This window comes from Sphaerodactylus townsendi, linkage group LG06 (assembly GCF_021028975.2).
Source record: "Sphaerodactylus townsendi isolate TG3544 linkage group LG06, MPM_Stown_v2.3, whole genome shotgun sequence".
Classification (NCBI taxonomy): Eukaryota; Metazoa; Chordata; class Lepidosauria; order Squamata; family Sphaerodactylidae; genus Sphaerodactylus; species Sphaerodactylus townsendi.
In genome coordinates this window covers 130,263,854-130,324,801 of record NC_059430.1, presented here as the reverse complement: position 1 = coordinate 130,324,801, position 60,948 = coordinate 130,263,854, and the positions used below count along the sequence as shown (strand labels likewise).

At 48.7% G+C, this 60,948-nt stretch overlaps 3 protein-coding genes across 4 annotated transcripts in view; 1 reads left to right on the top strand and 2 right to left on the bottom strand.

The window, feature by feature from the left end:
* The first annotated feature begins 2,196 nt into the window (after nucleotides 1-2,196).
* MEIOSIN (meiosis initiator) lies at nucleotides 2,197-35,686 on the top strand. 2 transcript variants are annotated; one of them, XM_048502083.1, is made up of 14 exons: nucleotides 2,197-2,323; nucleotides 5,512-5,591; nucleotides 6,102-6,192; nucleotides 6,400-6,499; nucleotides 7,713-7,841; nucleotides 8,836-9,084; nucleotides 12,245-12,368; nucleotides 14,668-14,771; nucleotides 15,550-15,693; nucleotides 17,523-17,581; nucleotides 19,950-20,066; nucleotides 22,029-22,291; nucleotides 25,750-25,839; nucleotides 35,130-35,686. In XM_048502083.1, exons 2-14 carry the CDS (start codon nucleotides 5,512-5,514, stop codon nucleotides 35,299-35,301), a joined length of 1,722 nt encoding a protein of 573 aa, XP_048358040.1. In that variant the 5' UTR covers nucleotides 2,197-2,323; the 3' UTR covers nucleotides 35,302-35,686. The 2 variants fall into 2 exon arrangements, with proteins under 2 accessions (XP_048358040.1, XP_048358039.1); XM_048502082.1 differs by having other exon boundaries at nucleotides 7,710-7,841.
* Nucleotides 35,687-40,688: 5,002 nt separating this feature from the next.
* LOC125435732 (homeobox protein six1a-like) lies at nucleotides 40,689-49,252 on the bottom strand. The gene is made up of 3 exons (XM_048502084.1): nucleotides 48,560-49,252; nucleotides 44,994-45,157; nucleotides 40,689-41,146 (listed from the first exon to the last, which is right to left on the bottom strand). Exons 1-3 carry the CDS (start codon nucleotides 48,941-48,943, stop codon nucleotides 40,897-40,899), a joined length of 798 nt encoding a protein of 265 aa, XP_048358041.1. The 5' UTR covers nucleotides 48,944-49,252; the 3' UTR covers nucleotides 40,689-40,896.
* A 6,220-nt stretch (nucleotides 49,253-55,472) lies between these two features.
* SIX5 (SIX homeobox 5) overlaps nucleotides 55,473-60,948 on the bottom strand; it is a 13,672-nt gene continuing 8,196 nt past the window's right edge. The window contains exon 3 of the mRNA XM_048501448.1: nucleotides 55,473-58,375. Within this exon, the coding sequence (XP_048357405.1) occupies nucleotides 57,756-58,375 (620 nt within the window). The 3' untranslated portion in view covers nucleotides 55,473-57,755. The remainder of the gene's footprint in view (nucleotides 58,376-60,948) is intronic.

Genomic DNA, 60,948 nt, shown 5'->3' with positions numbered 1-60,948 from the left:
CCCAGTGGAAAAGGTCAGCAAATAGATTTTTCCCCTCAATTATTTACCTTTTAATCAAACCTATAAAAACTCTTATCTGGATGCCTGGCTGGAGAAAAATCTACCCCATTGTGGAAAGCTTTCATGACAGGGATGCCTCATTAAATCTGTTATGCTGTCAGGTTGGCAGAGGGAGCCGGGCGCAGCTGGAGAGGCAGGGCCGATAAACGCACATTCTTGGGGGGACAAGGAACCGAGACAGTGGGGCATGAGCTGTGGGACACACACTAATTTCATAGACCCCAAAAGACACAACCAGCCCCCAAGACCCTTTAACTCTGACGTGAGGATGTTCAGAACTGTCACTTTTGTCAGCCAGGCTGGCTGCTTTAGATTAAAAAAAAACCAGGTTATTCATTCAGTTGCCATAGGCAGCTAGGTAAATATTGATTAAATGAACACATTATAGGGCACAGAGCCTGCAGAAAATGAATAACAGATTATTTTTAAAAAACAAACACACACATAGCTTTTTGCTTCAGTTTTTTTTTTTTTTTGCTTCTGGGAATTAAAATGTTTCCTATATCCTGCATCCTAAATGTTTCCTACACGTTGCCAAGCCTACTTACGCTTTAATTTCTTTTATTTTGCTTTGTTACTGGTGGGTGAGTAAACTGATCCGTCCAAGGAAAGGCAGAAAATCTGTCATCCAGTTCAAACACAAGTCTTGTTTCAAACGTTTCTGCTCCTGGTGTTTTACCAGATTTTCACAATAAGAAATGTTGTATACAATTAACACATATCCATAACACCGCAGTGACTTTTGAGTTGCAACGTATCACCATCTGCAATTAAATTTGCCAACATTCAGGTCGTGGCATTGGGTTCCCCTGGAATTAAGGCTGATCTCAAGGGTATAAGTTACGCATTGGCCTCTTCTCACTTTTTGAGTCCAGCTTTTCTTTTCCTTATTGCTAGCAGCTGCAGCTATTTGGAAGGTAGTTCATTTATGAAGCTACAGTAAACATGTTGTTTTAATTCCTGCAATTAAGACTTTTTCAGGAAATATAACACGGACTGCAGTGATCTGTTCCCTTGGAGACAAAGGAAACTTTGGAGGGTGGGTTCTATGGTATCAGATCACTGCTGGACTTCCTCCCTTCCCCAGACCACCACCCCCGGTTCTGGCCCCAAACCTAGAGATTTCCCAATCTGGAATTTGTCAACACTACCCCAGTGCAAACCCCCACCTTTCCCCCTGAAACAAGCTCTTTTCTGCTTAAGGTCAATTTTTTTTACTGTCCCTGTACCTTAAACAACAATATTTGTAAGGCTCTTAAACTTCCAAGTAGGATCCGGACATCTGGAGGAATTACAACTACTCTCTCAACCTCAAATATCAGGCTCCTTCCGCACATGCAAAATAATGCGTTTTCAAACCACTTTCACAACTGTACTGTCGAAGGCTTTCACGGCCGGAATCACTGGGGTGCTGTGTGGTTTCCGGGCTGTGTGGCCGTGTTCTAGCAGCATCCTCTCCTGAAGTTTCGCCTGCATCTGTGGCTGGCATCTTCTTCAGATCCTCTGAAGATGCCAGCCACAGATGCAGGCGTTCAAATGCTGCTATGGCCATTTAGTCCTGAAAACCATGGCTCTAGCGCCTGCATTAATTTCGGCCAACTGCTTTGCAGCGGTGATTTTGCCATTCCGCACAGCCTCAAAGAGCACTGAAAGCAGTTTGAAAGTGCATTATTCTGCATGTGCGGAAGGAGCCTGAGTCAGTTCCCCTGGGAAAAATGCAGGATAGATTCTGCGGCCTCGCTGGCGTTCCTTCCCTTCCCAAATTCCGCCTCTCCAATTTTCCACCCCCAAATCTCCAGGAATTCCCAGTGCAGCAACGCGGTGGCATGGAGAACTCAGGTCATGGGGAAAGACTTTCGCGCGCTTAGCGTCGCGTTGCCTTTTTGGTTTTTTTTCCCAAGCGCAAGAAGCAGGCACAAGTTTTTCAAAAGTTTTTCAAAAGTTATAAAAACTTCTCCCTCCTAGCCACGCCTACAGGAGAGACGCTTCCAGGGAGCGTCCGTGGGGACCTTCTGAGCATGCGCCAAACGAACAGTGGCGGTCATTTGCGGACTCGCTCCTGGCGCTATCGTAAGCGTCCGCCCCGCCCATCGCAGCGAAAGCCACGCCTCCTCTGATGGGCGGGGCTTAACCGGCAGGCCCTTCGCGCCGCGCGCCTCTGAGTTTCGCTGGCCCGGGCTGAGGAGGCGGGCGCGCGCGCGCGTGCGCTCTCCCCTCCCCTCTCGCCAGCCAGCCTTGACGTTGCTCGGCTGCGGCCGCAGAGGTAGCCCTGAGGGGATGGAGGGAGGAAGTGGGGAGGGGGCTTCCCATGGAGGAGGGGGGGGGATGCTGCTGACCACTGGCCCCCGTTATTCAGGCGCCTCCCCTTTCATTGTAACCCCCCCCCCCTCCACAAATTAGTCCAGCTCAGGATCTCCCTCTTGGTTAAATTTCAATACGACTTTAATCAGTTTTTTCCATTCAATGTTAATTCATTGCCCCACCCCCCCACCCCCACCCCCAAAAATAGTATTTAATTACTGCTAAAAAAAAGATCCCTCAAAAATTGTATATGGTTTTAGTCCACCCTATACTGAGAAGAGCTCAGGGTGGGTTACAACATAAGGTAAAAATTACAAAGTATTGGTAGGCTAAAACCATAAGAACATAAGAACAAGACAGCTGGATCAGACCAGAGTCCATCTAGTCCAGCACTCTGCTACTCGCAGTGGCCCACCAGGTGCCTTTGGGAGCTCACATGTAGGATGTGAACGCAATGGCCTTCTGCGGCTGTTGCTCCCGATCACCTGGTCTGTTAAGGCATTTGCAATCTCAGATCAAGGAGGATCAAGATTGGTAGCCATAGATCGACTTCTCCTCCATCAATCTGTCCAAGCCCCTTTTGAAGCTATCCAGGTGAGTGGCCATCACCACCTCCTGTGGCAGCATATTCCAAACACCAATCACGCCTTGTGTGAAGAAGTGTTTCCTTTTATTAGTCCTAATTCTTCCCCCCAGCATTTTCAATGGATGCCCCCTGGCTCTAGTATTGTGAGAAAGAGAGAAAAATCTCTCTCTGTCGACATTTTCTACCCCATGCATAATTTTATAGACTTCAATCATATCCCCCCTCAGACGTCTCCTCTCCAAACCAAATGTGATGTGTTGCAACATACCTATAAGGCTCATTTGAAATCCATAAAACTTATTAAAACCCATGAGAATTTATGAAGCTGCTTAAAATTCATAAAAAGCTATTTTAAAAGTCCTGTTACCACAGGAGGAGAACTGTTCAGCCAAAGGCCCTCTGAAAATGGTGACCTTAAGCCAGTGTTTCCCAACCTTTTTGAGGTCAGGGTACCCTTGACCTCACTCTTCACATCTCACGGTACCCCTGCCGCCACCCTCCACCTTCCCCTCCCATTGCCCCTGCTTGCCACACACCCCACCTTCCCCTCCCAGGGTGAAGGGTAGCACTGGGGGGGTGGGGGTGGCTGCTGACCTTGTGGCAGGCCCTGCCCCATTGGCCAGCTCATGTCCTTGCTGGCACCGGTGGGAGACACCACAAAAATGAGGGGGGGTAGTGTTGCCATGGTACCCCTGGGACATGCTCACGGCACCCCAGGGTACCAGGGAACCCTGGTTGAGAATGGCTGCCTTAAGCTGCTCTTCTACAAATAACTTTCAAATGAGTAAACTAGCCAAATAAAATGACCTGGTCACACACCCACACACACCCCCTTTCCGAGAAAGGCAGTAAAAGTTTTGCAGGGATCTTTATCTGTTCCCTGTTAATTCCATCCTCAAGAAACTGGTGTAGAGACACACAACTCCTGTCCATGGAATTGCTTACCTGGCAATTCAGTACATGGATTTTAATTGATTCTCCCAGTATTCATAGAGTCCAATTTTCAAGTTCTGCAAATATTTCTTCGACATAAACCCCTGTCCCCCATAAACACAATTAGTTTCCACACCAAAAAAATGCCCATTAAAACATTCAGCCTTTTTCATACGGGTGTCCCTCAACCCCAGCGATCCCTACTGAACCCAAAGTATTGTCTTCTCCCACTAGATAACTAGGAACTTCCTAGTGCAGAGTTGGTCCCATTGAATTTAAAGGTAGATTCCACTTTAGGAAGATCTCCCTGTTACCTACAAAGACTCTATCACTGAATCCCTTCTTGTTAAACACTTCCTCCTCCAGGTGAGGAGAAGCCCATCTCACTAAAATCTTCCATCTGTCCTCCATTTTCTTTTTCAGTTGAGATCTCTATATTTCTTACTCTGCAGGGACCACCCTTTTTTTAAAAAAGTGAAAAGACCCCCTCCCCTTTCTCCTAAGATTTATTGTACTATCTTCCCCCATAAGATTGAACTTTTAGGAGAAATTCCACCCCTTCCCCATACTTTGCTGCCCTTCTGGGATTATGCTTCTGGGATGATCTCTTCCCATTTCCTCTGTGTCCAAACCATGGAGAAAACATCAGCCCTCAGTAGCAAAACCTATCCTTTGGGATTATCTTGAGAACAATCCCCAAACATAGACCCAACTCCTGGGATTGGTTGACCATAAAGAAACAATGATGTACCCTGAAGAAATAAGAACATAAGAACTAGCCTGCTGGATCAGACCAGAATCCATCTAGTCCAGTGTCATTTTTAAAGGGCAAAATGATGTACCATAAAGAAACAATGATGTACTTATTTGGCAAGTGTACCCTGGAAAAGACCCTCATTCACCAAGGGCCAGCCTTCCAACTGGGTCTTCCCCATAAGGGTTAGTAGATTTCTGGACCCAAAAGGAAGAAAGTTCCAGTTGCTATTATTTCTTCCTTTTGGGTCCAGAAATCTACTGACCCTTCCCCATTGTACCATTCTCTAAAGCAACCACCCCATTTATTCTTACGAAAGATCCTTCCTCCTTTTATCACCCAGAAGTCCCTTCCTGTGCAACACTGCCACCACAGGATTCTTAGTTACCTCCCCCCACCCCCCTTTCACACTTCTCACCTATATATCATCATGCATGGTTTACTTACTTTCTTGTTCTGGGAGTTGAAGTACAGCTATTCTCACACCTCCTATATAAGAGCATATTTTAGGTCAGTCTATCAAACTAAATCCAGCTACCCTGCTCTATAGTGCAGCCCTAAAGTAAACAGCAAAAGCAGGTGCTTTTGGTGCTGGAGTAGAACACCTACAGTATTCAGTAGGTGTTCTACTCCAGATTTTTAATGGGCCTTATATAAGTCTTTTGGAGGTACAGAAATTTTTCTGTAAGCACCCTGGAAGAAAGGCAATGTTTTGGTTTAGTGCAAAATGTTATTTGTTTCCAGCTTCCCCATCTAGGGCCTCCCAAGTCCCTTTCTTTACTGTTTAGCTCCCCTGTAGGTTATTTGCCACCCACACTCTCTTCTGTTTCTTTCTGAGATAGGAATGAACAAAATTTATCTTCTGCTACCCTTCTAGATGTGGGACCAGACTGGATGTGTTTGCCCTGAGGAGCTGCAACCAAGCAGCAAGAATTGCAAGCAGGATTCCAGTGACAGGTGAAAGAGGATGGGGACAAGCAAAGCCGTGTCATAAGAACATAAGAACTAGCCTGCTGGATCAGACCAGAGTCCATCTAGTCCAGTGTCATTTTTAAAGGGCAAAATTTACAATTGCAGTACAATTATGACTTGTACTGAATCAGACCAATGATCAATTTAGCCCACTGATTTCTATGGGACGGTTGTCCTAATTCACAGCCTTGTGTGTAGTGACTGCACAGGGAGCTGTGCAATGAATGAGATTCGGCACCCCCTATTTCTGGTAGTCTTAAGGATGACAAAAAGCTGTGCTTTACTTGTACTCATTTAATGCCATTTTTGTTTGCAGAAACATTTAAAATACCCACGTTCTTGAAATTTATAGGACTGTGAGTTTTGCGCTCAAGTAGCGCAGCTGCGGAATCCGTGCAGTTGTCATATTACCCTTAAACAAGAAAAAGTTAAAAAACCCTAACTGTATTTTTTAAAATTAGCAAATAACTTTGAGAGATCTGTACTTCTCAACAGGAAAGAAAGCAATAATTACACCAGCACGCTCAGAGAGTTGGCTCAGATGTTGCCCGTCCCTTTACGGACCAGCTCTAAAAGGTTGACAAAGGTATCATACTTTTTAAACAATGATTTGCCTTCTTCGAGTGCTCTGTAAAAGTGTGCTTTGTACCGCTGAGGATTTGCCCTGGTGACACAGCCAGTTTAAATATGTTCCGTTGACCCTGTGGTAATACTGTTGAAAAATTGTATGTGAATGATGTTTGAACTCCCCCCCCCCGCCCCCATTTTCTTTGCATTCTTTCGCATGAAACAGAAAGAAATTCTTCTCCGGGTTCTCCGGTATATTGAACACCTGCAGACCAGCATTCATAGTGCCAGATCACTGCTCCAACACCGCTGTGGGGAACAAAAAGGTAACAGAGGGAGTCAGGAATAGGTGGTGGACCTTAACAAGAAATGGGTCATGAAGTAAAAACCCATTCAGGCACTGAACAGTTAATTAATTTCACCTGCTGTTTTTGTACTTGTGGCAAAGAAAGGCCAGAATGGCCCCCTAGTTTCTTTGTTTTGATGGATTCATTTGCAAGTCGCTGTAGAGAGTATAGAAGGCAGATGTGCTACGAAAACACATTAAAAGTCTTATTTCAGGATGTTCAAATTATTTGCTTGTTAATGCACTTGCAAATTTTAATCCAGCAGCAGAAATTTTTTTCCCAACTGCACAAAATTGGAGTTTTGTTATATGATTACAAAAAAACATACACTTAACAATTTTCTGGAACACAAATGACTGTGAGGAAGGTCTGACTCTGGTCAGCATCTGAATGACATATCTCACCAGAATCCTGTTTGAGTGGCCCACTCCTGCCTTGTATTAGTTGTATTAGATAGCCATCAAGGACCTTTCCAACTATGACATCTCTGTTTAGTAGGACTATGTATAGAACAAAGTAAAAGACCCAGGTTGATCCCTTAATTATTGAGAGACGATACACAAGGAAAGAGAAATGAAAGAGATGCAAGGTCAGATTAAAAAATCAAGTTCACAAAGTGCCTTTTTAATTGAAATGGTTAAATATACCAGTGAATGGAGCTAGAGAGATGCCAGGGGTGTATATATAGGGATGGAACAGCAAAAGAGGAAGAGGATATATTTTTGGTTTCATGGCAGACACAGAAAGGTTGCCCTTGAAGAATCTTTTGATATTTGGTTGTTGTGGGCTTTCTGGCAGAGGCGTATCTGCGATGGGGAGATAGGGAATCAAATGTCCCTGGGCGCCCCCATTTGGTCACAGGGAGGAGGGCAAAAATTTTAGGTTTGTTTGGTTTTTCTTCTTCTTCTTCTTCTTCTTCTTCTTCTTCTTCTTCTTCTTCTTCTTCTTCTTCTTCTTCTTCTTCTCCTCCTCCTCCTCCTCCTCCTCCTCCTCCTCCTCCTCCTCCTCCTCCTCCTCCTCCTCTTCTTCTTCAAATATATGGATAAGTGGGAACAAGAGAATTAAGATACTTTTGAATGAGTGCAAAAGGTTTAAATGAAACCAGGAAATAATATCAGTCAGTACAGAAAATAGGGGGGGAAAGGATTTGAGAGACCTTATGAACAGGTTGACTGTTCTTTCCTAAAAGCAGGAGAATCTGAGCAGATGAGCCCATCTGCCCTGAAAAGAAGGAGAAGAGAAACCACCCCACGTGGAAAGAAAACCAAGGCTCCAGTTGTCTGCAAGAAACCCAGGAAGGCAAGACGCATCCCGAAATCAGGTTGGGGGAAGGATTCCACAAATGCTGCTTTGATGTATTTTTACGTGTGGACTTTTTTCCTTTTGCTGCTTTTCTTTGTAACTCCTGCAGTGTCTCTGATTTCCACAGCAAAACCACGAGAGGGTTCAGCCTGCCTCCCTGTTCCATATAGCTGATGTCAAGGACCGGAGGGAAGAGAAGGCTGGCCCTGGCGTGGTTCAGCTTACTGACTACTTTTGGTGTAGGGGGTAAGCTGGAGAAGAAATACTGGCAAGTCCAACCCAAACCAGGGAAACACAGGTTGCTAGGTGTGTTTGTGTCCTTTCAGAAGCTGGGCACAGATAAGGTAAGTGTGTGGGGCGTTTGAATCTAGAACAGTGATGGCGAACCTTTTTGAGACCGAGTGCCCAAACTGCAACCCAAACCCGACTTATTTATCGCAAAGTGCCAACACGGCAATTTAACCTGAATGCTGAGGTTTTCGTTTAGAAAAAACCAGTTGGCTCCCTCATCCCCCGTCCCACCCGCTTGAGCAGGGGCCAGCCTGCTCTAGCCTGCAGCAAGTTCCACATGTACCGCTCTGTGCCTCTCTAGCATCTCTGCCTCCTCTGCGCCCCCCCCCCCCCGCAACAGCCACCCAGAGCACAAGCACCAGGCCCACCAGCCAAGTCCTCCCTGCTCACTGCGGTGCGCCCAAGTTGTGCTCAGTGGCCCAGGCCAGCCTAGATGTGCGTGTGTGGGATTTTCTGCCCCCCACATGATGAACTCTGTGCGTACATGTGTCCACAGAGAGGGCTCCAAGTGCCACCTCTGGCACCCGTGTCATAGGTTCGCTATCACTGATCTAGAACGATCAGGTCACGATCATGACTGCCAAAGTTTCCTCATGTTTCTGTGTTGCGCAGGGACAACAGACTTATTTTTCCTCTGGGCACTGTGTTGCTGCTGGAGCCAAGCAGATGGCTGTGAAACCTGAGACTAATCTCAAGAATTTCTGTATCTCTTTGTTTTGCAGAGCGGAGAGGAGCAAGCAAGAAAGCGTGCAAATGCCTTCCTCTTGAACCGGAGGAGGACTTTTTCCCAACTGATCCACACAGAGAAGAGAGCCTGTCCAATGCAGAAGATGCATCCTCCGTTCCTTCACTCTCCCAAAAGCAATACCCTTTCCTTCCTAGCTTCCAAGATCCAGGGCCAGCAGCTCACTGGCCTCCAAGCACTAACTTTTGGGATATCACCAAAAACAGAGCCCCGTTCTGTGCTTCAGGTGTGTATGCTGGGGCAGCTTTGCGTATAAAGCTTTCCCTGGAAGAATTGGGGGCAAAATAATTAAACCAAAGAAGTGCCTGTACTACTACTGCTGCTGCTACTACTACTACTACTATTATTATTATTAATTATTGTAGATTTCACAGCTGCCAGATCTTTAGCTGGTTGTTGGCCTTCATTACAATTCGAGCCTCACCCAGAGACCTAGGAAGTTGTAATGTATTGGCGTAGTATTCGCGCTGCTGCTGCTGCTGCTGCTGCTGCTGCTGCTTCTTCTTCTTCTTCGTCTTCGTCTTCGTCTTCTTCTCCTTCTCCTTCTCCTCCTTCTCCTTCTCCTTCTCCTTCTCCTTCTCCTTCTCCTTCTCCTTCTCCTTCTCCTTCTTCTTCTTCTTCTTCTTCTTCTTCTTCTTCTTCTTCTTCTTCTTCTTCTGGTGGGATCCAAAATTTTTAGTAACAGGTTCCCATGGTGGTGGGATTCAAACTGTGGCATAGCACCAATGGGGCTGGGCGGGGCACAATGGGGGCGTGGCTGGGCATTCCAGGGGCGGGGCATTCCTGGGAGGGGCTGTGGCAAGGACGCAGCCGCTGCGCCGGTCCTTGGGCGGGAAACGAATGCACGCAGGCGCAGGCTGCCACGCACGCCGGTGCACCTCCTGCTAGACTGCTTCAAGTTCTGCGCGCTACCGCTGAGAGGAGGGGCGTAACTAAGGCAAAAATCACATGGCAAAATCACCAATTAGTAACCCCCTCTCGGCACACACAAATAATTAGTAACCTACTCTCGGGAACCTGTGAGAAACTGCTGGATCCCACCTCTGTGCCCAACCCCCGAAGGACTCAGGGCAGTTTACAAGCCAACCAAGCACAATACATTACAGCTAGAAAACAATCGAATAATCTCAATTAAAACAATAAATATAATAAAAACAGTAGCAGCAGTAACCTTTCCATAATTAATTAAACTCCACAATTCTATCTTGTTAGTTTGAGCTAGCTCTATGAAGCACAGGTGCAGTCTAAAGAGTATGAGACCTATTTGCAAGACTGGCTAAGTCAGAACAAAAATAAATGCAATATCATTTAGGCCCCTTCCGCACATGCAGAATAATGCACTTTCAATCCACTTTCAATGCACTTTGCAGCTGGATTTCACTGCGGAATAGCAAAATCCACTTTCAAACAGTTGTGAAAGTGGATTGAAAGTGCATTATTCTGCATGTGCGGAAGGGGCCTTAGTGTGAAATCTTTGGGTATAGGAGCATAAGAATATGAAACTTTAGGTCATTCAAATCCCACGTCCTGTTTCCAACATTTGTTATCCCACAAACAAGTGCCTTTGGCCCCTCTAGCTACCTTTCTCTACTCTCCCCAATTTGTTGATGCTTGTAAAGAAGGGTGTTCCTTTTGGCTGTTGTGGGTTTTTCAAGCTGTGTGGCCACACGCCATCCGGGAAACCCAGTTGATTCTGCCCGTGAAAACCCTCGACAATACACGGTGTTCCAGTTCATTATAATCTCTAATAGACACTTCTCCTTAAACGTGTTAGCTAAGTTATCTAAGCTGGTGGCCACCTACACAATTTTGCGTTGTGTGGAAAGAATAATTTGCTTTATCTGTCATGGAGCTACTGCCCATCCTGCCAATAAAGAAGTTTTTGAGAGTCACAGGACTCTTCACGATGCGAAATGAAATGATAGCCAGTTGATTAGGTCGGCTGAGCAGAATGGGTTAAAAGGTTTCCTTTTCACACACGTGCCGGCTTTAACAACAAGCAGGCTGGTCTTCTCTGAGCCAGTTGTCCTGATGAAAGATCTATTTCCCTGTCTTCTTCTCCGGAGTCCACATGGGAGCAGACGCAGCATTTGTTTAACACACACAAAATATCAGTTGAACTCGAACGTGCTTCATTTCAGGTGGGCCAGGCCTAGTGCAGTTAAAGAACAGGGTTTTAAATACATTAAATGTTAAACTATAAGAAGGGTCCAGTTGAGTCCATCTAGTCCAGCATCCTCTTACAGTAGGTATCCAGTTTCTCTGGAGGTCCAACAACAGGGCATAAAGGCTGAGGCCTCTCCGTGAGGTTACCTTCTACCCTGTTTCCCCGAATATAAGACATCCCCGGAAAATAAGACGTAGTAGAGGTTTTGCTGAAGTGCGAAATATAAGGCATCCCCCGAAAGTAAGACGTAGCAAAGTTTTTGTTTGGAAGCAGGCCCTGACAGACAGAACACAGAAATATAAGACCGTCCGAATAAAGGTAGTAGAGGTTTTGCTGAAGTCTGAGAAATATAAAGGCATCCCCAGTGAGCAAAGTTTTTTGTTTGGAAGCAGGCCCGACGAACAGAACACAGAAATATAAGACATCCCCTGAAAATGGAAGCTGATAGTAGAGGGTTTGCTGAAGTGCTGAAATATAAGGCATCCCCAGTAAGTAAGGCGTATAGAGTTTTTGTTTGGAAGCATGCCCGTGAACAGAACACAGAAATATAAGACGTCCCCTGAAAATAAGACGTAGTAGAGGTTTTGCTGAAGTGTGAAATATAAGGCATCCCCCGAAAGTAAGACGTAGCAAAGTTTTTGTTTGGAAGCATGCCCGATGAACAGAACACAGAAATATAAGACATCCCCTGAAAATAAGACGTAGTAGAGGTTTTGCTGAAGTGTGAAATATAAGGCATCCCCCGAAAGTAAGACGTAGCAAAGTTTTTGTTTGGAAGCATGCCTGACGAACAGAATACAGAAAAATAAGACATCCCCTGAAAATAAGACATGGCGCATCTTGGGGAGCAAAAATTAATATAAGACACTGTCTTATATTCGGGGAAACACGGTAGCACTGGTATTTAGTCCAACCCCTGCAAAATGCAAGAAATTCACAACCCTCACACCATCCTCAGTGACCCCTGCTCTAGGCCCAAAAGATGGCAAAAACTCTGCAGGATCCCTGGTCAATCTGGCCCGGAGGGAAAGTATCCTGGGCATGTAAGAAAAGGTCCACGAGAGCTAAGCGTTGATGCACCCCTTCTTGCCCTCGCTCTCTCATGACAGAATCAAAGAGTCATACCGGTAATACAAAAATTGTTCCCTCTCGCTTCCTCTATAAAATAAGTGGACAGGAAAGGGTTAACTTCTTTTTTTGCTGTACCCTTTGTTGACAGACTGGCACTTGGGCAGCGGCTCAGAGGAAATCAAGGACAGAGATGTGTTTTCTGCATGCGTGGCACAAATGGCTTACGATGAGCTGCGTCACCACGCTGAGGGACGTGGGCATTTGCTGATGGGGTATGAGCAGAAGGCAGATGGTTGGCATACTGGGAGTATGGAAAAGTGGGTGGGTGGGTGGGCGTGAGTTTAAATAAGGCCCCTGGATTCTAATGGATCGCAGTTTAAACTGAGCAAGAACTCAACTCACTGACATTCCTGAAGGATGTGAAACACAACTAAAGGTCTTGAAGTTCCTGTACAGGCTGGGACCAAAATACCTTAAGAACCTCCTGCTCTCAGAGGAGTCTAACGGTACACTCTGGTTGTCCCAGCCACCTGAAGCTAGACAGTTGGCAATCTTCTTGGAGCAGCAGTGGCGTAGGAGGTGAAGAGCTCGTGTATCTAATCTGGAGGAACCGGGTTTGATTCCCAGCTCTGCCGCCTGAGCTGTGGAGGCTTCTCTGGGGAATTCAGATTAGCCTGCGCACTCCCACACACGCCAGCTGGGTGACCTTGGGCTAGTCACAGCTTCTCGGAGCTCTCTCAGCCCCACCCACCTCACAGGGTGTTTGTTGTGAGGGGGGAAGGGCAAGGAGATTGTCAGCCCCTTTGAGTCTCCTGCAGGAGAGAAAGGGGGGGTATAAATCCAAACTCTTCTTGGTCATTGCACCAAAACTTTGGCACTCCCTCCCCATCACCCGTCTCCCTCTTATTAGTAGTGGCTTTTGCAGCAGGTGAAGCCTGCTTCATCTGGCACGTTCCCAATAGCTGGCTCTCCTTCGAGTGTTGTCGGTTTGGATGTTAATTGAACTCTTTTATAATTTCAATTCCTCAAATGTTTCAACTTTTGTTTAATGTTTGCTGCCTTGCAGACCCTCATCAGGTGGAAAGGAAGGCGGCGGAACTTAAAAAATAATAATAATCAACTAATAGCAGTTTTCAGCCCTCCTTCCTCCTACTGTGAACAGCAACAAAGGCTATTTATTGTTAAAACTGTTCCTTCCTATGAAGCTCAGCAGCCTGTTGCTCGGCTTGTCAAACTGGTGGGGTCCGGAAAGTAGTGGCAGGTGTCGAAAAGCCTTTGGGGTGTGCCTCCTCGTGTTATGCTGCATAATAAGGGGGCCTAGGATGGAGTGGGTAATGGCCATATAGAAATACAAGGGTGTTCTAAAAGTGTTAGTAATAAGACCACAACTACTGTTGCACTCTGGCTGTAACCAATTTTTCATATGCGTGTATATATATATATACATGAGTTTATATCATTGTTCATATTTTTTTTTATATTTCATTAGTTATAGATACAATCATTTCTTGTTAACAACATCCAAAGGGTAAGTTCAACTTATTTTTAACAATTATAACAAATAAATATGAACAATGATATAAACTCAGGTATATATATATACACGCATCTGCCAAATCAGTCCACAACATTTTCTTTAATAGTAATCAATCTTATTAATAACTATTCCCTGCTGCCCCCCACTTTTATGTGTTCTAAAAGTGTTCCATAAGCCCAAAAAAGAACCGCATGACTCCAACTGCCTCGCTGCTTTATCAGTGCCATTCTCTTTATTGCTGGTGTCTTAAATTTATCTGATACCACAGAATTAGGGGAGGGGCTATAGCTCCGTAGTAGAGCACCACCCCTCCCTTGCATGCCATTTCTCCCTCCCCTCCTTGCATGGTGTCGGGACTGAGTCTGTCAGTGCCCAAATGGCAGGTAGGGCAGGGGGAGGCGGTTCACCATCCTCTGATGTGGGATTGAAAACCCCTCGGTGCCCCAGGTTATCCCGGATACAGATCTTATCAAAGGAAGGTGTGAACTGTTCCCAGGCTTGCATTGCTTTGTAGTAAATGCTTTGTAGTTTGTAGAGGGAAGGGGGAGCCGTTTGGCTCGGTGGGAGGGGGCAGTGGGATATAGGTTGTGCGTTTGCACAGGAATCGCCAGATTCCTCTTTTGTACGATGTTACCTACGCTCTGAAATAAAGGCTTTAGAACAAATCTACAGTTTCCGTGATTTCCAGATCCGAGGTTTGACATGGCACCCCTCGCCCGCCCTCCCCTCCCTCCATTAGGGTGGGTGGGCCATGTCCAGATGCCGGCCCCCTCCCCTTCCCTCCCCTCCCTTGCATGCTTGGCATACAGAAGGTCCCAAGTTCAATCCCCAGCATCTCCATGTAAAAGAATCAGAGGGTAGGTAATGGGAAGTGACCTTACCTGACCTTAATGACCGAAAGCGTGACTCCATATAAGACTGCTTCATGTGTGTGCTCTTGTGAGTCTTGTGAACTTGCAAAAGGTGCAGACAATAAAATCCTAAAACAAACAAGTGAAGGTCTGGCTGGATGGCTGAATCAGTTGTGCTTTCAGGCAGGAGCTGGTGTGTTACTATTCCTCCTGTGAGGAAGAAGAGGACGAAGTGTCAAGGGCCAGCCCCTGGCTCTCCACCCAGTCTCCTGTGGGCATCTCCCATGGTAAGTCACAACTCAGGTTGAGGGGAGGCATTGCTGGTGGGCGAGAAGGAGGCCGAAGGGCTGGCCCAGGTTCCAACTGAGATGTCACAGACCTCAGAGATAAGCTGCTGATGCTAAGAAGTTGCTCCTTCCACATGCTTCCAAAGACAGAAAGCAAGATGACTTTGTATGGGGCCCTCATGCCTGCGGGACCGCATCACCCCTTATGTCCCGCATAGACCGCTACGTTCAGCAGTGGCGGAAATGCTGGAAACCCCTAGCCCTGTGACAATGCGGCTGGCCTCGACCTGGGCCAGGGCCTTTTGACTCCTGGCCTACCTGCCTGAGAATAGGGCAGCTCTCCCTCCAGCTGTCCGGGCCCTGCTTGGGTGTAATGGTGGAAGGTTCCACTTGGGGCCTGTAAGATCAGAGCTGTTCACACGGCGGAGCCTTTGGTGAGGGTGGCCCAGCATGGATCCTACGCCCACCGAGGCCGGCAGTTTTCCATCTTGGCAGGGCCTTGATTCCATCTTGGGCCCTGCCTCTCCCCTCCCAGCCTTTTTGATCGGGCGCCTGTCTTTAATTTTGCTTGATCTTTGTTATTTAAATCTTAAGAAATTGCTGCTGTGGAAATTTGTTTTAATGTGGTTAGTTTAGTTATGTATTTTATGTGCTGTTATTGGAACAGCTGTATTGTGAGCCGCCTCGAGCCCTTTGGGGGAGAGGCGGCCTATAAATCTAATAAATAATAATAATAAATAATAATAATGCCCACTTCTCTTTTTTTCTTTTTAATCAGGAAGTCTGCTGCTCTGTTCTCCCAGTGTTGGGGCCCAAAGTAACACTTGCTCGGATTTGGGACTGAGCCCCTCACTTTTCTCCTCACCAGGTCGGCTGCTCCCCAAGCATGTCTTGCAAGGGGGTCAGGAGGAGCTTTCTCCAGGTAACGGGTCGGACAGGAAGGGCTTCATTGTTTCCATGCGAGTTCAGTGGGCTGTGTTTGAACTTTCTAATCCTGCGAGGACAGGAAAGTAGGGGTGTCTGCTTTTCTGCAAAAGCTAGTTTTGTGCTCTGATATTTTTTTTCAACCGCAGGGTAATTCCCAGAAGTAGTTCTCATTTCTCATGAAACTCAGGCAAACATTTTAAGTGAATTGTTAATATCCACAGTACTGTTTACTGTGAATGTTACAAATGAAATCCAGGATCTGTGCTGCGGAAAACCTGATTTGGAAACAAATGTGCTCAAATATTGTTGGAAGTAAAGGACTTAGCTCTGTCTCCAGAGGCGCACCATGGGTAAATGCCCCCCCAGGCTCTGCCCCCTGATGCCCCCATGCTCCACCCCCCACTGACCTTGACCCCGCCCATGTCACCATGGACATGGGCAAGGTCTTGGGTGCCCACCTCCCCTCCCCCTGCCGGCTGGGCTCCCAGCCAGCAGCCTGCAGTCTCTTCTGACTGGGGAGGGGAGGAAGGGAGGGAGGGGGGAGTCCGGGGGGGTTGAGGGTGCTTGGAGGCAGCAGGAAGTCCTGCTGCCTCATTGTTTTTGTGCGCCTCGACTGACATGGATAGGTTGAGGCACGCGAAAACGACGAGGCAGCAGGACTTCCTGGTCACGTGGGGGGCCAATTTTGCGCCCCCCACGTGACCAGAAGACTGGCGCCCGGGGACAAGGGGTACCCCTTGTCCCTAGGTAGATACGCCACTGTCTGTCTGTCTGTCTGTCTGTCTCTTAACCCCAGACTTCAGATGGGGACTGGACTGCAGAGTCAGAGAGGTAGAGGGTCCAAAGCACAGGGCATCTTTTCGGTATTGTTCTGACACTGCCCCTTTGGCTGCTGCTGTCAGGAAAGTTTCCTTCCTCCTCTCCACACCTCTTTTCCATCCTGCAACCACGAGGGCAGGATGCAGCTCCTGTATCTCCTTCCATTCTAGTTAGTTAGACTAGTTCAGGAAACAACATTTACTCTCTCCTATCCAGAAATGGGGTTCCTACAATTAATGAAGTATATTAGTTTAAACCAGTGTTTCCCAACCTTTTCAAGGTCAGGGTACCCTTGACCTCACTCTTCATATCTCACGGTACCCCTGCCGCCACCCTCCACCTTCTCCCATTGCCCCTGCTTGCCACATCCCCCACCTTCCCCTCCCAGGGTGAAGGGAAGCACTGGGGGTGGTGGTGGCTGCTGACCTTGTGGCAGGCCTTGCCCCATGGGCCAGCTCCATGTCCTTGCTGGCACCGGTGGGAGAACCTGCCACAAAATGAAGCTAGTGAGTGTTTCAGCGCCTTGTTTACCCTGGGACATGCTCACGGCACCCCAGGGTACCAGGGAACCCTGGTTAAGAATGGCTGGTTTAAACAGATAAAAAGGCCATGAGTTATTTTGTTCCTGGCACACAGAGATTGAATGGGCTGTGTTATGCATACTAAAGTCTAAATTGCTGAATTATCAGTTCTGGGTCTGACAGACCGAGGGGCCCAGATTCTGGATGTGCCAACAAATATTTTGCCTTGTGTGTGACAGACCATCAAACAAATTCAGTTGCAGTTGACATGTGGGACTTGCAGCGAAGTAAACGTGACACTGAGAAAGGCAAGATGTGGGCAATCTGAGAACACATCTTACAGCTAGATAAGATGGGTAATAAATTGAGTATTTTTTGCTGAAATTCAACAGTTTTTTTGACTAAGACATAAAGCAATGGATAACCTGCTTGAAATCTCAGAAACATCACTTTTAGGGGGAAAAAACCTTTTGTTTCCCTGCAGTATTGTTTGAAGACGTATATCTGTCCCCACAGACCTTTTCAGGAACCCTGCTGAGAAAAGTGAGTACTACAAGAATGTCAGAAGACCCTGCTAAGTCAGACCAGTGAGGGGTTATCTAGTCCAGCATCCTGTCTTGTACAGTGGCCATTCAGTTCCTCTGGAGGGCCAACAACACGGCACAGAGGCTGAGACCATCCTCTGATGTTGCCTTCTGGCAATGAGATTCAGAGGCTTACTGCCTTTGACTGTGGAAGTTCCCCTTAGTCAACCTGGCTGGTAGCCACTGATAAATCTCTGCTCCGTGAATCTGTCTAATCTCCTTTTAGAGCCATCTGTGCCTGCAGCCATCACTAGCTCCTCTGGCAGCAAGATCCACATTTAATCAAACTTTTGTGTCAAGACATCTTTCCTTTTTGTGCGTGTCCTGAATGTACTGCCCATCAGTGCCCTTAGAATTCTGGGATTTTCTCTAGGACAGTGATGGCGAACCTTTTCAAGACCGAGTGCCCAAATTGCAACTCAAAACCCACTTATTTATTGCAAAGTGCCAACACGGCAATGTAACCTGAATACTGAGGTTTTAGTTTAGAAAAACCGGTTGGCTCTGAGGCCTGCGTTACTCGGGAGTAAGCTTGGTGGTAGTCGGTGGCTTTGCTTTGAAGCAACCATGCAACTCTTCGAACTGGTGAATCATGACCCTAGGAGGGTTTACTCAGAAGCAAACCCCATTGCCAGCAACTGAGCTTACTCCTAGGTAAAGGATTGCACTTTACTTCTTTGCACGAAAATCAGTGGGGTTTAACAGCACTTAACAGGGTTACCTACACTGCTTCCCCAAAACTAGGTCTTAGGTTTAATGCTAATTATTGAGCCCAGCAACCCAGGCCAGCCTAGATGTGTGGGGGAGGGGGCCGACTCTATTTGCACGTGCCCACAGAGAGGGCTCTGAGTGCCACCTCTGGCACCCGTGCCATAGGTTCGCCACCACTGCTCTAGGATGTTGGGAAAGGGAGGACAAATTCTCTTTGTCAATTCTTCTCTCTCTCCACCCATGCATAATTTTATAAACCTTTAAAATGTCTCCCCCTACTTGTCTCTTTTCTAAACTGTAAAGTACCAGACTCTTCTGGTTCAACCCCCTGATAATCTTGACGCTTCAGATCTTGACGCTTCAGATCTTGACGCTTCAGACGCTTCAACCCCCTGATAATCTTGGTCGCACCCTTCTGTACTTTTTCCAGCTCTGTAATGTCCCTTTTGAGATGCAGCAACCAGAAACACACACAGTATTCTAACCGAGGCGGCACCGTAGATCTACACAGGGCCATTATGATATTGACCAATTGAGTTTTAATTCCTTTCCAAATAATCCCCGGCATACAGAAAAGCACGTACTTTGCTGCTGAGAAAAGTACATACTTTGTTGCCCAGCATCCATTTACCATTCCTCTTAGATGAGGCTGTATCAACAGAAAAGATTATTATTTTACAGGTCAGTACCGTTTGGTAAGCATTCCGATGTTTGTTCAACTGTCAGAATCTGTATTCTGTCTGTATCCTCGGTTTCCGGCCAAGACTATCCTGGGGGCTGATTTCCACATGTACGTTTCCCTGCTCATTGTTTGTAGAATGAAATGAGCACCTGCATGTGTGAACTGAGCTATTGCAAGTGAATAACTGCAGGAAGAAGCTTAGCAGTGGAGGCAGTTCATTAATTCAGCTGAGGATTGTTGCATATCTATATATATAAAAAGCTAACAGTGACTTTGTTAGTCATGCCCTAACACTGAAACGGCTGGACGGATTGCCCCCAAATTTTCACATGACACCCCTTCCTGTTGCGGGCAGGTAATCGCCGAAAGTCCATACCTGAGCCAGGTAAAACGTCTTTTTCCTGGTGCACCAAGCCATGAAGCTGGCTGTGTTTAACTGTCACTCTTAGAATGTTCGTGCAGCATGTCTGTGGCCTGAGGGGTTGGTATGCCCTTAAAATGTTCGCGCAGATGGCCAGAGATGAGTAGTGAAAACAGTAAACAGGTAATACTGTTAGGTAATACGAGTGAAAGTGAAACACATACACACTTTGCCGTGTGAGACGTCAGGTGGGGTTTCCCCCCGCTCACACACAGGTAACTTTCACTCTCTGTGCTTCACTCACTTCTACCACACAACAACATACGCTCAAACACATCCAGCTCATCCTCATACACCTCACTCTGCCCTCCCTCACAGCCAACCACCACGTACCCACTTCCTCACCCATATTCGCCACAGCTCTCTTTTACTAAAAGCAAGCTGGAGTTTGCCTTTTTCTTCTAAGAAAATCCGCGGGGTGGGGGCGAACCAACACTACTGGCTCCGCTTCTTTTGCACATGGCCCTTTAAGAACCCAGAGAGCTTTCTAATCGGTTCCTTTATCTCTTCTAGTCGGCTTTCACACTGGACCACTGCTATCTCTCCTACAGCGAAAAGGGTAGAAGCGATTCCAGCCCCATCTCAACTACCAACGAGACGTCTTCCAGGAACAAACAATTCCTTCAGGAGGTGGGAAGAAGATGGGGGTGGGCTTGGGTGTGTGGTCTGTATGGAATTAGGTCTGAAACTGGGCCTTTTGACTGACAGATCCATTTTACTCCATTCCATTCCAGAACCTTTATTACCGTGTTTCCCCAAATATAAGACAGTGTCTTATATTAATTTTTGCTCCCAAAGATGCGCTATGTCTTATTTTCAGGGGATGTCTTATTTTTCTGTGTTCTGTTCGTCGGGCATGCTTCCAAACAAAAACTTTGCTACGTCTTACTTTCGGGGGATGCCTTATATTTCGCACTTCAGCAAAACCTCAACTACGTCTTATTTTCAGGGGATGTCTTATATTCAGGGAAACAGGGTAGGCATAAAACCGGTGTGTGTCAAGAATTCCAAGTACAATAAGAAGGTTATTATTGCACAACTTGTAGGACACAGAGTAAAAATATAGCAACAGCTTCCCAGATTTCAGCATTGGAATTATTTAGAAGCTTAGCCAATCCATTTTACTCTTCCAATGCATTTGGGGTCCACAAGGGGTGGTTAAAAATATGTCAGATTCCCCTTCCCTTCATTTGTGTCACATAATGGATCTTCTTAAAATAGGAAAGTTGTTTGTTCTAATTGTTTCGAATTTACCCATCCCCATAATATTTTTTTTCAATTTGAAACTTTTATTAAAAGGGCAGTAGGGTCAGGTGAAACCTCCCAGGCACAATAAAGCTTTGCACATCCCAAATAAAGGGTGGTACAGAACCTGAACACTGTTGGAGGGGGGGATGGCTTCCCTTTATTAAACATTTCAGTAATTCACTTAAACCTGAAGAGTGGTTTCACTGGACAGAAATATTGTTTAAGAAAAAGATATCAGGGTAAAAAGTGGAAAGAATAATTGCATAAGAAAACGGCGTGAAGGACCCGTGAGATCCCGTAAGAATCAACATTGGACAAAAGTGCAAATTCCAGATATCAGTTTTATACAAGTTAGTTGTAAAGCTGAGCAGATATAAAGAACAATTTCTTATTTTTACATTAAATCAGAGACATTGCTTCATTGGTTTTCAATTAAGACTTAACTGCATGTCTATGTGAGTGTGAACCCCAATGTCAGATTTACAAGTGCTTACGCAAATGTTAAGAACATAAGAACATAAGAACTAGCCTGCTGGACCAGACCAGAGTCCATCTAGTCCAGCACTCTGCTACTCGCAGTGGCCCACCAGGTGCCTTTGGGAGCTCACATGCAGGAGGTGAAAGCAACGGCCTTCTGCTGCTGCTGCTCCTGAGCACCTGGTCTCCTAAGGCATTTGCTTGGATAGTTTGGATGAGATGACCAAAATGTTTGGATAGTTTGGATGAGATGACCAAAAACGGTACCCAAATAATGGCTGATTACCCACTGCAGGCTGTTTCCCGTCCTCACTTGAAAAGTTGCGCCAGAAGTGTTCTTGCTTTCCCTGCACCACCAAGAGGAAGCATGTCAGGCAGAGGCAGAGCTGCCAGGGGGTGTGGAGGGGCGCATTGCACTGGGTTTACGCCCGGGGGGTGGGAAATCGTTCCCGACCCACCCCCACAGCGCCCCCGACCCCCACAGCTCCCATACTCCCTGCCCCCTCCCTACTTACCTTAGTCTCAGTCTGAAAGTGCAGGCTGGAAAAGCGGCCTGTTCACTTGAGGCGGAAAATGGCCTGGTGGGAACTATACTTCCCAGGAGACCTTGCGAGCCCTAAGGTCTCCTGGGAAGTGTAGTTCCCACAAGGCCGTTTTTCAGCCTCAAGTGAACAGGCCACTTTTCCCAGCCTGCACTTTCAGTCTGAACTAAGGTGTGGGTGGGGTGGGGGCATGCAGAAAACGCAGAGTGTGAACCCAGCTACGCCTCTGATGTTGGGCCAGAGCGCCAGTGGGTCATCGGCCAGTGTTTCACTTGTCTCTCTCTGCCCTAAACCACCTGACCATACCTCTGTTTTGTCCTGCCAGGGGGCTGCCCATACCAGGCCCGAATGCCTCAGGTCCTCGAGTGATGAGAACAGCGATAGCACCTGGACACCTTGCAGGAAAGTGAAACCATTGCAGGCGTTACGTAAGAAGAAGAAGAAAAAGAAGAAGAAAGTGGGAAGGAGGCAGAAGCGCCAGCCGATGAGCTGTGAAAAACGCAACAACGCCTCTCCCCTGCAGCTCAAGAAGAAATGTGTCAACGGCTTCATCATGTTTTGCCGCCTGAACCGCAAGCACTACATCCGGTGAGCATCTGGGTGATCACAACAATGGCTTCTTATACGATTGTGGAGTTTAACAGGCTATAGACCATTGGTGGCGAACCTATGGCATGGGTTCCAAAGGTGGCACTCAGAGCCCTCTCTGTGGGCACGCGCAAACAGAGCCCCCCCCCCTGCACATCTAGGCTGGCCTGGGCTGCTGGGCTCGATTATTAGCATTAAACCTAAGATCTAGTTTTGGGGAAGCAGTGTAGGTAACCCTGTTAAGCACTGTTAAATCCCACTGATTTTCATGCGAAGAACTAAAGCGCGATCCTTTACCTGGAAGTAAGCTCGGTTGCTGTCAATGGGGCTTGCTTCTGAGCAAGCCCTCCTAGGGTCGTGATTCACCCATTGGAAGAGTTGCATGGATGCTTCAAAGCAAAGCCACTGACTACCACCAAGTTTACTCCCAAGTAATGCACACCTCGGAGCCAACTGTTTTTTCTAAACTAAAACCTCAGTATTCAGGTTAAATTGCTGTGTTGGCACTTTGCGATAAATATGTGGGTTTTGGTTTGCAATTTGGGCACTTGGTCTCGAAAAGGTTCGCCACCACTGCTATAGACCATGTGAATGCTATACCTTGTATGAACTAGTGTAGAAATCTAGTAACACGAAAGGAATAAAACTGCCTTAGGTCAAACAGCCCTGACCTGGATCACCCAGGCTAGCCCGATCTCCTCTTAGCGTGATTTCATTATCCACACCCTCCCTCTTCAGACAGGGCTGTCCCAATATGCTGTTTTACACTACCTGCGGATATGCTGATTTTAGTGGTACTGTCTGTTTTAATATCTATTTAATATGTTTTATTTTATATGCCAGTGATGGCGAACCTTTTTGAGACCGAATGCCCAAATTGCAACCCAAAACCCACTTATTTATTGCAAAGTGCCAACACGGCAATTTAACCTGAATACTGAAGTTTTAGTTTAGAAAAAACGGTTGGCTCTGAGGGGTGCGTTACTCAGGAGTAAGCTTGGTGGTAGTCGGTGGCTTTGCTTTGAAGCAACCGTGCATCTCTTCCAATGGGTGAATCACGACCCTAGGAGGGTTTACTCAGAAGCAAGCCCCATTGCCAGCAACCGAGCTTACTCCCAGGTAAAGGATTGTGCTTTTGTTCTTTGCATGAAAATCAGTGGGGTTTAACAGCGCTTAACAGGGTTACCTACACTGCTTCCCCAAAACTTGGTCTTAGGTTTAATGCTAATTATTGAGCCCAGCAGCCCAGGCCAGCCTAGATGTGTGTGTGTGTGTGGGGGGGGCACTCTGTTTGCACGTGCCCACAGAGAGGGCTCTGAGTGCCACCTCTGGCACCCGTGCCATAGGTTCGCCACCACTGTTATATGCTGTAAGTCACCCCGAGCCTGACCATAAATGTAATTAAATGAATAAATAATCATTTAATTGGAAGCTGAGCAGGGTCAACCCTGGTCAGTACTTGCATGGGAGACCACTAAGAAAGATTGTCCTTTAAAGCAGCTATGAGGAGGCTAGTATCAATTGGTGCTACAAGGGGAAGAGGATTTTCATACATACGAACTACATGCCATTTTTACAGTAGGAATTTGTCTCCCCAATAGTTTTTATCCCCGGAAGGGAAGAGAAACAAGCATCCAGATTGTACCTTTCCCCCCTTTTGGTGATGGTGAAAAGTGCCATCAAGTTATTGTTGAAGCAGCAGCTTTACTCAGAGTAGACCACCTTGCAATGTAGACAAGAACTGAAAGACACACAGTCACCAGTGCAGTTCTGTTTATTGCTAACTACTGACAAAATGCTCCGCCAGACCACAGGTGTTTTCAGGCACACATCACTCAGATATCTGTGCTAACTATATACAAAAGTGGTACCAATCAGGTGCCCTCACCTTATCAGGTTTTGCACACGGTACATGTTGTGCACTCAGTCCTAATAATGCACACGGCACCTGCTAGAAGGAGGGTCCAGCTGTCATTTAGATTTTGCTCATCTAAACACATGTTCTGACACCCCTTCCAAAATCAGTATGACAGTATTTACATATTTACAACATTGACAGACACCACATTTAGCTGTTCACACAGAAGCTCATATTTTTCCTTAGCAGTAGGTTTTGTTAAGGCATCAGCTACATTCAGTTTAGAATCCACATATTGCAGTTTAATGAACCCACTTTGTACCAACCCACTTTGTGCTCATCTAAACACATGTTCTGACAGTTATAGCAGACTTATGGTGGCCCTGTAGGGTTTTCAAGGCCAGAAACAGAGGTGGTTTGCCATTGCCTGCCTTCGTGTCATGACCCTGGACTTCCTCAGTGGTTTCCCACCCAAGTGGCAACCTGGGCCAGCCTAGGTTAGCTTTCAAGGTCTGATGTGATTGGACTAGCCTGAACCATCAGGGTCAGGACTGTGGGGGGCTTATATCAGCTTAGAGCAATGGTGGTGAACCTTTGGCACTCCAGATGTTATGGACTACAATTCCCATCAGCCCCTTCCAGCATGGCCAATGAGTGGTGTCCAGCATTCTATTTTCAAAATCCTCTCCTCAAAAGGGAGGGATGGCGAGTCCCGATGGATGACAGACGGCCCAGGTGTCGGGGGCCAAAGGAAGGGGGGGGGGGCACCATCAGCGGCCGGTTCCTCCAAAGGCCCGGCGGAACAGCTCCGTCTTACAGGCCCTGCGGAACTCACCAAGGTCCCGCAGGGCCCGGACAGTTGGAGGGAGAGCATTCCACCAGGCCAATTGGCCATTCTGGAAGGGGCTGATGGGAATTGTAGTCCATAACATCTGGAGTGCCAAAGGTTCACCACCACGGGCTTAGAGGAACTGAGTTCTTCTAGAAAACGTCATAGGGGTTGGGTGTGTGTGTAATAACCCTAATAAGCCATAACCCTGATAAAATCATCCCACCCCACATGCCCTCCAGCTGCTTTTCAAGTTGAAAAATATATCAGGAAATCTGTTTGTGTACAGGCTTTGCATGTGTGTTTTCCAGCATCCCCGGAGGTTGGTTTTGTTTTGTTTTTTAAATCCTCTTCTATGAAAGATGAGATGCTGTTGACTTTTATCAAAAGACCTGCAACCAGGGAGCAGAAAAACAGACCCTCCTGTGCTGTGCCTGGAGGCTTAGGCAAACCCGGGCCTGAGATAAGTGCAACTGAATGCTTCTGTGTTGCTTTCGTGGTGTGTTGCTGAGACTAGGATGTCCTCTTTGCATGCCCTGATAAAAAGATCTTTTTTATCAAAAAGCCTCCTTGCATCCGTGGACTGAGATGGTGGGTTTAGGGTTTCATTCAGGAGTTTGTTTGCTTAGCATTCTTAACATCTGTCTCTACAGAGAGTCAAAGGCTACCATGGCAACCTTAGCTTTTTGAGGTTATGCCTTTGAGGGGGCACGAGGACACCGCTGATGCTTCATGACTTGAGTGACCAAATTGGGTTTTTTTTCCCTGCAGCGCTTGCCCGGGCATGGCCTCCACAGCTGCTACGCGAGAGCTGGCTCAGCTGTGGCGCATGATGACGAAGCAGGAGCGGAAGCCGTATTGGTATGTCAAGGACAGGTCAAAATATGATTGTCGGTTCAGGCTAGCCCTTGGCACATCATCCAAGAGAGCAGTGTCTGGGCCACCACCACCCCGCCCCTGTAAGTCCCCAGGGATGCTCTTTGTAGGATCCCAGACAGACTCCCAGTGTTCTCACCATCACAAAAAATGGATTCCGTTCCCCCATCCCTCTCACTGACTCCACAGTCTCAGTGCCTGGAGAAGTTCCAGTAAAAATCTCTGACGTCAATAGCATGCCATCTGTGACGTTAATTCTGTATGTGTGTGTTTGTAATGTTTTTAATGTTTTAAATTAAATGGCTGCACTGGCTCCCAGTGGAGTTCCGGATCATCTTCAAGGTGTTGGTGTTGACCTTTAAGGCCTTACGCGGCCTGGGACCATCGTATCTTCGAGACCGCATCACCCCATATGTCCCTGCGCGGCCTCTTCGATCAGTTGAGGCCAACCTACTAGTGGTTCCTGGCCCCTCAGTGATGCGGCTGGCCTCCACGCGGGCCAGGGCCTTTACGGCTCTGGCCCCGGCCTGGTGGAACGCTCTCCCTCCAACTGTCCGGGCCCTGCGGGACCTTGGTGAGTTCACGCTTGGAGCCTGTAAGACTGTAAAGGTTTCAATGGTGTTGATGGGAAGGGCAGCCGCCTAACCTTGAGTACATTCCACAGCCCGGGCGATGGGCCAGCTTCATCGGCGGAGACTTTATCTCTGCGCGGGAGATGAGGTCTCCGTTCCCATGGGAAGCCGGGAGGGGGATGGGATGGATAGAGTTATAACCTGTGCTTCTGGCGGGAAGTGTCATTCCTGCCACTGCGTGTACTTGAGCTTTCTAAGATGTCTGAATAAACGGTCTTTTTCACCAAAGAGCCTTTTATTTCTGCTTCTATGGAATTCCTTACATTGTGGCAGGAATCCTGAATTCATCTATATCCCTAGTGCAGTGGACCTCTGGTGTCTCGGCATGGAGAGGTTGAATGTTTCTGGGGAAGGTCCGTTAGCCCCCAAAGAGAGCTTAACCTTTCCCTTCTGGATCTGGAGGAACCGGCGGGAGAAGCGGGTCTCGCTGGTGACTCACCCGTCCTCGTATCAGCACGAGTCTTCCTTTACTCCGTTGGAGCGAGGAACGTGGCGGCGACCATGGGGATTTACATGAGTCGTTTGGGGCGCTATCTATGGATCGAGCGCCTGTGGTCCGGATCTCTACCCGTTTTAAACATGGATTACAAACCTCAGATGCAACCTGTCATGGAGGAGGCGGGCCTGACCACCTTTCATCGCGGCAGCAGGAGTCCATTGAGCGATTCCTGGACTTCGTATTTTGTTGATGCTCCCCAGAACCACCGCAGCAGCGCACTGGGGCCCGTCCGAGAAGGACGCAGGTTCTAAACCTGGGATTGGGAGGGGTATGGTACCGTCGTCCGATCGGACCCCCCTGATCCCGGGTCAGCGGCGGCAGCCTGGGAGTTTAGGGAGCCACCGGTGGCTACGATTGTCTCCGATGTCTGGCTTCCAGGCGGCGAAGAGTCCGAAGAAAGCCTGCACTCCCAGCCGGATCTGTTCCCTCTCCCGCCGAAAGAGAACTGCTGGGATGAGGAAGTGGAGCCGACTGCGAGATGCCAAACATGCATGGACCCGTGAGCGCCAGCTATGGGAGGAGGAGCGGGCACAGCTCTGCAGCAAATGCGCGAAAACCTGCTGAGGGACCGGGAACAGCAACGCAAAGAAGTCCAGCACTCGAGTTGGACCGTGCCAAAGATGCGCTCCAACGCGACAATATCGCGCAGAATCTGTCAGTCCATGATAAGGTTCTGGAACACTCCAAACTGGATTTACAGCGGCAACGCGAAAGCGTTCAGGCCTTCGCGCACGCAAAGTGAGCTTACTGCAGCTATTAAGCGGGACCCGAATTGGCTAAAGTGGAGCGAGAAAAAGCAGCTCTGCATGCGCACCAGGATGCACATTGACCCGCAAGGAGAGAGAGCTGGCTGCCTTGGAGAGGGAACTGTGAGGAAGCAGCAGACCAGGAAGCCCCAGAAGTTGGAGTCTACGCTGTCACTGATACTGCCGGCACCAGAGGGGCAACGCTGTTGGGCCCTACCACCTTCCAAGGACCAGCTCCCACCCGGAGCGTAGCGTGTACCGGCGATTAATACTGCATACCGATTCCGGCCCCCCCCCCGTTACAGCGTTGCCCGCTGACACCAGCTCAACCTGCGCATCGCGCCGCCCCTGCAGGCGCCAAGAGCCGTGGAAAGGAGTTACTACAGGCCCCCGATACCTGCCCGTTTCGATGGGACGGCTTCCAAACTCCCCTACTTCATCTTGCGGCGGTACCCACGCGGAGGACTATGATGATTTATGGTCACGGTCTGGTAGCGAAAAAAATGCGGGACATCGGCTCAGTCCTGGATGGGAGCAGCAACCCGACTGGTTTGTGACTCTTTTGGATTTTGCAAGATGAAGACTCATACCCAGTGCCCGCATTCATCCAAGCCTTAGGCTGGCGCTTCCGAGATCCGAGCGCCGAAAGCGAAGCTATCCGCACCATCAAAACTATCCAGCAGGGCAACCGCTTTCGTTTGCAGAATTTGCCCGTGAATTTAGATGCGGCGGCTGTTTCGACTCCCTCCTGAGTGGCCTGAGCGCGCCATGAAATCACGAATACTTCTCGGATGCTGTTGGCGGCCAAGCTGCGTGAAGCGGTGTTTGCAATTCGGGTTCCCTGCACTATTGCTGATTGGATCCAGTTGGGATCCCAGGTAGGCGTCTCGCTTGGAATACTGGCCTTTCGATGCCGGAGGCCTTACGCGCCACAAAACCTGCCACTGCGCCCACCAAGCCAAGCCCAGCCGCCCCTTCGAGACCACCTCTGAGCGCCCGTCGCCCGACTGGGATTGTGTGTCTTTACTCTGCGGAGGACCAGCCAGGGTCATCTAGCCGCCAACTGTCCGAAGAAACAAAAACCAACCGCTCCAGCCACGCGCACCCCATCTGCCAAGCCTCTACGCCGTCGGGGCCGCCCCCGGCGGGCTCATCTGAGTGGTCATCGAAGGTGACCCGGAGGAGGGGGAAGCAGCTGTTTGCCTTTCTTCAGCCCCCATGGACATGGGTCCGACTCCTAACGCGGTGAGTGAAGGCAGCGCTCCATTATTACTGTCAAAGCGTTTCTAGCCAGCAGCTAAGCATACTGGCATTATAGCCTCGGCCCTTATTGAGTTCTGGCTGCTCCGGTAGCTGTCTGCGGCCCCAGGTGGCAGAAGAGCTGGAGTCTGGACCAAATTCCCCTGGCTAAGCCCATACCATTCACCCAAATGGGCGGCAGCCCTCTCGGGAGCGAAGGACCGGCCCAGTTTAAAGCACAACCGGTTCTCCTCCGTTGCGCCGACCATTGGGAGAAAATTAGTTTTATTTTGGCGCCGGTAGCTAAACACTCCGCGATTCTGGGCATGCCATGGTTATTGTTACATGAACCAAAGTTCATTTGGAAAGAAAGGATCTTAGAATTCACTGACCCTCCCTGCGGTGAACACATGAATTGGGGGGAAAGCTCAACTTCTCCTGTACACACCCCTCTCTGGCTTCATCAGCGATTGCTCCCGATTCACATATTGGCATCCCACCGGCGTACCAGGGTCCGTAGAGTTTTTCAGGAACAAGAATGCGATCAGTTACCCACCCCATAGAGACACTGGCGCTGCAAAATTGTTATACAGCCGGGGGAGCAACTGCGGGTAGGAATCTACCGTATGAGTCCCAATGAGGAGAAGGAACTTTGTACCTTCTTGGTTGAACCTCGCTTCGTGGGTTCATCTGGCCAGCTACCAAACACACACACGCTGCTCCCGTATTTGTTTTGTAAAAAAGAAAGATGGGTCTTTACGGCTTTGCACAGATTATCGAGGTCTCAATTGCGAGTCTCCCTGTCCAATAAATATCCTTTGCCTTTGATCAAGGACTACCTCTTAGATGCATTGGACGAAGGGCGCATCTTTACTAAATTGGACTTGAGAGAAGCTTACGACAGGGTCAGAATTGCTGAAGGCTATAGACACTTGACTGCGTTTGCTTACAAAGTTTGGACAGTTTGAATGTAATAATGCCATTCGGGTTAAGTGGGGCCCCCGGGGCTTTTATGGCGCGAAGTTCTCCATGATTTATTGTACAAGGGAGTTGTGTGGTAGCCTTAGATGGCGTTTTAATTTATTCTAGAGCCATGGAAGAGCATGAAACATTGGTCCGAGAGGTATTGGCACGCTTGCTCAACAACTCTCTCTCTTGCCAAACTCTCCAAATGCTGTTTCCACCAGACCTCTATTGACTATTTGGGTTACCGGATCTACCGGCCGAGGGCTTAAAAATGGATCCTGCTAAAATTGACGCGGTCCTCCAATGGCCTGCCCCCACCAACCGTAAAGAACTCCAATCTTTTCTGGGTTTTGCTAATTTCTGCTCGTGACTTCATACCCCAATTGGCTGAACTGACTCTCCTCTCTCACAGACCTCTTACGCGCACTAAGGGTAAAGATCCACCTCCGCCAAGCCCGGGGCCCCCCTTTCCACGGTCTGAAGAATGTCAAACAGCCTTTCAGCTCTTAAAGTCTGCTGCTTTACCACCGGGCCCCATCCTAAAGCACCCCGGCCCAGATCTCCCGTTTGTAGTTCACGTGGATGCCTCCTTGAACAAAGCGCTTGGGGCAGCCCTGTTACTGAAAAATAAAGCATGGTAGACTGGTTCCGTGTGCTTATTTGTCAAAGAAATTCTCCGGTGCTGAACTCCGGCGGACTGTAGGAGATAAAGACTCTACGGCCATCAAAGTAGCGCACTCTCCACTTGGCGCCACTGGCTGGAGGGGGCTAAACACCCCTTTCAGGTTTGGTCGGATCACAAAAACCTGGCCGCTCTTTCCCACCCCCCCCCCTCAAGATGTCCATAGAAACAACTCCGTTGGGCCGATTTCTTTTCTCGTTTCTCTTTCACAGTCCATTTTTTCCCCGGGAAAACCAATAAACTGGCTGTGGCGCTCTGGCGCCTACTGGGGGAGGGGGGGGGTGGAGCTGCCGCTACGAGACGCATTCCACGCACTGTATTTCTCCCCCTCCCAGTTGGGGCTGGCTGTCACCCGATCTCAGGCGTCCACTCCCCCTTCACCGCCCATTCCCAGTCTTCGTCTCTCCTTTCCTCTCTGGGAACTTCGAGGAGGCGGGGCTGCACGAGCAATCAGCGGAGGAGGAAGAGTGACTCCCAAGTGCGTTTGGAGGAATGGAGTTTGGCGGAGGGGGGAGTGTTGGTACGTGCCTCCCCACCTCCGCAAGCAGGTTCTCAAAGCCTGCCACGATGCCAGCTCGGCTGGACATTTTGGCGTTCTGAGATCTCTGCATTTGGCCCGCCCGTCAGTTCTGGTGGCTGGCGCCAATGCGCCTTAAAGGACGGTGAGGCCTGTATTAAAGGTTGCTCTGTTTGTGCAGAAGCCAAAAACATTCCGGGAAAGCCCCATGGGCTATTGAAACCTCTCCCGGTGGCCTCCCACGCCCTGGGAAGTCATCTCCATGGATTTTTATTACAGATTTACCCGGACAGTCATGGCAGCCTGCGGTCTTATGGGTAGTGGTTGACTTATTTTCTAAACAAGCCCATTTTATTCCATGTGTGCTTCCATCCCCTCACGCTCCTAAGTTAGCCACGGCTGTTCATTCAACATGTTTACCGTCTACACTCCGCCCCCGTTAAGGTGGTCTCCGACCGCGGCCCCCAATTCATTTCAAAGTTCTGGAAGGCTTTTTTAGGGTTGTTAGGGGGCCGCCCCGGTGATCGCCGCCCCCTACCACGTTCAAGAGTAGCCCGGTGACCGGAGAGAAGGCGAACGAGAACCCTAGATCGGCTGTTTGCATTGATGCACCCAACTACCGGGCGAAGACAATTGGTGCGAGCTCAATCGGTTTGCTGAGTACGCTTCCTGTGTGCGGGTCATAGCAGCATTCCGAAGAAAACCCGCTGGTGGCAATTGTGTCCGGTGAAAACAAATACCGCCGTTGCCGCAACTGCCGCCAGCAGCACGGATCCTCCGGGGTTTCAGCAATAGATTTCATCCCTAGCCGAGGGGTGGAAATAGGTCCAGGAGCAACACCCGCAACAGACTAAGGACTCCCAAAAGCTGCAAGCGGATAAGCACCGCTCGGATTTTCCTCCTGCGTGTGGAAGCAGGTGTATTTGTCTACCAAAAAAATCAGAGACGTGCATGGGGTGCCAAGCCAGGCAAAAGTTAAGTGGGACCTTTTCAGACCACTAAAGTGATTGACCATTCATCACTGCCCGATTGGATTTGCCTAACTTCTCTTAAAGCAACGTCAAATCTGTCTTCCGTCCCGGGATTTTGCTCCAAGGAGGCTCCAGCTTCCGATGCCTGGCAGGACCTGCCGGAGAGACCCCCACAGGCCATGCCAGATGGCTACAAAGCACTACGAAAGTGGCGCCATCTCGGACTCCTAGCTTTAATCGCATGACGCTTGCAATATTCCTCTTGGGTGGAATCATTCCTCTGAACCTCAATCAAATGGGACTTATTCCGAGAAGCTTCACGCCCCCACCGCCATTTCTGCTTTCATAAAACACCAGGGGAGGTTCAGCTGGCTTTAAAGACAGTGTAAGGTTTCGTGATGGAGCAGCCTTCATTAACAGTACATTCCACGGCAGGCGATAGGCCAGCTTCATGGTGGAGACTTTTATCCATGGGAAGTGAGATATCCGTTCATGGGAAGGGCAGGAGGATAGGACTCGGACCAGGTCACTAACCTGTGCTTCCCGTGGTCCTGCCGTATCACTTGACTTTCTGAATATGGAATAAGCGTTCTTTTCACCAAAAAAGAGCCTTTTATTTCTGCTTCTGTTCCATGAGACCTTTGGAGGGCAGGCGTGATGGTCCCCTTCCTTTATTTGACACCTGGGCCGTCTGTCATCCATCGGGACTCGCCATCCCTCCCTTTTGAGGAGAGGATTTTGAAAATAGAATGCTGGACGCCACTCATATTTTTATTAGTATTTATTGCATGTTTATTAGAGTTAGTTTTCATTGTTCTTATTGCCGCCGTGTTTGGATTATTTTATATTAGCCATTATATTTATATGCTTGTACACATATGGAGCCCTAGGGAGATGGTATAGCCTCTAATTAAATGTAAAACAAACAAACAAACAAATAAATAAATAAATGTTGTCGAGTTGCTTCCGACTTATGGCATTAATGCCTTCCAAAGCTTCTTATCATTAACAGCCTTGCTCAGGTATTGCTGCTGAGGGTGTGGTTTCCTTGATTGAGTCAATCCATCTCATTTTTGGTCTTTCCCTTTTCAAGTTCACTAAAATTATTACTGAGCAACGGGAGTGTAGGTATAACTGCTAGATGCGAGTCCTGTGGCACCGCAGAGACCAACAAGATTATCAGGGTATAAGCTTTTTAGAAGTCATCAGACACAAGTTGGAATTGAGATTTCCAAGTCCTTCGATCCCAGTTAGAAGGATGGAGGGGTGTCGCAAAGAAAGGATGCAGAGGTACAGTGTATCAGTAGAATATCCTGGAAGGTTACTGACTCAAGAGTGGTAGTCCTCAAACAGAGAAGCTTCAAGGTGAGATTAAAAGGTGAGATTGCTGAACTTGTGTTCATTCACAAGTTCAGAATGATGGACCCCCCCACCCCCAGTGTCAGACTCTCGAACGTGGAAATAACAGAGACCATAGGAAAGTCCAAAAGCAGTTTATTCCAGGTGATACGAAGAGTAACAGTGTAAAGCAGGATCTGAGCTAGAGAGAACTGCTCGATGTTATGCAATGATCGTGGTGGCGAACCTTTGGCACTCCAGATGTTATGGACTACAATTCCCATCAGCCCCTGCCAGCATGGCCAATTGGCCATCCTGGCAGGGGCTGATGGGAATTGTAGTCCATAACATCTGGAGTGCCAAAGGTTCGCCACCATGGCCCTATGACAAATCTTTCCGGGGCTCAAGGAAGGGGGTGCTGTTTTTCAAAGCAGGCACCAAATTTTCAGGACAACTGCAGGTGCCTCTTCTTATGAGAATCCCTGAGTTTAGTTAAATTTGAGTCAGGAGGTCCAATTTTATAGACGTTTTCCTCCATTTGGAGGCCCATAAAACTGGACCCTGACCAAATCTTCACCAAATGCGCTATATCACCTTGCATACCTTCGAATTGCTTCTGTCATGGCAACCCTATGGATTCAGGACCTCCAAAATTAGCAGAGTTGCTCAGGTCTCGCAGACTGAGGGCCGTAGCATCCTTGATTGAGTCAGTCCGTCTCATATGGGGTCCTTCTCTTTTCCTGCAGCCTTTAACTTTTCCTAGCATTATTATCTTTTCCTGTAACCCTTCACACTAATGTGACCAAAGTACAATAGTCTCATTTGAGATATTTTAGAGTTGAAGTTTTCACTTTCTCAATTGTAGGTCCTTCCTCAAAAGATTCTTCTATGAAGACTTATTTCACCTCTTCTGTATGGTTCTTCAGCGTACTGCTCCTACTGTTTCTTTACTTTGTGTTGTTCTCTCCCGTTTTCCAGTAGAGGTATAAGCCTTTGAGAGTCAAAGCTCCCGTTGTCAGATACAAGTTGTAATGGAAATCCCTGCGGGACTTACAGAGTTTCCGCAGGGCCTGCAAGACGGACCTGTTCCGCCAGGCGTTTGGCCAGCCTGGTTAAAAATACATCTACCGTGTCATCTGGCCTCCCGTGGGCACAAGGAGGGGGGGAAGGGGGGTAGCCAGACGCCATCCACATTTTTAATGGGTTCTGTTTTTATGTAATTGGTATTTAAATTATGTTTTGATGTATGCTTTAACCTGTTGTGAACTGCCCTGAGCCCTCAGGGGGAGGGCGGTATATAAAACTAATAAAAATAATAAATAAATAAATTTCCACCGCTCAAGGCCATGAGGCCTCTTTCCTTTGTTCCCATGTAACTAGTTCAGTAGCGCTTGACGGTTTCTCCATATCTGTCTCTCAAAGGGAGTAACCTGCCTGTCCCATAACATTGTCTCTTTCTCACTGTCCTTTCACATGCTGATATTATGGGAATGCGAGGGTGGGGGGATTATGGGTTGAACCAATCTGTAACCTTTAGGTATATACTGGGGCCACAGAACCAAATCCCCAGTTTCGGCTATCTGGCCATTGGGCTGACCCAGTTCCGAATAAAGCTCTTGAATCTACCTGACTGGAGTACCAGACTCTTACACTTTGCCATATATGTTGTCTCTTTTCCTTTTCAGCATGAAAGCCCGAAGATTCAGCCGCCTGAACAATCGCATCGTGAGGGATGACTTCTCCAGTGAGGAAGAAGACCTGGAGCCCCCTAAACCTTTTCATCTGCTTTTGGCTGAGAAATCCCTCTCTGGCACCCAGAACTTTGGGGACCTTTCTTTGCTTGAGCTCATTCCCTGAACCATCACACCATAAAAGGGTAATAGCTTATTTATCCACTAGAAAGATGGCTCCTCCCCCAGGTCTGTTTATGATAGTGTGTGAGTTTTAACTTGAGGGGCTGTCAGCTTTAATGTTCACCTTCCCACTTTTCAAGAGTGCTCCAGATGAGAGGGACTCCATAGGGTGGTGTGGGGTGTGTGTGTGTCAGTGGGTGGGTCATAATTCCTTTAATGTTAGCATTAAAATATACGCTTTCCCCCATTCACGGCTCCTATTTGCTGATTACACATCATCTTCCCTCCCTTACTAGTGTGACATGAACTGCTCCATCTCCAGCTCACCAAAGGCTTGTTCCTTTAGACCAGTTCCTTTAGGCTAGTTCCTTTAGACTTCAAACTATGGCCCTCCAGATGTTCATAGACTACAATTCCCATGAGCCCTACCGCTTGGCCATGCTGGCAGGGGCTGATGGGAATTGTAGTCCATGAACATTTGGAGGGCCATAGTTTGAAGACCCCTGCTTTAGACCAAGGAAAATCTCAGCTGATTTCCAGGTTGTGCGGCATGCCTTTCCTTACGTTCCTCCCTGTTCCTGTGACCCAAAAGCGGGCCTCTGGTGGTATCCTTGTCAAGGTGAAAGGGATTGCTGGGATCTGGTTAATATGAATGTGATGGGCCATTTGAGAGCATGCAAGTTTTGTGGTCTGCTCTGTGTGAAATAACTGGGGAAGGGGTGTCTAACAGAGGAGGAAAACTGGGTGTCTGTTTTTAAAATATTCCGTGAAACTATTTATTGGAAAATCTTTTTCGCTCTCCTTTCCCCACTCTGGGGAAGCAGGGTTTTTTTGTAATCATCCACAGAGCCCAGTTGGTGTTGTTATTGGCTCCTTTTCTCCACAGCAGGCTTTGATGTGACTTGAAATGTGCACGTGGGCTTGCTGTGTGGCAAAATGACAGCTTCGTTTCATAGCAGGTTGCTTTTGTTTTTGTCTCTGCTTTTGCCCGGAGGAGATTGGTGGTGAGGAACACAGATCTCGTTTGGCATCTCAGCTGACACCAGCTAGTTGATATAGATCCTGTTGATTTGGCCAGTGCTTGAAGTAGATTCAGGAGCCAAAACCAGACTGCAAAGATTCACTTGACTGAGCTGACGAGGGTGAACAGTTTACTGTAGTGGAGACTGTAAGGACTTAGTGGTGTGGAGTCCAGATCAGGGGCTTCCTGTGTGACTTTGGATGGAAGGAGCAATTGTCAGTCATGGTTTCTCCTCCTCTCCCTTAGATTTTACTTCACCCATGTTTCTAATCAGCCGGCATTTCGCATTCTGTTAAAGACTTGATTGGGTTTCCTCCACTGTTATATTTATCTATTTATGTATTTATTAGCAGTTTTATTCCTTGTCTCTATTTATTTTTAGAATAAATATTAGCTGTGAAACTTGTTGACAGTCTTGCTGTATCTGTGTCTCTTCTCCGCCTAATGCTTTTTAAATCTGTCCGCAAAGCTGCAAGCAGGAAGCAGACTTCCCCAGGGAGGTGTGGCCAGTTGCTAAGGAAGACTTGAGCCCCTCCCAGAATATGCCTCGTATCAGGCCAGGAATCAAAAGTGTCAACTCCCGTATCAATTACTTCTCTGTGCCAAAGAGAAGCAGCCATCTGTCTTTTTCCAAGCCACTGAGATTGGGCAACTCAACCCATGTTGTAGGCCCGTATAATCACGTGTTCCATCCATTTGACCCTCCCTACTGCTCCCATCTAAACTGGGCTCTTCCTTTGTTTTAGGTTTATGAGGTCCTGAGCAATTATTTCTAACAGCTGCTGTTGATTTCAGTGTAGGAGAGATCAGAGTTCCTTGGAACTTTCCGTTTACCTTTATTCGAAGTGTTGCTACCTCAACTTCTGCCTTATGTTTGGCAGCTTATACTTTAAAATTGCATAAAACGCACACATAATACGCAGCGTAGTGTCATGGTTAAGAGCGGTGAACTCTTATCTGGAGAACTGGGTTTGATTCCCCTCTCCTCCACAGAGTGGCAGACTCTTATCTGGAGAATTGGGTTTGATTCCCCTCTCCTCCACAGAGTGGCAGACTCCTTTCTGGAGAATTGGGTTTGATTCCCCTCTCCTCCACAGAGTGGTAGACTCCTTTCTGGAGAATGGGGTTTGATTCCCCAGACTCTTATCTGGAGAGAATTAGTTTCATCTCCTCTCTCCACAGAGTGGTGTCCTTTCTGGAGAATTGGGTTTGATTCCCCTCTCCTCCACAGAGTGGTAGACTCCTTTCTGGAGAATGGGGTTTGATTCCCCTCTCCTCCACATGAGCAGCAGACTCTTTTCTGGAGAATTGGGTTTGATTCCCCTCTCCTCCACATGAGCAGCAGACTCTTTTCTGGAGAATTGGGTTTGATTCCCCTCTCCTCCACGGAGTGGCAGACTCTTTTCTGGAGAATTGGGTTTTATTCCTCTCTCCTCCACAGAGTGGCAGACTCTTATCCGGAGAATTGGGTTTGATTCCCGACTCCTCCACATTAGCAGGTGGACTAATCTGATGAATCAGGTTTGTTCCTTACTCCTCCACATGAAGCCTGCTGGGTGACCTTGGGCCAGTCACAGCTCTCTTATAACTCTCTCCCCCCCCCCCCCCACTTCACAAGATGTGTGTTTTGGGGAGAAGAAGGGAAGGCAATTGGAAGTTGTTTTGAGGCTCTTTAGAGGTTGAGAAAAGTGGAGTATAAATCCAAACTCTTCTAATTAAAGCAACGATTTAGAAACCAAAGGATCCACGATGGAATGCATGCACACAAAAAATCCTGGCTGGGAAGGATAGCTAAGGTGAGGGGAGTCCAAAAGGCCCAAGGAAACAGAAGCATCTCTACTGATCTGTAGGAGAAGGGGCCCTGCAGGGATCGAACAGACGGGGCAGCTTCAGATGGTGGGTTTTAGCTTTAAATGCCCCTTCGAATTAAACCCCTCTCTGCAAACAGAAGACCATATCCATTGACCTGGATCCATAAGACCATTGATAGTGCTAGATGATCTGAATATTACTAATCTGCCTCTTGAAAAATACAGTCCTGATGGGGACGGCCCACGCTAGCCTGATCTTGGAAAGCTAAGCAGTGTTGACTCTTGTTAGTACTTGGATGGGAAACCACCAAGGAAGTCTGGAGTTGTTATGCACAGGAAGGCAACGGGAAGCCATCTCTGTTTATCTCTGTGCTGACCTGGATGGCCCAGTCTAGCCTGCTCCTGCCAGATCTTGGAAGCTAAGCAGGGTTAGCCCTGGTTAGGACCTGGATCTGAGACCACCACAGGCGTCCAGGTCTGTTATGCAGAGGCAGCCGATGGCAGACCCCTCTGAACATCTTTCACCTTGAAAGCTCTATGGCATAGGTGTCAAACTCGTGGCCCTCCAGATGCTATGGACTACAGTTCAGATGGGACTGTAGTCCATAACATCTGGAGGGCCACGAGTTTGACACCTGTGCTCTACGGGGTCGCAGCAACCTGATAACATTTTCCACCACCAAGAAAGCCATGTGATCTTTGTGTCATGTTTACAAAGAGACGCCACCCAGTGCATTTTTTTCATTTATTAGAAAATTGGCAGTACAGAGCAGTTTTGGCAGAGGCTTAGGGTAAGAAGACCGAGCAGAAGCAACTTGGAGCAACCGAAACAGGTCCTTGAGTCCACAAACGGCTCACCCGGCTCTTTCCCAGAAGTACGTTCCCAGTTTACCACCCAAATGCAGTGATTTCTTGGTAAATCTGCCTGTCTGAGGAGCTCCCCCATCCTGTCATGTTTGTCTGCTAAAATGGTTGCGGGTAAATTGTAGCCTGAAGCAGCCGCCCTCCATTCCCCCCCCCCCCCCCAGCCACGGCTGCTCTGGGCTTCACGCAGATCACGTGCAAAAGGCACATCATTCAAGCCACGAAGGACCTGGGCACCTTTTATAGCAGTTGTCATCTCCCCCAGAGAACAGGTGTTTGTACCTGCTCAGCTGTCCAGGCTGCAGTCCCAATTAACGTCCTTACTTGGATGCTCCTCCGCTTTCGAGTTTAACTAGAGAATGCTGTGAACGCAGGCACGTTTCATAACCTTCTAATTGTATTCCTTTCTGTACCCTCAGAAGTAGTGACTTCTCTTTTGCGTGGGTCTATAGCAGTGATGGCGAACCTCTTTGAGACCGAGTGCCCAAACTGCAAACCAAAACCCACTTATTTATCTCAAAGTGCCAACCCGGCAATTCAACCTGAATACTGAGGTTTTAGTTTAGAAAAAACGGTTGGCTCAGAGGCGTAAGCTTGGTGGCAGTCGGTGGCTTTGCTTTGAAGCAACCATGCAACTCTTCCAATGGGTAAATCATGACCCTAGGAGGGTTTACTCAGAAGCAAGCCCCATTGCCAGCAACCGAGCTTCCTCCCAGGTAAAGGATCCCACTTTAGTTCTTCGCATGAAAATCAGTGGGGTTTAACAGTGCTTAGCAGGGTTACCTACACTACTTCCCCAAAACTAGGTCTTAGGTTTAATGCTAATAATCGAGCCCAGCGGCCCAGGCCAGCCTAGATGTGTATGTGCAGGGGGAACTCTGCGCGTGCCCACAGAGAGGGCTCTGAGTGCCACCTCTGGCACCTGTGCCATAGGTTCGCCATCACTGGTCTATAGGACTACCCTTATTTCGTCTCCATGCTGCGCTTTAGGGAGACTGGGCCTCATTAACTAGGTACGGTGGCACGGGGGAATGGGGCACCAAGTTTTGGCAGGGCGGGGTGCTACGGATCATGTTGCGGATAGAAATGCAGCATGCCAACCACCTACCTCCCTGTCGTGGTCCTGTCAGAACGCATGCTGTTCTGCATATCCCCAGGAGTTTCGCTTTTTTAGGAGCACAAGAAGAGAGTTTGGATTTATATCCCCCCTTTCTCTCCTGTAGGAGACTCAAAGGGGCTGACAATCTCCTTGCCCTTCCCCCCTCACAACAAACAACCTGTGAGGTGGGTGGGGCTGAGAGAGCTCCGAAAAGCTGTGACTAGCCCAAGGTCACCCAGCTGGCGTGTGTGGGAGCGCACAGGCTAATCTGAATCCCCCAGATAAGCCTCCACAACTCAAGCGGCAGAGCTGGGAATCAAACCCGGTTCCTCCAGATCTGAGTGCACCTGCTCTTAGCCACTACGCCACTGCTGTATTTTTAGAATTCTACTATCACTAGAATTCTACTATGTGGTTGTCGTATCGTATGTGAATTTTTGGAGGGTGCAGCAGCCTCGTCCTACATCTAAGACAGTGGTTCCCAAACTTATTTGGCCTACTGCCCCCTTTCCAGAAAAAATATTACTTGGCGCCCCCTGGAAATTTTTTTTTTTAATTTTAATAGCAATTAAACAGAAAGATATATGTATTAATGTTTCTACCTGTGGCCATCACCCCCCCCCCACCCCCCGGATCGCTGCAGCACCCACTAGGGGGCGGTGGCGCCTACTTTGGGAATCACTGATCTAAGAGGAAAATTACAACGAATGAGTGCTTTTGAGCAAAACAGAAGTATACAAAGATTGAAGGTAGAACAGAATGATCTGCAAGGGGAGGGAGATAGACGCACCCCACTGTTCTATTTCAGGACCCCAAGTCCACCAGAGTAGAGGTCAGGGGCCCTAAGAGGTCCTTGTGGAGCGGCTGGTGTTGCAGGAAATCCATCCTTTGAACGGCATGAGCTGCAGAGTTTCCTGGCTGAGCGGAGAGAGGCAAGCCGGAGTATGTGGCCGGGCTATCCAGGGGAGAGCTCTCGTCGTCTGAGCTGGGAATAACAGGTCTGTCCCGAGGCAGAGCCCTTCTGTCCTTCGGAGCGCCACCTTCGCCAGTCTCCCTGCAGGAAGAAGAAAACAACACTGCCCCCGTGTGCCAAGCAGGCCACGGGGTCCTCAGACAGTAGGGCTGTCTCTCTAAATAGATATGCTAGTAAAAGCGTTTAGAAGAAGAAGAAGAAGAGTTTGGATTGATATCCCCCCTTTCTCTCCTGCAGGAGACTCAAAGGGGCTGACAATCTCCTTGCCCTTCCCCCCTCACAGCAAACACCCTGTGAGGTAGGTGGGGCTGAGAGAGCTCCGAGAAGCTGTGACTAGTCCCAGGTCACCCAGCTGGCACGTGTGGGAGTGCACAGGCTGATCTGAATTCCCCAGATAAGCCTCCACAGCTCAGGCGGCAGAGTTGGGAATCAAACCCGGTTCCTCCAGATTAGATACACGAGCTCTTAACCTCCTACGCCACTGCTGCTCCTTTTAGGCTGGTGACTCCCTGCACGGGGCTTGAGGATGAGGCAGGCTCTCTCTTCCAAACTGTGTCTTGCCTGTCCTTCTCCCCTTCTGTCACCTCCTGCCCCATTTCCCTGCCACTCTCTTTGCAGCTTTTTTTGCCTTTCAACAAGCGATACTGGGCAGAAATTTGAGCGGGCAGGAAACGACAGATTCTTGCCTCTCATATAGCTGTCCAAGGCCCCTTCCGCACACGCAAAATGATGCGTTTTCAAACCACTTTCACAACTGTTTGCAAGTGGATTTAGCTATTCCGCACAGCTTCAAAGAGCATTGAAAGCAGTTTGAAAGTGCATTATTCTGCATGTGCGGAATGAGCCAAAGACCTGCCAGACTGGAGCAAGTAGTTGAAACCTGAATGTTTCTCTCCTTTCCTTCCTTTATCCCGAGGAACTTTAATCCAAAAGCAGTTTCGCCCTTATCTTCTTCCTTGGCACCCGAAAGATCTCAGAAGATGTTCTACTTCTTCTTTCAAAGCCATCCTCCCTTTAACACAGCAACAAGCATGTTCCTTTCCAAGAGAGCTTGCTAAAGAAGCAGCCAGGGAATTGGAAAAATGATTCAGCAAAGCCATGGTGGGCCCGTGAGAATATGCAGAGGAGAGTGTGATGGGGCCATGAACAGACAGAGGCGACGCTGTTTCGGGCAGAGCGTGGCACCCATAGCCGTATCTGGGGAAAATCTAGCCTGGTGCAACGTCTGAGTTTTCCGCTCCCACCCACCTGTATGGGTGGCCGCAGTGGTGGGATCCAAAAATGTTTGTAACGGGTTCCCATGGTGGTGGGATTCAAACTGTGGCGTAGTGCCAATGGGGCTGGGCGGGGCACGACAGGGGCATGGCCAGGCATTCTGGGGGCGGGGCATTCCTGGGCGGGGCTGTGGCAAGGACGCAGCCGCTGCGCCGGTCCTTGGGCGGGAAACGAATGCACGCAGGCGCAGGCTGCCACGCATGCCGGTGCACCTCCTGCTAGACTGCTTCAAGTTCTGCACGCTACTGCTGAGAGGAGGGGCGTAACTAAGGCAAAAATCACGTGGCAAAATCACCGATTAGTAACCCCCTCTCGGCACACACAAATAATTAGTAACCTACTCTCGGGAACCTGTGAGAACCTGCTGGATCCCACCTCTGAGTGGCCGCACTCCCCCATCACAACCAAACAATATTTTTCTGCACCAGGTCCTCTCAAAGTCACCACCACATTATAGAACATGCCCCAACTCACAAATCTGAACACAGCAATGGTTCATGCCACACAGCAGAAATATGGACCCAGGGGAAAGGAGCAAGGGTGTAGGGGGTGATTTTCCACCCCCACGCCCCATGGGGAGGGAGGGTTTTTATCGCCAGCGTGCCTTTGTTTTAAGTATTGTATAGGTTAGCTTTTTAACTTTGTTATTATATTTACTTAAACAAACAAATAAATAAATAATGGCTGCAGCCCACGGACATTTGACCCCTTAAGTTTCCCTGGGCCAGTGGTGGCGAACCTCTGGCACTCCAGATGTTATGGACTACAATTCCCATCAGGGGCTGATGGGAATTGTAGTCCATAACATCTGGAGTGCCAAAGGTTCGCCACCTCGGCCCTAGGCGGTACACCCAGTGGTGGGATTCAGCCGGTTGTTAAAATAGTGCTTGTAAACAACCAATTGTTAAATTATTTGAATCCCACGACTAGGTACGCCCCTGGTGGCACGGGACAGAGTGGGACTGGCAGATGAAGAAGGGTTCCCTGGACCAACAAAAATTGTGAGAAGGAAGCAGAACGTGTGTGGGAGAGGAAGTCATGCCTGGAAGAGTGTGCGGCTGTGTTCTTCCCAGTGAGGGGACTCAGAAATCTGATGGAGATCTAGTGCAGAAGGGAGAGAAAACATCAGGAGGAACCAGCGGCACGGAGAGCCTCAGGGCAGGAAGAAAACAAAACCGACCCTAGGGCGAAATGGCAGACGTGAAGGCAAGCAAGAAGAAGCTCTTCCTTCGTCTCTTTCCTGAACGGGCTCCTCTTCCTTCCTAGCGTCCCAAGGATCAGGGGCCTTCTGGCTCACCCCGACCTTTTCCTGACCCTCCTGCAGAGTATAAGGAAGTCGACTGATGCAACGTTAAAGCTAATGCACAATCACAAAACGCGTTGCATCCACCGCTTTTTAGGTGCTTAAAAAGTGCATATATACGAATCAAACCAAGTGCAACAAGTCTCAGCTGTAAAAGTATCCGCGTAACACTGTGTACGAACACGGATACTTTTACAGCTGAGACTTGTTGCAGCTGGGAACTGTGTCTCGGAAGCTGTTGAGTGTATAGAGCAGTGGTGGCGAACCTATGGCACGCATGCTGGAGCTGGCACTCAGAGCCCTCTCTGTGGGCACACGAGCACAGAGTTCGTCATGTGGGGAAGCGGAAAATCGCCCCCCACACACACATCTAGGCTGGCCTTGCTTCTGAGCAAACCCTCCCAGGGTCGTGATTCACCCGTTCGGTTGCTTCACCAAGCTTACTCCTGAGTAACGCGCGCCTCGGAGCCAACTGTTTTTTCTAAACTAAAACCTCAGTTTCTAAACTACAGTTTCTAAACCACAGTTTCTAAACTAAAACCTCAGTAGGAAGGCGCTCCAAAGGGTGATCACTACTGCTCACTACTGCTCACTACTGCTCAGAGGATTATCGGCTGCCCTCTCCCCTCCTTGGAAGAACTCTACAATTCCCGAAGCCTAAAAAAAAGCCCAAAATATTCTGAGAGACCCGTCTCATCCAGCACACTCTCTTTTTGAACTGTTACCATCCAGCAGACGATACAGGTCTATCAAAACTAGGACAAAGAGGCTTAGAGACAGCTTCTACTCTAGAGCTGTGGCGATGCTAAACTCTGCGGCTTCATGTTGATGTGTTTGGAGCTGTGTAGGGATGGGTGGAGGAAGGGGAAAGTGAGGATGGGGTATGAGTCTGGAATTGTGTGCATCAAGGAATGCTGCTGTCAATTTCGTTGTGCGTGTGCAATGACAATAAAATGCTTATGCTTATGCTTATTCAGGTTGAATTGCCATGTTGGCACTTTGCGGTAAATAAGTGGGTCTTGGGTTGCAATTTGGGCACTCGGTCTCAAAAAGGTTCGCCGTCACTGGTATAGAGCCTTGCTGTACAGCATTGTTGCACTTGGTTTGATTTGTATATATGCACTTGATTGTTTATGTACTTTTTAAGCACATAAAAAGCGATGGATGTAACGCCTCCTGCAGAGTACCCAGCCACCCTTTGCCGCTCAGTCTCCCAAGTAATGCTGGCAGCGAAGGGAAACTCTTTGCTGCCACAGGAAAAGTCCTCCCTTTCTTAGGAGATCCTAGTGGGGAAATCTGGCCCTCGCGACAGCGCGTTTCAACCCTGTGTTGGCTGGGAAGCCGTCTCACTTTTCGTTGGTCTCAGCGGCCCGGTCCCTCTGGCGTCGGTTCTTGAACCAGTTGCTGACCTGGGTGGTGGTTAGACCGGTGGCTTCAACCAGTTCCCTCTTCTCGCGAGGGGACGGGTAGGGGTTGTGGACGTACCATTCCCGTAACACGCTCCGGGATTTCTCCTGTGTGAAAGCAGAAGGTGTAAACAGAGGCACTGAATTAAACACGGAGCCAGGCATGGAGGGTAGGTCGGACTAGGAAAACAGCACATTTTTAAAAAAGAAAATCAGAACTGGAGAATTGATTCTTGGGAGGGAGAAAAACATATATCTGTATGTTCTCGTCCTCATTTTTGTCATGCCCGTCCTTGTCTTTTTTGTGATCTTTCACAGCCAAAATCAACTGGATTTATTTCCTATACATGAAGCCTGCTGGGTGACCCTGGGCCAGTCCATTATCTCTGAACTCTCTCAACCTCCCCTGACTCACAAGCTGGCGTGTGTGGGAGTGCACAGGCTAATCTGAATTCCCCAGATAAGCCTCCACAGCTCGGGCAGCAGAGCTGGGAATCAAACCCGGTTCCTCCAGATTAGATACACGAGCTCTTGACCTCCTACGCCACTGCTTAGTTTGTTCTTTAAAAAAAAAATTCAATGCATTTAGTTAGTACAGTTGGTGCGATGTAGCCAGCAGAGGGCAAAATTGCAAAGTTCTCTCCGGAGTCCTGCTCAGCTCTTTAATTTATATCAGTTACATCATATGTCTCATTTTGGGAACCCTAGAGGCTTGCTAGGTTTCCCTAATTGGTGGGAGGAGAAGGAAACACCACTGGGTGCCGGGGGGAGAGCCAGGGGAAATGCATGCAGGCCGGGGGGGGGGGGGGGGGCCAAGGCTGACCATTCAAAAACTTGAAAGGAGGACCTCGCCTTGTGAGGGAAAAGCAGCAGGTTTCTCTGTGCAAGATGCCCGCCCCCCCCGCCCCCCCGGGGTTCGCCTCCGCTTGTCCATTGAATGGATGAGCTTTTCAACAAACGATATTGGGAAGAAAGTTGGCAGATGAGCGGGGAAAGACGGCAGGTTCCTGCCTCTTGTGTAGCTGTTCAAGCGTGCACAGACCTCTGCCAGAAGGGAAAAACTAGTGAAAATCATGACACTTTCTCTTCCTTCCTGATCGTTGGGAAAACAGAGCCCTGTCTCAAACCGGTTTTTCTTTTCTCCGTTCAAAGGCTCTAAACATTTAAAATAATAAAATTTCAGTAGATGTTCTAATGTGAATTTTATTATGGTCTATAATTTAAGTCCCCAAAGGTGTGCCTGGCTGCTGCAACCCACTGGAGGAGAAATTTATCTGAGTCCAGAAATGACCCAGGCTCACTCAAAAGGTACTCAACTAGAGTAAAAATAGGAAAGGCTACACGGGCTGGATAAACAACCCAAGGGAAAGCTAAAGTAGTAGTAGTAGTAGTAGTAGTAGTAGTAGTAGTAGTAGTAGGAGGAGGAGGAGGAGGAGGAGGAGGAGGAGAAGAGGAGGAGGAGGAGGAGAAGAGGAGGAGGAAGAGGAAGAAGAAGAAGAAGAAGAAGAGGAGGAGGAGGAAGAGGAGGAGGAGTTTGGATTTATATCCCCCCTTTCTCTCCTGCAGGAGACTCAAAGGGGCTTACAATCTCCTGGCCCCTCCCCCCTCACAACAAAAACCCTGTGAGGTAGGTGGGGCTGAGAGAGCTCCGAGAAGCTGTGACTAGCCCAAGGTCACCCAGCTGGCATGTGTGGGAGTGCGCAGGCTAATCTGAATTCCATAAAAGAAGATGACCCGGCAGCACACGCTCCGTCAAGGAAGCATCGGCCCCCTGTTTGCAAGGCTGTTAATGGGAAGGTCGTTTTGGAGGTCATGAATCCATAGGGTCGCTGTAAGTAAGCTGGAAGCTATTTGATGGCATAAAACGCACACGGTTGCTCAGGTGGAACAGAGACTTCGCTTGGAAAGCGGGAAGCAAAGACAAGATGGCAGCTGCAGATTAACTGGGGCAGAAGGCACGTCAGGAAAAGCCTGGGAGGAGACGCATTTTTGTTTATTTACCGAATCTGTATGTACTGCTTCTTCTCCCAAGCACAAAGCGATTTACTCGCAGAAAAAGAATATCAGCGCTTTAAAATCCCATCACGTGCTGTTCAGCAAAGCACACAAACTTCACGTGGACGTGGCAACGAAAAGCCACACTCTGTGACCGAGTGAATTTATCGTTGTTACCAACGGCCACAAAAAAGAGCTTCACGTTGCTGTCCCGACAAGAAGACTGTCAGAGCACAAAGTTCCTGGGAGGGGGAAGATGTGACTGAGACATTTGGTAGGGGAAGGTGGTGGGGGGGATGCATAAAAGAGGAATAAGGTGATGCTTTTTTTAAAAAAGTGAGCATTTTATCTAGGCGATGTATTGATTCCATTATTTCACTAGATTTGTATCCTGCCATTCCTTGGAGAAGCTCAGGGTGGGGGGTATCCATGACTTCCCACCCCCTCTGAGCAGCAGTGGCGTAGTGGTTAAGAGCAGGTGCATTCTAATCTGGAGGAACCGGGTTTGATTCCCAGCTCTGCCGCCTGAGCTGTGGAGGCTTCTCTGGGGAATTCAGATTCGCCTGTACACTCCCACACACGCCAGCTGGGTGACCTTGGGCTAGTCACAGCTTCTCGGAGCTCTCTCAGCCCCACCTACCTCACAGGGTGTTTGTTGTGAGGGGGGAAGGGCAAGGAGATTGTGAGCCCCTTTGAGTCTCCTGCAGGAGAGAAAGGGGGGATATAAATCCAAACTCTTCTTCTTCTTCCCTGGAGAATCTGGTGAAATAATTTGGCCCAGAGGCAGTGACTAAGTTAGCAAGTGAGCTTGGTGGTGGGGTGAGATCTCTCCTTTCCTAGTCCAGGAGTCTGCAACCTGCGGCTCTCCAGATGTTCATTGAATGGGAATTGTAGTCCACGAACATGATGGGGATTGTAGTCCGTGAACATCTGGAGAGCCGCAGGTTGCAGACCCGTCCTAGTCCAAGGAAGGAAAAAAGGATAGACTCTCAGCCCGGGAGGGCATCCAGAAGGGAATAAGGACCGCCGCATCCATGGCTGGGCAAGGAGGGAGGACGGCTATCAGTGGGAGAACTCGGGATGGGGTAGCAGAGAAGCCTGTGGAAAGGAGAAGACCCAGAAGGAGGCAGAGAGTATTGGGGATTCCGTTCCATGCCGAAGGGAACAAGGGCCATCGTGGAAAGCTTTTTAAAAAGTATGACTCATAAGACAGGAAAGAAAAATATTGTTTCCCTAGAGCTATTCTGAATCCACGGAGGAAAAAAGCACGCTAGAAGGAAGGCAGGTGAACCAGAAGAACGTTGGCAGTGGGTTTAGGTAAGACTAATCATCCGAGAGAAGCCCTTTCAGCGTGAGCTCTGATTTGGAAAACCCAAATTGGTACAGTTGGCAAGGACAATAGTGTGGGTTTGCTGCTGCCTGCAACTCGCAGGGCACCCGGGTGGGAGTCTTCTTCGTCGGAGGTCTGAGTCCGCGATCCAGAGATCTGCAAGACCCTTCAAGGGACAGCCTTACCTTGAAGCAGTAACTAGTCTCCTCTCCGTCCCAGATGGTCCGAGGAAGGGGGAATTTGCGCCGCACCCTGTATTTCCCCACTGCTCCCAGCGGCCTCTCGCACAGCTTCTCCGCTTCGACGTAATGAGCCTTGAGCCACAACTGCTGCAGTTTGGGGTGGTTGTGTGGCGAGAACTGGAAACTCTCCAAGAGCTTGTAGAGCTCCCGGAAATTGCCCCGGTGGAAGGCCACCTCCGCTTTTGCCTTCAGGACACTCTCGTTCCTGTGCAGGTGGTCGCAGGCCGGCAGTGACCAGAGGAACCGCCCCAAGCGCTCGATGTCGCCCCGCTGCTGCAGGACCTCACACACGCACGCCACTTGCTCCTGAGTGAAACCCAGATTCATGGCTGGCGGGGACTCCAGTTGTCCTTTTGCGAGCAGCTCCAAAGCGCGGCAGCTTCTGGAACCAACCTAAGAGGGTCCACAAATTTGATACGCCTCTTATAAAACGGCTCACTGGGAAAGAAATGCTGGTTCTGATATATTTTTGGCAGAACCTCTTCATCGCAGAGAGCAACCTCTTTTGAAAAGAAAACGAGGCCTCTCTTGCTATGGCCGGGGTGCACAGGATGAGCAGGAAGCAGGTTCGGTGTTTGACCCGTTTCTCTGGGTAGGGGCCCCGTGCCCTCTATTTTCTCTGCTTCTCTGTGCCGTCAGGACTCTGTCTTCTGGCTCTAGAGATGGTTGCCCCAGTAGATGTCTGGGGGTATCAGTTACAGGCCAAGCCCACACAGGCTGCAGCCGAGGCCAGCCATTGGCCGCCGTTGCAAGGAGAGCACAAGAAAGGGAGCCTTTACCGCAGGCATCTTTGAACGGTCAACTTTTCTACCAAGGGATCGTCTGGATATAGAAATGTGAGATGCCCTCAAGACGAGTGGCACAGGGCCCCGCTTTCTGCCCGCGCCTGCTTGTTCGCTACCCAAATCTTCTGGGCACCTTTTGTGGCCTTTTGTTCAAATGCAGCGTGCCACTTCTGTGCCAGTGGTGGTGGGCCAGGATCACGGGCAGCCAGCTGCTCGGCGCCTCCCCCTCCTCTAGTTTCTGAGTTCTCCACCAGTCGCTGCCCACCTACTTTCAAGCTGATTTAAGCAACCACCAAGGTCTAACTAGCATTTTGTGAATCTGTTCTCTAATCGGTTATTTCTTCAGACAGAATCCAACCCTTTTTCGCTGGGTCTAAAAATTCCCTAACCGTGAGCAACAAGCGGTTTCGTGCCCTTTCAAGGGGCGGCTGATCTTGTACCGCGAACGCGCCGCCGTCTCCCTTTGTTCTTCCCCCCGCCAGGTGACTAATCGGCCCCCAAAGCAGAATGGCTCCCGGCTGCCTTGCCCCCAGGCTCTCTTCCCATGTGCAGATCATGTTTCCCACCAAGCTGGCAGCCACTCGCAAGACAAATAAGCTGTCATGAGGCAAATGAAAAGGGGGCCTCGTATGGCAGCCAGGAGAAAGCAGCGGAAAGTGTGTGTGTGTGTGTAGATGTTGTGCCTTGAGGTGTCAAAGTAAGTGGAGGAGGTTGCTACCCTGTTTTCCCAAATGTAAGACATCCCCGGAAAATAAGACGTAGTGTAGTAGAGGTTTTGCTGAAGTGCGAAATATAAGGCATCCCCCAAAAGTAAGACGTAGCAAAGTTTTTGTTGGGAAGCATGTAATACTATCCAACCTGGATCACGTTGCTTCTTCCCAGCAATGCTCCATCTCTCAGCCCCCCCAGGTAAAAGCTTCGTTTGGGAACAGATATGGCATTAGAATCTAAATCAGGGGTCTGCAACCTGCGGCTCTCCAGATGTTCGTGAACTACAATTCCCATCAGCCCCGACAGGAATTGCAGTTTATGAACATCTGGAGAGCCGCAGGTTGCAGACCTCTGCATTAGATGCTGCAGAAAATTTCATCAAGGAATCACACCCCCCCTCCCCAAATCCTTGCTACTTAGTCAGAAGCCTGAGTTTTGGGATTTTTCTTCTAATGCTCCTGGTGGGAACCTGGGTCATCTGTACTGCAGCACCATTGGCCAGGGAGCCCTCATTACTACAAAGCATAGGGAGGTCACTTGTTTGGATCAGGGTGTCAAACATCTCACGCACCTGCCCTGGTGAATGAGCTGCGGCCTCCATCTGTATGTGGGCCCCTCTTTATGTGCGGCGGCAGCAACACTTACGGTCATTTGGGTGAAGAAGAGGAAGAGTTTGGATTTATATCCCCCCTTTCTCTCCTGCAGGAGACTCAAAGGGGCTCACAATCTCCTTGCCCTTTCCCCCTCACAACAAACACCCTGTGAGGTGGGTGGGGCTGAGAGAGCTCCGAGAAGCTGTGACTAGCCCAAGGTCACCCAGCTGGCGTGTGTGGGAGTGCACAGGCTAATCTGAATTCCCCAGATAAGCCTCCACAGCTCAGGCGGCAGAGCGGGGAATCAAACCCGGTTCCTCCAGATTAGATACACGAGCTCTTAACCTCCTATGCCACTGCTGCAGAAAATTTCATCAAGGAATCACCTCCCCCTCCCCAAATCCTTGCTGCTTAGTAGGAAGCCTGTGAGTTTTGGGATTTTTCTTCTACTGCTCCTGGTGGGAACCTGAACTTACACCTGGGTCATCTGTGCTGCATCGTCATTGGCCGGGGAGCCCTCATTACTACAAAGCATAGGGAGGTCACTTGTTTGGGTCGGGGTGTCAAACAGGGACTCGGATCAGGGCCATGAGCCCACTGAGGCAATCCCCCCCTCCCACTTCTGGCCTAGCCAGTTCATCAGGGCAGATCGGGAGCGGGGGGGGGGGGGATTGCCTCAGCTGGCTTGCAGGCCCAATAAGCCCACTCAAGATGAGGCAGCCACCCACCCCCAGTGCCAATCTGGGCTGGGGAAACTATTGGGGGCTCACCAGCCATCCTTTCCCCTCAGGCCTGGCCAGACCAAGTCACACTTATTCATATCTGGCCCCCAAAACAAATGAGCTCAACCCCCATGGTTAAGAGAGTTTTAAAAGGGGATGAAGAGTTTGGATTTATATCCCCCCTTTCTCTCCTGCAGGAGACTCAAAGGGGCTGACAATCTCCTTGCCCTTCCCCCCTCACAACAAACACCCTGTGAGGCGGGTGGGGCGGAGAGAGCTCCGAGAAGCTGTGACTAGCCCAAGGTCACCCAGCTGGCGAGTGTGGGAGTGCACAGGCTAATCTGAATTCCCCAGGCTAATCTGAATGAAATACACTGAGAGAAGATGTACTTATTAATGGCTAAGCCATGATATCTGAGCAAAATCTCTGTGTTCGGGGGCAACATATCTCCAAGTGTGACATGGCGGCGAGGGACCAATGGATGGCATCTCCATGCTCGGCTTCAGAGCTTTTGGAAGCGGCGGGCTCATTGAAGAGTGCAGGAATGAGCTCTACCTGCCGCCATCTTGGGGTAATCTTCAGCTGGTCCAGGCAGAAACAGAAGGGCAGCCAGTGGAGATCTGCTGTATTTTTCTCTCCCATTTGAACGGGGCCACTTGGCACACTACCTGTATTGCTTAATAAACCCTGTTCAAAGGAGAGCCATGATGCTCGTCAGGTTTAATGTTATGCCTTCTGCCTTGTTACATGGCAGATTTAATAAGCAAGAAAAGGCTAAAAGATTGTGCCCATGTAACGATGGCTCAGTTGAATCTCTGGCCCACCAATTACTACACTGTCTCAGATTCAAGGAAATCAGATCCAAGTATGTGAATTTCACTCCTTTACATTTACCCCATCTCCCCGATTTAATTAGATTACACGACTTGTTGGACAGCCCTGATCCTTCTCTCTGTACGATAGTGGCAGACTTTCTCCTGGAAATTACTAAGCGTAGTAGATTTCAGCCGGCCTGTATTATTATGTATGCTTTTTTTTTTAATCCGTTTTTTTATTATTGTTGTACTGTTGTCTATGCCAATAAAGGCTTGCTTCTTCAATGGAGATCTGTTGGCGTAGGAGTGATTTGATCCCCGTATCCAACCCTCCTACTCCAACAGATCTGCATTGGCTGCCCTTCTGTTTCTGGGCACAATTCGAAGCACTGTAAATGGCTTGGAGGTCAGGCAACTGGAAGGACTTATTGCGCCGACAAGCCCACCGTCTCTCACGGCCTGTTTTCTGTGCCCCCCTCCCCCTGCACAGATGAGGCAGGTGCATCTGGAGAAAGGGCCTTTTCGGTGATGGCTCCTCACCTTTCCCCTTTAAGGTTCACACGGCGCCTGCCTTACCGTCATTCAGGCACCAGGCCAAAAACATTTTTTTTTCTATTTAGGTTTTTTAAATCTTTGGTCTGCTTCTAGCCTGAGGACTGTTTTGTGGTCTTTTTTAAGGCAGTTCACCGATTGCTTTGTGTTGCTTTCGTGCCCTTTGCTTGTTTTCAAAATCCATCATTGATGTTGTTGTTGTGCTTTCCATTGGTGGCGAACCTTTGGCACTCCAGATGTTATGGACTACAATTCCCATCAGCCCCTGCCAGCATGGCCAATTGGGGCTGATGGGAATTGTAGTCCATAACATCTGGAGTGCCAAAGGTTCGCCACCACGGTTTTATGCTGTTTTTAATTTGTGAGCTGCCTCAAACATGTCTCTGGAGGGGTAGCAAGCAAATTCTCTAGATGTTTAGATCTGTCTGATCCAGCGGAAGTCTTCCCGATGTTCTTGTAATACAAGACTCCGAGGACAGATGCGACACTACGCCTAGTAAGTGAAACAGACACGACAGTATTCAGAATAGGAGGAGGAGAGAGGTCACCACGGCTGGCTTAAGAACATAAGAACTAGCCTGCTGGATCAGACCAGAGTCCATCTAGTCCAGCTCTCTGCTACTCGCAGTGGCCCACCAGGTGCCTTTGGGAGCTCACGTGCAGGAGGTGAAAGCAATGGCCTTCTGCTGCTGCTGCTGCTCCCGAGCACCTGGTCTGCTAAGGCATTTGCAATCTCTGATCAAGGAGGATCAAGCTTGGGAGCCATAGATCGACTTCTCCTCCATAAATCTGTCCAAGCCCTTTTTAAAGCTATCCTGTAACTATCCTGGTTTATCCTGTAACTTATGTGAGGGTATTGCCCTAAATTTGTGCTGTGTCTTGGCCTGGCCTTCTGCATTTTCATTGCACAGCCCAATATTCTCCCCACATGCCCCTGGGTTTCCCAGCAAGTGTAGGTGAACGGCTGCTAGAGACCACTGTGGCATGCCCCAAATGGGGGGGGGGGAACCTACAGGTACGTCACCTCATGAAGTACAACAGCCACAAGCCAAAGAGAGGCAATAACTTTCCCACTACTGATGGTCACATGTTCCAGCCTACCTGCAGATCATTAAAATACTGCAGACTGAAAATAAAACAGAATCCCTTACATGCCAAGATTTGTAGGATCCTGACGTCTTTGTCTAGTATTGGCTCTTACATAGTATAAAATACAACCACAAAGATTATGTTCCTGCAGCCAAACCCAGATTGAAACCATAGCTCATTCTCTTTTTCACTGCTTGAGAACCAAGGGAGTCAGAGATAGATATGTAAATTCCATACCACTACTCACCACGGCCCCTGCTGACTCAGTTGCAATTCCAATTCTTCTGAATAATACCAACCCTGAGATTGTGGCAAACTTTCTCCTTGAAATAATTGAATGCAAATAATCCAGTATTGGGTCTAAGTATGTTTAGAGCCGTGGTGGCAAACCTTTGGCACTCCAGATGTTATGGACTGATGGGGCTGATGGGAATTGTAGTCCATAACATCTGGAGTGCCAAAGGTTCGCCACCACTGGTTTAGAGCAGGGGTCCCCAAACTTTTTAAACAGGGGGCCAGTTCACTGTCCCTCAGACTGTTGGAAGGCCGGACTAAAAAAAACTATGAACAAATTCCTATGCACAAATGATTGTAAAATGTTTGATTTCACCTTTCAGCCTTTCTGTCATGGTCTATTTTTAGAACAGTGACCAAAGTATGTCAAGTACAGGGTGGGCTCCAAATATTGTTGGGGGGCTGTGGAATACCTTCCCCTGTAAAAAAAAAAAGCAGAACTTTCCCAATGAAGCGTTCCATCTAACCCAGGGTCAGGTATCTTCCTGGGTTCTTTCCTCCCTAGCAGCCAGCGATCGATTCGCCAGCCTGGCTACGATGCCAATGGGAAGTGAGGCCGAGGAACAGAAAGCCACAAGGAGAGCAACACATGGAGTAGCCGAGAGGGAAGGGTGGAGCAGGCGTTGCCACATGTAAGGATTCCAACTCTGGGTCAGAAAACGCATGGAGATTTGGGGGTGCCATCATGTAACTGCAATCAACGGCCGTTGGGGCCAGTTCCTCCTCTCCCTCGAGCCCCCACTGCACATGAATGGAGCCATCGCTGCCATGCCTGGCGGGCCGGATAAATGCCTTCAGGGGGCCACATTTGGCCCCCGGGCCGTAGTTTGGGGACCCCTGGTTTAGAGCATAAGCAATTAACTTCTCTCTTCCTTATTACGCCACCTTACTTTAATATTTTATTCCTATACTACAATATATTAACCTTGGAATTTAGCATGTCTCTGTAGCAGCTCTGAAATGTTTATCTACGGTATTAATTTTAGATTTAATATGTGTCTTAATTTCTGTCTCTTGCTAATAGTAATCATAACAAACATGGCCAGTATGATGCAGACAGAATTTGCTTGCTGTTGGGTAGTTCGGGCTTAGTGTAATGTGAATTGGTGGCCTTCACTGTTAAAATACAACCATTATTTGTGTATATATTTACTGGAAAACTGTGATACTGTCCCTCCTCTCAAAGTTAGGTGAGTTGAATCTATGTCTGCCTCTTCCTCCCTCTGTCATCAATACTGAATTTCCAGCACAGCTTGGTACGCTAAGAAAATAGCGAATATATGCACGTACAAAGTTTTAGGATAAAATATATATATATAATATATAATATATATATAAAAGTCACAAATACACATTAAAAACAAACAAAAAAAGATATAAAAATATCTTGTAGAAATGATTGTTCCTCACAGGCTGGAGAGGAAGGTGTGGTCATTGTAGTACCTGGCTGGGAAAAGCAGGTAGACTCCGGCAATTCCATTTGTGGAGAAGACCACGGCGGGAAGAAAGGGCTACTCCGTTTTTATTGCCGGTTGCAAGGTTATTTCTATCTACATGGATTCCTGTTTCTTTATCACGAAACATGCCAAGTGATTGAGAACTGTCGATAGTTAATTCTTCCATCCGCTCAGCCTTTTCTGATTAGGGTGAAGTACTTAGCTTCAGAGGAAGGTGTGGATCTGGACATTCCGGAGAGAAAAGGTGTCCTTTTGGAAGAGACGGGTGAAATAAAAGGTTCAAGAAGCCAGGTCACGATACGATGGATGGAGAGTCGTTCTTGGAAACTTGCTTCGTTTAAGGAAAGAATCAAGTTCAGACAACAACTGGGATGGAGTCAACACATTGAACTCCACGCCAGGAGCCGAATAACACCGCGTCAACTTCATCTGTTGCCCAAGATCCCTCAACAATCCATTTGGATGTAGTGTGAGAAATCATCATACAATTTTTTAAACATAAAAAACTCCCATTTTTTAATCCTTCTGATAAAAAAAGACCATTAAATATAAAAAAAAGGGATTTAAGAGTTGTGGCTGAGTTACCGAAATGATTTTGGGGTAAAGTGGATTTTATAATGCTTTCTTCTAAAAAATAGATTAAATATATATGTTTCTTCTTTTTTTAAAAAAAAAAAAAAATCAGGTCACTTGTGAATTTTATTGCCCGGAGGTTTTTAAGAGAACACTGGCTTGGAGAGAAATGTATTTGGAATGAAAACTCTGCAATCCTATTTGGACGGGGAAACGCAGTTGCATCCAATATCCTGAAAAGCAGATCACGTAGGCAGCAGGGGCCCCCCCCACCCCACCCCCGCCCAATTTGTATGGTTTCCACTTTCAACTCCAAATATAGGCAGCAGTTATGACGCGCACGGAGTTCATTTTACCCTGCCTTAAACTGAAAATCTGCATCGAACGTCAACTCTTGTATGTACCTTTAATGCTGAAAATAGCAGACCCACCCTGTATTACACACTTCTTTGCTGTTCATCTATCTAAGTTCCTCACAGGACTAATTTGTCCTGCCTGTCCTTTGCTCTTTTCCTGAGCTAATTTTTTTTGTTGGGCAGCTGTTCGAGAAGCAAAACCTTGGCCCACAAAGGCGAAGTGTGTGTGTGTGTGTGTGTGTGTGGAGGTGGGTGGGGGGACCTTGCCAGGAATTTCTGCCCTGGAGGAATTGAACACAACTGTTCCCTGTTGCAGGACCGCATCGGTTTTTAGTGCCAGTTTGAAACGCTTGTACAGAGAGGGGGGCGCACAATTCTTTCAGACCGCACCGATAACAGGGCTAAACACCAGATAAGGAACCAAGCGTGCGCTCCCTCCCGCAAGGCAAGTCGGGTCACGTTCTAGCAGAAACAGGAGCCAAGTTCAGACAATATGGAGATTCTCCTTGCCCCTTTGAAGAGGGGTCCGAGTCTCAACTCAGCAACTGAGCCCCCCCCCCCCAGCACCATATTCAAGGGGAAAGGAAAGTTCCCCATCTAATAACAAGTGCACCCCCCCCCCCCCACACACACACTGCAAAGGCTAACAGGAGATTCCTAATTGTGCATGCGGTGTCCCAACTGGAAGACGTTAGAAAGATTTCTAATAGCGGCAAAGGCGGAACAGGGAACGAAGGGAGAATGCCCCTTCCCTCCCCGCCCCTCGGACGAAGAGGTCCAAGTGGCGCTTCCTAGTCCCACAGGCTCTTAGCCTTCCAATAAAACCAGTAGAAACTGGGTGCGTTTGTTCTGTGCCAGCTACCACACGGTGTCATTCAGACGTTCGTCAAGCTGTCGTACGTTATTAAGGGGTGGGTGGGTGGGTGTGAGGGAATTTCCCCTATGTTTTTGTGCTGTAGTGTAGTGTTCGTTCCCCCTCTGCAAAAAAAGACGTCGTCACGGTCCTCAACGAAGGGAGCGGGCGGGGAACCTGCGGAACACATATCCAGGGAAGGTGAAGGCACTTGTAACATTCCCAAATAGAGCTGGCAGGAGCAAGAATGAAGGATTCTGGGTAAGAAAGGTGTTCCACAGGCAGGAGGTGAAGTCCACGTTCACCCGTCAACCCGGTCCGCTCGAGCCCACTCGTTTTTACAAGTCCAAAGGCTCTTCCACCGGAACCGACTGCAGCTGGGTCAGTACCTTCTCGTCAGAGTCAAGTGCTTCGGGATCCATGGGGTCGCCGCCGGAGGCGTCCAGCAAGAGGCCTTCCGCCTCTGGGAGCTGAAGCAGGCTTCCCTGTTCGTCCATGGACCCCTTGTCCATCTCAAACAGTCCCGTGGAGCTGGGCCCTTGGAGGTCCACGCTGACCGGATTGGACCAGACCACCTGCTGCTGCGGCAGAGTCAGGCTTTCGGGCTGGGAGAAGCCAGAAAGGAGGCCGGCCTGGCCGGAGTCTGTGCCGAACGCCAAGTCCGGCGACCCGGGGCTGTCCGAGGCCGAAAGAGAAGGGACGGCGGAAGGCAGGATACGGCCGATCCCCGGGAGCAGCACGTGGCTGGCCTCGTGTTCCTCCAACGCTGCTGGCGGCGGCGCAGGGACTTCTTGCTTGACGGGCAGGGCCAAGGTTGGAGCTGCCGGACTGGACAAGATGGGCGTCATCAGCATGCTCGCAGGAAAGGTGGCCGTCAGGATGAGCTTGCCCTGTTGCAGAGCCATGCCCGTAACAATGGTGCTGCTGCCCGTCGCCGGGTTGGTCAAGAGGATATTCCCTGGGGTGGAGAGAAAAGGTGGGGTGGGATGGGGGGGATTCAGAATCCTGCTGAATCTCAAGTAAAAGATAAAAGCCCCGGAGACACGCCCACCCAGTCACCGTCACTCTTCAAACTAGTCTCTGCCTTCCTCCCCCAACTTTTAACCAATAAGGGCTCAGTCATTTGAAATGCTTTCATTTGGCAACAGAGGCGTTCCTCCCACTGGGTAAAGTGGGCAGTTGCCCAGGGCGCCCCCTTGTGGGGGGCGCCAAAAATGCAGGTGGGATTTTTTGAATTTTCAGTGTTTTTTTCTGTTTTTGGTCTGCAGGGGTTTTTGGTTTTTAGGCTAGCAGCACCACAATTTCAGGGATTTTTCAGGAGACTATCCTGATGATATCACCCAGGTTTGGTGAGGTTTGGTTTAGGGAGTCCAAAGTTATGAACTCCCATAGGGAGTGTCCCCATCACCCATTGTTTCCAATGGGAGCTAATAGGAGATGGGGGCTGCACCTTTGAGGGTCCATAACTCTGGACCCCCTGAACCAAACTTCACCAAGCCTGGGTGGTATCATCAGTAGGGGCTCATGAAGATACTCTGAAATTTTGGTGCTGCTATCTTAATAATTGCACCCCTGACAGCAGGCACACCCTAAATTTCCCCAGATTTTCCTTTTAAATCCACCCCCTTCCTGCCAATGCTTGTTTTCTTTCTTTCTTTCTTTCTTTCTTTCTTTCTTTCTTTCTTTCTTTCTTTCTTTCTTTCTTTCTTTCTTTCTTTCTTTCAATGCCTAATAAAGGTTGTTGGGGGGCATCAAACTCAGGTTTTGCCCAGGGCTCCAGTGTGCCTAGCTACGCCACTGTTTGGCAACGCCGAGAATCCAATCCAGAATGTCTGCATCCAGATTTGAGCGCAGCAGCACCTTTAGAGATCAACAAGATTTTCAGGGTATGGGCTTTCAAACTGCTGGGTTCGAGTCCAGTGGATCTCCAAGGTTCTAAAATTTATAATAATAACAATAGATTTTTGTACTGTCGAAGGCCTTCACGGCCGGATTCAACTGGTTGTTGTGGGTTTTCCAGGCTGTGTGGCCGTGGTCTGGTAGATCTTGTTCCTAATGTTTCACCTGCATCTGCGGCTGGCATCTTCAGGGGTGTATCACAGAGGGAAGTGTAACAGATTTCCCTCTGTGATACACCTCTGAACATGCCGGCCACAGATGCAGGCGAAACGTTAGGAACAAGATCTACCAGACCACGGCCACACAGGACACAGTGTGTAACAGACTTCCCTCTGTGATACACCTCTGAAGATGCCAGCCACAGATGCAGGCGAAACGTGAACAAGATCTACCAGACCATGGCCACACAGCCCTGAAAATCCACAACCACTACTAGATTTTTGGATTATAAAATTTAGACAATCAGAGCTCCCTTTGTAAGAGTATCTGACATCGGCAGCTTTGACTGTTGAATGCTTGTTGGTCTGTAAGGTGCTACTGGGCTTAAATCTGACCAGCTGCAACCCAACATGGATACTATAAGACTTTCTACATCCAAAGTATGTGGGCTCTACCACTAATCCTCCCTCCCTGCACAATGTTTTTGGATGATTTTATAGGCTTTGGACTCTGAATAAATGAAGTTTCCATACCGACAACTCTGCTTCTGTTTAATGGTTTGGTTTTATCTTTCTCTGACACAAGCATCATGGCTGCAACCAACAGTTAGGTCAGTGGTGGCAAACCTATGGCACGGGTGCCAGAGGTGGCACTCAGAGCCCTCTCTGTGGGCACACGCAAACAGAGTGGCCCCCCTCCCCACACATCTAGGCTGGCCTGGGCCGCTGGGCTCGATTATTAGCATTAAACCGAAGACCTAGTTTTGGGGAAGCAGTGTAGGTAACCCTGTTAAGCGCTGTTAAACCCCACTGATTTTCATATGAAGAACTAAAGTGTGATCCTTTACCTGGGAGTAAGCTCTGTTGCTGGCAATGGGGCTTCCTTCTGAGTAAACCCTCCTAGGGTCATGATTCACCCGTTGGAAGAGTTGCACGGTTGCTTCAAAGCAAAGCCACCGACTACCACCAAGCTTACTCCTGAGTAACGCACGCCTCAGAGCATACCGTTTAAACTAAAACCTCAGTATTCAGGTTAAATTGCCGTGTTGGCACTTTGCAATAAATAAGTGGGTTTTGGGTTGCAGTTTGGGCACTCGGTCTCAAAAAGGTTCGCCATCACTGAGTTAGGTTGTCAGAATGTTATCTGTAAAATTAGGATGCTGTATTGGGTTCTGCAGAACCCCAATTCTTGCTTGCAGATTTATGGTAGTTTTGCTGGGTCCTAGCGTGTGGCTTCCGTTTTAGGGTTTTGCTTTGGCCACCTGCAACTCAGCCAATCTCTGAGAAGGCAACCAGGCCTCACTGGGCTCCCAGTGTTTTTAGAGTCCTTAGCTCAGTGGTGGCGAGGTGGCACTCAGAGCCCTCTCTGTGGGCACGCGCAAACAGGTGCCCCACACACACATCTAGGTTGGCCTGGGCCGCTGGGCTCGATTATTAGCATTAAACCTAAGACCTAATTTTGGGGAAGCAGTAT

Excerpts from the sequence above, each read along its gene's own strand:
- MEIOSIN (XM_048502082.1), top strand. The coding sequence starts at position 5,512 with ATGTGGGACCAGACTGGATGTGTTTGCCCTGAGGAGCTGCAACCAAGC. Across the intron at positions 6,193-6,399 it reads GCTCTAAAAGGTTGACAAAG|AAAGAAATTCTTCTCCGGGT; the intron begins GTATCATACTTT and ends CGCATGAAACAG. Across the intron at positions 22,292-25,749 it reads AACCGCAAGCACTACATCCG|CGCTTGCCCGGGCATGGCCT; the intron begins GTGAGCATCTGG and ends TTTTCCCTGCAG.
- LOC125435732 (XM_048502084.1), bottom strand. The coding sequence starts at position 48,943 with ATGAATCTGGGTTTCACTCAGGAGCAAGTGGCGTGCGTGTGTGAGGTC. Across the intron at positions 45,158-48,559 it reads AGACTAGTTACTGCTTCAAG|GAGAAATCCCGGAGCGTGTT; the intron begins GTAAGGCTGTCC and ends GCTTTCACACAG. Across the intron at positions 41,147-44,993 it reads GCCGCTGAGACCAACGAAAA|GGAGACTGGCGAAGGTGGCG; the intron begins GTGAGACGGCTT and ends TTCTTCCTGCAG.